Source organism: Typopeltis vanoorti, chromosome 9, assembly GCF_054136105.1.
Source record: "Typopeltis vanoorti isolate ZY-2024b chromosome 9, IOZ_Tvanoo_1.0, whole genome shotgun sequence".
NCBI lineage: Eukaryota > Metazoa > Arthropoda > Arachnida > Uropygi > Thelyphonidae > Typopeltis > Typopeltis vanoorti.
In genome coordinates, this window is record NC_143557.1 from 127,391,460 (window position 1) to 127,463,548 (window position 72,089).

Sequence of the window (72,089 nt, forward strand, 5' to 3'; positions counted from 1 at the left end):
ATCCAAGCTTCGAAGTATGTGGGCTTAACTCGCCTCACTCATCTACATGTAATCCTTATAATCAAAGAATGCAGATTATGAAATAAAACAGTCAGTAAAGTATATAACAATAATGAAGATACTGATATTTAAAAAAAAAGTTTATGTGTAAATAGGCTGTATAATAATAAGCTATGATATTGTTATTGGGGAAATCATTGTTATTATTATTATTAAGAGAGACCTCTGGGGAGACAGTGACTCATCGAGGAGGCCACTTACTACACACACCAGCTATCATACTATTCTTGAATTCATTAACACTGCTTGCACTCACAACATCCAAAGGCAATTCATTCTAATCACGCACCACCCTCGGAGCGAAAAATCTATCCCTCACACCCTTTTTAGCGGCCTCCATTCTCAGCTTCCAAGGATGCCTTCTTGTCCTTTCCCTACCTTCCATAAATTGAAAAATTCCATCAATTGAAATCCTGTATGACCCTTTCAGCAGTTTGTAAGTCTCAATCATATCACCCCCTCTTTCTCCTGTTTGCAGTCTACAAATTCTCAATCTGTCTTCATAATGAGTGTTCCATAATCCTGATATCATTTTAACACTCTCCTTTGCACTCTCTCCAGTAAAATCTATCAGAATTACACCGGAAACCAGGAGACCAGACCTACTCACAATAGTGCAACTGAGGTTTTATCAAGGCTTTATAAAGAGGCAAAATAACATCCTTCTCTTTATATGTGAACGTTCGTTTCAGCATTGAAATTTTCTTTTGAGATTGATTAAATGATTCGGCATGATTAAATCATTGGATATTTAATCATGCCGAAGTGAATGACTTTTCATTTACTCATATTGAACTGACACCCATTTTCCCATGCCCACAATTCCAGCCTATTCAAATAATTCTGCAGAGACTTCATATCAGCATCATTCCTGATTACCCTAACTATCTTTGCATCATCAGCAAATAACTGTATGTCACTTGTCAAATCCTTCCCAATATCATTAATACAGATTGAACAACAGTGGGCCAAGCACTGATCCTTGTGGTACACCGCTTGTTACCTTAAACCTTGTAGACTCAGATCCCCCCGTATACCACTTTTTGATATCTGTTAGTCAGCCATCCTCTTATCCATGCTAATATTGTATAACCCAAACCCATTTTCTCCAATTTATGCAACAGTCTATCATGTATTCTGTCAAAAGCCTTAGCAAAATCCAAAAATATCATGGTGTATTTATTCCCCTTGTCTATTTCAATGGTAGCATTGTTATAGAATGAGAAGAAGTTGCTAATACATGACCTTCCCTTAGTAAATTCATGTTGTTCATTGCAAAGTAGAGATTCACTTTCAACCTATTTCTGAATGTGAGCCCTGACCAATTTTTACAAAATCTTTACCACCACTCCTGAGATATTAATTGGTCGATAGTTGGATACACCATCCTTGTGGAATGGAATTACCATACATTCCTTCCATTGCTGCGGACTCTTCTCCTCTGAGACTCATATTAAACAGCCATGTCAAAGGAATGGGCAGTTCAGCTGAACATCAGTTCATCAAATATTCAATCTTTTCTAAAATGCAGGCAACGTACATCCATGTAGATTAAATCAGAATTTTTTTTTTTCAATAACACATGCAATATAATTGTTCTTCGTAAATATACACTATTTTAATCTGGTTATTGATATATCTATCTCTAAAACTGTTCTTGGTAGTATTGTTCTGAAAAATATATATTTTTCAATATGATTTTATCATATTTATTTTTCATAAAATTGCCTGCAGCCATCTTCAAAGTTACATCTTATGGTTAATAAATTTGAAATTTTTGACATTTTCAATTTAACCTTCTCTTTAGGCCATAAGATTTTTAATTGAGAAATTACATCAATTAGCCAGCAGGGCATCAGCGTCGAAAATATCTCTCACATGACGCCATCCAATCCCCAGTGCTGTATTTACATTGATAATTTTCAATATGTTTAGTATATCCACTTCATCTTAATTCTCACCTTAATTCTAACCTTCATTCTCACATCAGCAACTGCAAAATCTCCACCGCAAAGTGACTTCTTAGTAGCTCAACTATTTTTTCTGCTTCCACTTTCCTACCATCAACACAGTAAAGTTATTCTTCGATAATCACTTTCTCTTGCTTGCTTGCTACATACAAGGGGGGGGGGCTGAAAAGTTCTGCTAAACACCTAGAGCAAAGCTGATGTCAAAGTAATTAATATAACCATAAGAAAGAACAATTTCTTAAACCCTTTAACCTCCATGTCTCATAAAATTTTTATCATTTGTTCTTTTTCTTTTAGGATATATAAGAAGACATAAGAGACCTCATTTCCTTCATGGTGAATTGTTGTAGAGTTGTAAAGTAGGTTCCCTCCGTCGTTGAGTCTTTGAACTCCTTGGAGGTGTCGAAATAAAAATAATAATAATATTCTAACGATTGCAATGTGTAAGTTAATTCTTGTCTGCGGTTTATGTTGCTCATGAGTATGCTGATCAACTTTCCGTTTATATTTCTTTTGCGATGCTTTTTTTGCAGCTTCTGCTTTATATTTTTTATCCATTTAATCCTTGTTTGGTTTATCCTCATCACCGTGGGTATGCGGTCTGATACTGCCTATGGCGAATAATCTCTAACCACTTCCTATACACTACTGACATTCATTCATTGTAGCTTCCTATGCCAATGAATTGCTTCAAGCTACCATCTAAGTTTTTCATAATCACTAGCTTTACAGTTCCACATAAAATTCTTTCTTGACTGAGAATTCCACACATTGAGCAGCCTTCCAGAACAAGACTACATGATCTTTCCCTGATCAGTAGTAGAGTTGCTACTCTAGTTATATAAATAGATCTGGTGCTATTACCAAATCCAACACTCTCAAACTCCTGATTCCTTCCCTCATGTCACATGCTGTTTCAGGTAATTATCCCTTAGTAACTGTATAAATTCTATTTACATCTGGCCATGTGTCCTTTCCTCCTTATAATCTACATCTGCATAGTTTAAGTCTCCCACGATAATATCTTAGCCTGTACTCATTGTACTAATCTGCCAATGCATAGTATCCATATATTCCTCTGGACTCTCTCTCAAGTTAATAGCAGCAACCCACAATATATTTGGTCATATTGACTTTTTTCTCACTCCAGACAGCCTCAAACGAACCATCTCTCTTACATCTACAATCCTTCTTAACTTCTGTTTTTTGTTGGTTGAAGTTCTTCATCTATCATTAATAATACTTATCATCCGCCCCTTCCCTCTATCTTCTCTGAAAATACAGTATCGTTACATTTTTTTCACTGTAACTACATTATTCTCTGCCAACCATGTCTTACTGATTCCAATAATTAACTCCTCTCCTTTATATCTGATACTTCTCTGGCATTCGTGTAAACGCATTTCAACATTCTCTTGGGCTCACATTACCTTTGCATGATGTCGTTACCAGCCCATTCAGATTCTAGACTTGGGAAACTGCATCCGGCTCTTCATGGTAATTTCTACACTCACATTCATTTGTCCCAGGGATGATCAGACACATGCTTGATATCAAACCACTAATATTTTGTGTTTCCCTGACTTTGCATTTCCAAACTCTCACTGAACAATATTTTCTCCAAACATCTAATTCCAGAACCATTCAAATGTAATCGACCTGGCATATATAAATCCTTTCTTCCATCAAATTAACTCCATATAACTATAAACTGCGCTTCATTGCTTCAGCACAATCTCTCATTGGCAATCCTGCCCTTTTTCAATTCTGTCCTATCTATGATGTTTGCGAGCATAAAAAAATTGCGAGTCTGCTGGCGGTATCATAGATACCGACAGCGGACTCGCAAACAATAATTTCCTGGCTTGTTAGATTCTTTGCTTGTAGATGGCAGCATCGTGATGCTTCACGTGTCAGTAACTTTATCATTTGTTTATTTTCATTTTAATTGATAAGTGTTTTTCATGTTTTCTTGATATGCTGATTAAAATAAGAGACTGGTGTGATAAAAATTATGATGATGTGGCCGGATAATATACCCCTTTGAAATTTGATAAGGATAGGGTAAGAAAATCATTTCATAAATATAATTCGGTACCAAATCCATTTTTTTCCCCAGTTGATATATATATATATATATATATATATATATATATGTGTGTGTGTGTGTGTATTAAATGTGTAATAATTTTGAAGTGTATTGAGATTACGATGACCTTAAATTGTAAGCATTTTTCAGTTACTTTGACTTTAGTTATAGGCCAACTGTAACTGAAGAAAAATATTTTTAAAGATTATTGAATATACAAAATTTAAAGGAAATTTTCATACATTAATATTTATTAACCCTTAAACACATAACTTTTTTTGAGAGCAGTGATCATGTTAACTAATTTTTGTCCAGTGTGAAATGTGAAGCTTGAAGATGATGCATGGACGATGTGAAAAGCGATAACTGCTTCCAGAACTTGCCAATTATGCATTCCCATTATCGAATCAGAAAATCATTATGAAATAACGGAACATCATCACATGCCTCCTGTGGCATTCAACCAGAAAGACATCAGAAGGATATTGATAAACCTGTATATAAAAAAAAGACTTCTAGTCCTGGTGGATTTCACCAGTAGTGCTCAAATGCTCTCTGAACCAACCCTTTCTTTATTATACTCAAAGTAAATTATACTTGTTGAAAAATTGTATTCCTGGTTGCACTTTATCAAAGTGTAAGAAAGCAAAGTTTATACAACTTCCTTTCAGACGAGCATAATGTTATTCATAAAGGGAGCCGATCATTACCCAGACTGTGTTCTACCTTTATTGAGGTCTCATCCATGGGAGCCAGACCCAGGAAGATACAAAGGTTGAATTAATGCTGAAGGCATACTTCTCATATAGAAGTATCAAAAAAGTTGTATCATGGTATTAATAAAATATTCTGGATCAGAGATAGTTGTAGAAAGTTTTTTTCACTTTGTCAGAAAGAAAATTATACTTGCCAAGAAATTATATTTTTGTTTAATCCTTGATCCAAGTGTAAGCAAAGTAATTGCTTACACTTGGATCAAGGATTAAACAGAAATATAATTTTTGGCAAGTATAGTTTACCTTCTTACCAAGTGAAAAAACTTTTCACAACTGTTATTATTACTCAGCTGACATCCTACCTACAGCATAGAAGTAAGCCTATATATAGCCATAAAAAAAAAATAAATAAATAAAAAAAGTGATGTATACTATCGACTTGTTACTCTCACCTTGGTGTTAATGGAGAAAATCATCAACCTTGTAGTGCATCAAACCTCAAGATTTATCTAATAAGTGTTCTAAACACTGATCTTCACCCTATGCTTCAGTGGGGCAATAACCACCTAGTCATCTTCACTGCTTCCAAGACACAGTTTTCTCTTTTAACTTGCAAAAAAAAAAAAAAAAAAAGTAATTAACTTTGATAAATAAAAAATAAACTTTGATAATGCTCAACTGAGTCCAGACTGCCATTCTCATACTGACCCTAATTGATAACCTTTTTTGGCTTAATCACATCACTTGTATAGCATCTTTGGCTTTCTTATTTGCTCAGGACATTACTTTTCATCTGTTCATCTACTTTATTTATTTTTATGTGGTTACCACTCATGAAAGGTTATCACTAAACCTATAGTGCATTTGTACTGGGTGGGCAAGGATTTTTTTTTTTTCTTTTATGTCAATTGTATGTATATTTTTTGTAATTTTTTTATTTTATTTTTACATTATCTGGAAACCCTGCTCTAGAGACCAAAGATGGAACTTTTTCAGCTACTTCAGACCTCCAGTAACCCGGGAGGTAGTCTCCCACTAGGCGATGAAATTCATCTTCCACCTTAAGACAATCATAAACATCCATGCCCATGGTGGGATTCGAACCCACAACCTGTTGGTTGGAGAACAGGTACATCAACCACTCGGCCAACCAGGCCAGTGGATTGTAATGCAGAAACTAGCCATTTATGATATAGTAGTGGAAGAGAATGTTTGAGAAAGGGGTCATTAATCAACCAAATCACTTCTCTTCTGAATAGCATTAAAGAATTTTTAGTTTTATGTGCATCACCCAAAATTCGAGACCAGTGGCTGTGGATATGGGATTAGTACAGAGCAAGCAGCTGCATATTTATATTAAACATACAGCAACACAAGCAACAACTGCCAAATATTTTTTATCAGTTGAAATGAAAGATGACTGGGAGTAGATGATTCAGTGCTGATGGCAAGTTTACCACAAGTGGAACGTGATTTGTACAAAAAAAAAAAAAAAAAAAAGAGAGAGATAGAGAGAGAACTAATAAGATACTCTAGAATTTAAACTCATCTAATGCAAAAGTAGTATTTAGCCAGTATTGCTTCCACTTATTAAAGCCTTAAGATGTAACAGGTGAAATGCATAAAGTTTAAATTGAATAATTTTATCTCTAGATTGTTGTTAACCTGGCTGACAGTTTTTATTTATTTATTGTTATTTTTTTTTTGAAAGTTACGAACTTAGGAGCGAAAATACAGGAGGCAAGGTTGAGATGGTTTGGTCATGTGATGAGGAGGGAGGATGAATATGTGGGAAGAAGGGTCATGCAGATGGATGGGATGTGCAAGGAAGGCAGAAGCATGGGCGACCAAAGAAGAGATGGAGCGAGCTGGTAGAAGAGGACTTGAAGATGAAGAACTTGGATGTGGTGACAGCCCAAGACAGGAAGGTGTGGAGGAGACTCATTACAGTGACCCCACTTAAGTTGGAGAAGCTGCAGAAGAAGAAGAAGAAGATTGTTATTTTTTTTTTAATAACTGTGGATGAGCTAAGCATTAGATCATCTGTAAATAATATTCTAGACACAAAAGATGAAACTTTTTTTTTTCATTACTTAAAGCCTGTAAATAAACAGGGTGGTACCACATTGGACAACAAAAATTGTCTACCACCTAGACTTCCACAAAATTCATGCTACGGTAGGATTTGAATGTACAGTCTGTTGGTTTGGAGGGTGGAGGCATTATTCACTTGTCCAACCAGACAAGAAATTCATTAAACATGATGGGAAGTTATTTTTTAATTGATTTTTTCTTTATTACTTTTCTGTTTTAATACTTAATGCTTTTTATTTGTTTATTTTTATAGATTAATTACAGCTGCTTTCAGAATGGCAAGGAACAGAAAAGATTCTACTGGCCAGACACAAGTAGATCAGTACAGAAAACAAATTGGTAAATTCTAATTATCTGGTTATTTTTTTAAAAAAATACTCTTTGAATATTCAATATTTAAAATTTATCAAAATTTCCTATTTCAAATTTCCAGGGTAGTGGCCCTGGGAAGGCTGCTATCCAGACAGGATTTGCCATTTATTGAGTCACATATGAGAAATATATGACTTCTGCATTACTATTTGACCTCAATAAAGGTCGAAACCAGTCTAGGTAGTGGCTCTTCCCATAATGCGTAGCACCCAAAAGGATGTGTGTTTTGCATTATGGAATACTAAGGCAATTAATTATTATTATTATGTGGCACCTCCAAGGAGTCCAAAGGCTCATCAAGGGAGGACATCTACAACTCTCTGTCTCCACCACTTAATCCACCAACTACAGCAAACTGCCACCATCATCTACACCAATGCCATCTACTGGCCACAACCACTAGTATTTTTTGTCTGTAAATTATGTGTGTTCTGAAGGCCAGTTTGTCTGTATGTGGGATGAAAAACTTTGAAACAAATGTCAATGTTGAAACGAACATTGACTTGTAAGGATAAGGAAGTCATTTTGCCTTTTTACAAGCCTTGATAAGATTACATCTTGACTATCGTTAGCAGATTTGGTCTCCTGGGTTTGGAGGGATAAACAAGCTGCTGTGGAAAGGGTGCAAAAAAAAAAGAGTAAGAGAGAAGAGATGATATCTGAATTACCGAATGTAGATTGATAGTATATTGACTGCAGCTGCTGATATACAGGAGGAAGAGGGAGCGATGATTGAAGTCTATAAACTTCTGAAAGGGTGCAATAGGATATCAACTGGTGAAGTTTTTCATTTGATGAAAGGTTGGGAGAGAACATGGGACATCCATGGAAATTTGTGTGCAGTTAAGAAAGTAGTGGAAGCTAGATATTTCTCTTGAAGAATAATGAGGGAGTGGAACAATTTGCCTATTGAAGTAGTGAGTGCATCTAGTATGAATGAGTTTAAGAGACAGTATGACACCTGTTGTGATGATGTATGACCTCCTCAAAGAGTTCCTGATAACCTGGAGATCACAAATAATAATAATAATTTATTTATTATTATTTATTTTTTTTTTTTTTTGGAGTAAAGTTTTGTGAACTACACACTTAGCAAACTAAGTCTTTAGTTCATAAATTCTCACTCTGTCTTCATAATCTACATTCCACAGTCCTGATGTTATCTTTGACACTGTCCTTTTTACTTTCTCTACTGTATCAGCATCATCATGGAAACCAAGGGGCATGATGCACTCAGAGTAGTTGGAGTATACTAATATTATAAATAACAGATACTAAATACAGTAGCAAATGAAATAGGATTATATATAAACTATGGAAAAATTAAATTGCAGTAATCTATTATTTATTCAACCTTTAAAATGAAGATCCTTTAGTTACCCAATGTCAACCAACTTAATGTAGAGTACCATGCAGTTGTATTTCACTGATCTGACCCTTCAACAATCAGAATGGCAAATTGCCTTCCCATTGCATTCAGATAAAAGTAGATTACTTTAGTGACAAATATTGAAGAAACCCTGATGATAACAGAAGAACAATAATAAAATAGAACATACCAAGAATATTTATATTTAAAAAAAAGAAGCATATAGGAAGAATAAAAAGAATTAATTTAGATTTGGATTGCTTTTGACAAACTGAAAAAAATTTCTGTGTAGTAAAATACAACTTAAAAATAAGCTAAACTTTTCAACCAGTGCGTCATCTCGTTATGACGCTTGATCAGAGTCATGGCCAAATAACTAAACATGGACAGAATGAGAAAAACTGAGCATAAAATGGAGAGCAAAGGGAAGAGAGAGAGAGCCATGCTAAACATCAAGCTACAAGACAAAGAATGAAGATATAAAATAAGAAACAGATGCATTAGTTATAGGGGAAGAGATGTTAAAATGAAAATGGTACAGGACATATTGCACTGATGAAGATGGCATGTTTATGGATAAAAATAACGTCCAGCGGCACCCATATAAAGGAAGAACAATGCCTGAAGACAGAAAAAGATGAAATGGAGATGATTGGAGAATGTTTTGCGTTGGGAAACCTTCAACAGAAAAAGATGGAGACAAATGATAATAAAAAAGCTTAGAAGATACAATTTTCAGTGAAGGCTGTAAATGAAAAGTGTGCCAATAGAGAACAATAAACAAAGTTGGTTACGGTAGAGGAGCCAGTTGAATGAATTTATAGAAGAGAGAAACATTGGCTACAACCCTAGCAGTATACAACAAATATTAACATGTAGATCTAGGAACTGATTTAAAAATAAAGCAGTTGATACCACAATATGAGAGTACTGAGGAAAGTTAGAAGAGTGGACATATGGTATCAGTGGTAGAACTTATGACCAAGATTTAGGTAGGTTGATGCAATTACAGATGCTTTAGAAGATTGAAATGTAAGAATTGATCAAATCAGAAACTAATTTGGAAGAAATTTGTTGATCAGAAACTAATCATTTTATTTGATACACTGTCATATTTGTCTTGAATACCTTTTGATAGCATACACCAGAAAAGATGGTTGAGTAATTGCAGAAAGAAAAATGAGAACAATCTATAACATTATTAGCTGAACTTCCCCATGTTTATTATATATCCTCGAATGTCATTTCCTGTTTTAATTTTACCAGCACTTATTCCTAAATCTTTTTTTAGTTATTATTTTTTTAATTTTAATACAGTACTCTTATCATGGGTCACACTTTCTTGCATCCAACCCATAACAAATCAAGTCATCTTCCCATTGCTTCTTACTTGCATACATAACAAATGGAGAATGTGCTGACATAATATTGAGCAAAATAATGACTGAACGAATGGCAAAATGGTGGTTCTGTTTTAATGTGATTTATTTATTTTTTTGAATTAGCCTTGTTTGTTTGTTTTTGAAGACTATCTAATGCCGTGCATATCTTGTAGATTATTTATATCATCATACCTTAATTTTCTTAATTACTAAAATTATTCCAGGAAAACAGGATTATAAAAAGTCCAAAAATGAGCTGAAAGAAACAAAAAAGAAATCTCAAGCAAAGATATCTTCTTATGAGAGATATAAGGTAAATTTTCAAGTAGTCAAAAACAGTTTTGAATTGAAGTGATATATTTTTCTTTGTAGAAAAAAGATGCAGTCATTATTGTGAAAGTTAATTAAACTTGCCTCGAAATTATACTCTTATTTAATCCTTTATCCAAGTTTAAGGAAACAAAGTTTGTACATGGAGTATCTTTACAACTAGGCTGCTGACTTCACATCGGTTGCCATAATATCACTTATTAGTTGTCTCTGATCCAGAGTATTTTAATAATAAGGTGATACTCCTTTTTGCTACTTATATATGGTAAATATATGATTTCTGCATTAGTCAACCTTGGTACCTCTATGGGTCTGACTCCTACTAGAGAACTTAATAAAGGGTGAAACTGAGTTGGGTGCTTTAGGGGATGTTAAGGAAGGCAATTTTTATTTTATGTGACTCCCACCCACAATAAAGCTTGTAAGCTATAGTATATTAGTACTGTGGGTAGGCTAAGGATTTTTCTTTCTATTTTTGTAATTTTTTGTATTTTTTATTCCTTTTTTTACATGGTCTGGATATCCTGCTCTAGATGACCAAATGTGGAACTTTTTCAAGCCACTTCAAGCTTCAAATAAGCAGAGCAATGGTCTCAAAACAGGTGAAGAAATTCATCTTCTACCTAGAGACAATCACAAATATTCATACCCATAGAGGTGGGGGGATCAAACCTGCAGCCTGTTGGTTAGAGCAGTGCATCCCAAACTTATGGATGTAAAGGTCCCCTTTGGAAAAATTAAAATATTCCCCCCCCCCATCGGAAAAAAAATCGTAATACAGACATATATTATTATAATATTTATTGTATTTATATTCAAGATTTTGCATTTGTAAGTTTTTTTGTGTGCTTTTTATCAATTTAATGAAATGAAACTTTTGAAATGAAACTTATATGAATAAGCATATATTTACTGATATTCATTAAGTGCCAAAATATGCAGGAAGCAAAATTTGTGAACCAACAGCAATGTGTGATTTTTTTCCATTAAAATATAATAAATAACAAAAAAGAAATAATAAATAATAGAAATTAAATATGTTTCTTTTATCATCATCATCCAATTTTTGACATATACCCTCAAGGGGTGTGCAGGATATGATAGTACTTCATGAAAAATTTAACTCATTACTAACTTCCTATCTACAATTTTCCTCCAAATCAGTCTGTTACTTGTCAAGACCCCAAATTTTCAACATCAGGATCTTATATTTCTATTGTCTAAGCCACTTTGTACCGTATCAATCCACCTATATCTTGGTCTTCCTTTGGGTCGTTTTCTTGCCAACCTGGCAGAGAACACGTGTTTTGCTAATCTTTCCTCGCCCATTCTGTTCAAGTGACCATACCACCTGAGATTAGCTCTGCTAATGCATTCCTGGATGATGACAATGTCAGGTTCTTTCCTAATATCCTCGTTTTTAATATGATATTGCCATTGATGCCATCTGTTCACGCCTCTAATCTTTCTCAGGACTCATATCTGCAGTCTCTAGTCTTTGGTCAAGTGTTTTACTTCTGAACCAGCTCTCAGATCCATAAGTTAAAACTGGTTTGAACACTGTCTTGTATACAGCTAATTTAGTGTTCCGACTAATTTCGCTCTTATTCCATATTAATTTATTCAATTGACTTCCTACCATACCAGCTTTATTGATTCTGTTGTCTATTTCCATATTTAATTTACCATCTTCACTAAAAATCGTGCCTAAGTAGGTGAAATTTTTTACTTGTTCCACAGGTTCCCCATTCAAAACACAATTGACATTTTCAACGATTCTGCCTATTTTCATTGTCTTTGTCTTTTTATTGCTGACCTTCACACCATATCTATTACAACAGTTATTCAGTTTAGTCAGGGAATCTTGCAAACTTGTAGCGGATTTATTTAGACGTATGACATCGTCTGCAACTCAAATAAAGACTAAATATTGCTTGATTTTTCTATCCTTGCAGACAACCTCACCACATGCCTCTCTGGCTGAATCAATCAGTGTTTTCTTCAAGGTTTGCCACTGAATCTCCAAGGTTTGGTTCTTGTTCTCAAACTCTTTCATTTTTCCTTCAATAATGTTTGTGCATTTTAGTCTACAGTTCACACCTGAGAGCTGCTCAACTTTTATTTGCTTTAAAACTTTCTTACATGTCATTCTGTTCAATATGAAATTCAATTTTATCCTGCTCAAGACTAAATAGTGATCACTTCCATGGCAGTTTCTTCAGTGGGAGCCAGTGGGAACCAGTTTACTGGCTCCCACTGAAGAGACCGCAATAAAGGTCGAAACTAGTCTGGGTAGTGGCCCTTCCCTTAATGCATAACATTATGCATATCCGCAAGGAGATGTGTTTTGCATTATGGGAGATACTGTGATAGGAGTGATGTTAGCTTGCTCCACCTTTGCTGCAAGTTGCCCAGTGTTGTACTACCTTACCCCAGTCCTGAAGATATTTTTAGGTGCAAACTTTGTTTGCTCACACTTGGATAAAGGATTAAACTAAATCTATTATAGTCTAACCAAGTGAAAAATAAACTTTCAACATCTTTCTCTACATCCAGAGTAATTTAATAAAAAGGTGGCACACCGTTTGGCAACTCCTATAGGTAAAGATGACCTGCCATTGCTTCTGCCTGGTATCTCCACCTCTGGGCCTGGCTCCCACTGAAGAGACCTCAATAAAAGTCAAAACTAGTCTGGGTAGTGGCTCTTCCCTTAATGTATAACATTATACATATCTGCAAGGAGATGTGTTTTGCATTATGGGAGATACTGTGATAGGAGTGATGTTAGTTTGCTCCACCTTTGCTGTGAGTTGCCCGGTGTTGTACTACTTTACCCCAGTCCTGAAGATATTTTCAGCACAAACTTTGTTTGCACACACTTAGATAAAGGATTAAACTAAATCTATTATAATTGTTTAATTATTAGAACAATTTTAGGAATTTGAAATAAATATTCATCAGATTTTTGTTGATTGCCAACAAGGATATTACAACATTAATAGAGATAAAATCATATGAGATTATTATTAAAATTAAAATACAAAAATGATTTGAAGATTTCATTCTAGTAAGTCAAGGATTAAAACAAAGAGATAGTCTAGCTTCAATACTTTTTAACTTGGCTTTGGAATACATTATCTGATGGTTGCCAGTAGATATTGAAAGCACTTTAATAAATAAATCACTTCAAATTGTAGTATATGAAACATATTTGGAATTATAAATATTGGTGTATGAGATAGGATTAAAAATTAATCAACAAAAAACCAAAATAATGATTAATACCAGGCAGAATTTGAGAACTTTGAAATAGAAAAAGTGGAATGGTTTAAATATATAAGAGTAATGATTACAACCAACTAAATAAAGAGATAGAAATGCAGAATCGAGTAAAGAGGGGTAATCAGGTTTTTGATTCTTTCTCTCTCACACAAACACACACGTGTATTCAGATATTATAAATGCACAATATATATCTGAGAGGAGACCTCCACATAGCCTTTAAAGGAATGTGGAGAAACTGATCAGGGTTTCTGACCTAATGTCCAGTCCTCTCCTTCTCATGATGCACCCTGTTAGGTTATTACCTGGATACAGAATGAATGAGGATGGGCTAGAAATTTAGGATTTAGCTGACGAAATTGTATTCTTATTGGTTAAACCAAAATAACAAACGATTCATTATATTCATGCAATGACGACCAAGGAAATGAAGGAGTAGCCATAGTATTCAACACTAAATACAGGGCTAATTTTCTTGAATGGCAGGCAGTCTCAAGTAGAGTGATGTGGACAAATATGAACTATTTGCCCACATCACTATGTGGGCAAATAGTTCATATATGGGGAACTGGACAATGAAACTTATTTGTGCCTATGGTCCCACAGAAGGTTCTACTAAGATAGAAGCGGAGGAATTTTTTGAGGCTTTAGAGAAAGTAACTGGCACAATGAAAAACGAAAAGTTGGTCCTTGTTGGGGAACTAAATAGCAGAGTAGGAAATGATTGTCAGACATACAAAATTATATTGGGAAAATTTGGAATAAAGAGCAAAGCTAATAATAATGGTAAATACCTATTGGATTTCTGCTCAGGTTGGAACATTGTGTTATTACTAATACAATGTTCCAACATAAAAATGTGCACAAATTCACATTTTGAGGTCGGGGTGCTTAAGGGTCAAAGCTGTATAACTGAGAGGAGACCTCCACATAACCTTTAAAGGAATGCGGAGAACCGACCAGGGCTTCTGACCTAATGTCCAATCCTCACCTTCTCGTGGTGAGGATGAGCACCCTGTTGGGTATCTACTTTGATACTGAACGAATGAGGATGAGCTGGCAATTTGGGATTTAGCCGACCAAATTGTATTCTTATTGGTTAAACCAAAATAAAAAATGATGGTACAACATGACAAAATTTCATGCCCGCTGGGGCGTCGCCCAGTTAAACAAGGCCCCTGTTGTTTTCGCCAGGGAACCAGGATGGCAGATCGCTGTTCGCCTTATGAATAAATTCATATTCATAGTGCGAACAGCGAAAAGTCAGCTACTGGAACAAATCTGAAAACAAACCCCAACTCAACATCACCAGAGGTAAAGATCGGTACTATCAACGTAAGAAGCCTGAATGGCAAAGAAATGGAGCTAGCTGAGGAATTAGATAAGTACCAGATCGACATAATAGGGCGTGACTGAAACAAAAAAGACAAAAACTGGTGAGATCTTTCTGAGCAATAAATACAAAATGTTATATTCAGGCAATGACAATCAAGGAAAAGAAGGAGTAGCCATAGTATTCAACACAAAATATGAGGCTAATCTTCTTGAATGGCAGGCAGTCTCAAGTAGAGTAATGTGGGCAAATATGAGAATGGGGAACTGGACAATGAGACTTATTTGTGCCTATGGTCTCACAGAAGGTTCTACTAAGATAGAAGTGGAGGAATTTTTTGAGGATTTAGAGAAAGCAACTGACACAATGAAAAAGGAAAAGTTGGTCCTTGTTGGGAATCTAAATAGCAGAGTAGGAAATGATTGTGAGACATACAAAAATATTTTGGGAAAATTTGAAGAAAAGAGCAAAGCTAAGAATAATGGCAAACATCTGTTGGATTTCTGCTCAGGACATGGACTGGTTATTACTAATAGCATGTTCCAACATAAAAACGTGCACAAATTCACATGGAGAGAAGAGGCAAGGAATAAGAAAAGTCTCATTGACTATGTTATTGTTGATAGTGATGTTTTCTCCCTGGTGCAGGATACCAGAGTGTACAGAGTTTGAAATTGAAAGTGATCACTACGTAGTCTTGAGCAGGATAAAATTGAATTTCATAATGAAACGAAGAACATCTAAGAAAGTTTTAAAGCAAATAAAAGTTGGGCAGCTCTGAGTTGTGAACTGCAGATTAAAATATATAAACATGATTGAAGAAAAAAATGAAAGAGTTTGAGAACAGGAACCAAACCATAAAGATACAGTGGCAAGCCCTGAAAAAAATTGTGTCTGTGGAAATACTAGTGCTGGTGGTCGGCAGTAGATGCATTGGTGTAGTTGTGGTCAGTTGGTGGATTCAGCAGTGGAGACAGAGTTGTAGAGCAGGTGCCCTCCCTCAATGAGTCCTTGCACTCCCTGGAGGTGTCAAATAATAATAATAAATAAAAATAAAAAAAAATACTGATTGATTCAGCCAGAGAGGCATGTGGTGACGTTGTCTGTAAGGATAGAAAAATCAGAACTCCATGGTGGACACAGGAAGTGAAAGAAAAGAAGAAAGCATATCAAAAGTTTCTGGCAAATAAGTCAGCTTGTGCTCTTAGGGAATACAGAGACAAATGTAAGAAAGCTAAACAATGTGTAAAACTGGCTAAACAAGAACATAGAAAATAAATATCAAAAAAGATGGCAAGATATTCTGGAGGTTGTTGAAGAACTCAGAAATTGAGGAAAGAGTGCTGTAAAAGGAATTAGAGATGATAAAGGTGACATGAAAACAGGAGCGAGAGATATTCTTGATGTATGGAGTAATTACTTCAAAAAATTGCTAAATGAAGCAAACGGTGATGACAGCACAGTGGTAAAAAACACTTACCAGGCATGCAGTCAGAAATACATATCCATACTTGAAGTAGAAAAGCCATCAAAAACCTGAAATGTTGAAAGGCAGCAGGAGTAGATGATATTCAACCAGAAATGCTCAAGTATGGAGCATTGTATAGTTCAGAAAGCCTGGACAGAGGGATGAATTCCAGATGATTGGAGTAGAGCTCTCATAATAGTACCCATATATAAAAAGTGAAATAAAACTGAATGTGAGAATTGCAAAAGCATTTCATTACTGAGTGTTCCTTGTAAGATATACTTGAAAAATGGTTGAGAATGATTGTGGAAGAGAAGCTTGGTGAAGAACAAGCTGGATTCAGGCCGAATAGAGGCTGTCAGGATTTTCACTTTACGACAGATAGTTGAGAAATCATGAGGATATAACAAAGATCTGTATTTAAGTTTTGTAGATCTGGAAAAGTCATATGACAAGATGCCAAGAGAGAAGCTATTCAAAATGCTACAGTTATATGGGGTATTATATCAAGCACTACTTATCTTTATTTGAGTTGTAAGTCAGCAGTTAGAATTGAAAGAAGTACAGGAAGATGGTTTAATCTTAAATGTGGTCGGACATGGATGTACATTATCCCCTCTGTTATTCATTATCTATATGGATCACATTATGAAGGAAGGATATTAAACCTGATATCAAACTTGGAGGTTAATCTCAGCTCTTTGCTTTATGCGGATGATGTTGTACTTCTAAATAAATCTGCTACAAGTCTGCAAGATTCCCTGACTAAATTGAATAACTGTTGTAATAGATATGGTATGATGGTCAGCATTAAAGACAATGAAAATAGGCATAAACATTGAAAATATCAACTGCATTGTGAATGGAGAACCTATGGAACAAGTAAAACATTTCAGCTACTTAGGCACGATTTTTAGTGAAGATGGTAAATTAAATTTGAAAGTAGACAACAGAATCAACAAAGCTGGTATGGTAGGAAGTCAATTGAATTAATTTATATGGAATAAGAGAGAAATTGGCCAAAACACTAAATTAGCTGTATATAAGACAGTATTCAAGCCAATTTAAACTTATTGATCTTAGAGCTATGTTAGAAATAAAACACTTGACCAAAGACTAGCGACCGCAGATATGAGAATCTTGAGAAAGATTAGGGGCATGAACAGGTAGCATCGATGGCAATATCGTATTAAAAACAAGGATATTAGGAAATAACTTGACATTGTCAGCATCCAGGAATGCATGAACATAGCTCATCTCAGGTGGTATGGTCACTTTAACAGAATGGGAGATGAAAGATTAACAAAACTAGTGTTCTCTGCCAGGGTGGCAGGAAAAAGACCTAGAGGAAGACTACGATATAGGTGGATTGATACAGTAAAAAATGCCTTAGAAATATAAGATCTGATAATGTTAGAGTCTTGACAGGTAACAGAGTGATTTGGAGGAAAATTGTAGATAGGAAGTTATTAATGATGTAATTTTTAATGGAGTACTATCATATCCTGTACACCCCCTTGAGGGTTATATCAAGAATTTGATGATGATGATAAAATAAACAAGATATCTATTGGAAGATTAAAGCACAAATATATAATTGATAATTTGTCTAAGATAATTCAAGTTACACATCTGTAGATTGTTATCTACAGATGTGTAACTTGAATATAAAAAAAAATTATGATGTTCAGAAAGTTGCAGTGGGCAGGACATGTTTTTCTTATGGAAAATGGCAATATTCTTAATAAGAAAACTATAAATAGCAAAATTCTAGGTAAAAGATAAGAGAAAAGCAAGAACAAGATGAATAGATAAATTAGTCAAGATAACCACAATATATTGTAATCCAAACTGGACTTAAGGTTCTGGACAAACGAGATTGAGGGCATCAAATCCACATGGCCAAGGCTTGATTTGTGCATAAAAGCCATAGGAAAAAGAAAAAGTCTTCTTAAACTAGTTGTGAAAATAATTTGCCACTGCTGTAGGGCTATATGAATCCTTGGGGGTGTCATAATAATAATAAATATTCTACAAGCATGCACATTTATGAAAGGCTTAAGGTGGTAGATGATTTTCGATGAGATCTTTGTCCAATCACTCACTCAGATTAGCAAAAACATTAAACTCTTTACAAGACTGACTTTCACACCTTTTTACAAACTACATATTTGAGTCATTTTGTTAGCTGTTATCCTATTCATTCAGTCATAAGCTTTTACTGTCACTTCTTCATTCTGTTGAGATATCAGTTTCTCTCTGTTAATTTTCAGGTTATTATCTGCCCCATTAAAATTATTCATTTCATTTAAAATCAGTTTCAGTTCATCAACAGCTTTCTTCAGTCCACTGCTAGATGAATGTCTCTCCATGCTTCTTTCATTCTTGCTGATCTTGTGCATCTCTCCATCATAAATGTCTATAACATTTTGTTTCTCATCGTCCTATCTTACCACTGGTCTACTTGGTTATGTGAGTCCTTGGAATTTTCATTCTGCTCTCTTTGTCCATTTGTTGTTAGACATTCCGACATGTCTTGCCCAGCAGTATTTGTTGCGTTTTATTACTAATGTAATGTCCATTACCTTTGTTTGCTTCCTTATCCAAGTACTATTCTTTTTTTTCTAACCATGTTATTTCTTCTGGTTATTATTCCATGTTTTACAGCAGCAGTTCTTAAACAGTTTGGTCTCAGGACCACTTTACATTTTTAAAAGTTAAGTACCCCAAAGAACTTTCCTTTATGTGAGTTATACTATTGATATTTACCACATTTGAAATTGAAACTGAGAAATTTTTTAAATATTTATTTATTAATTCATATAAAAATAACATACTTCAGCATAGATTCTAACCACAGACTCCTCAGAGCCATTATAAGAATAGACCACAAAAAAGAACAACATATCAGGGCAACATCAAACCAGAAAAGACAACCCAAACAAATAGACTACCACAAGTTCAGGAAGTACATGGAAGAGACCGAATGGACTATTAAGAACTGTTACATAAATGATGACTATGATTATACTGAATTTATTAATAAATTCAGCGAGTGCAAGAAAAAATCAGAAATTCCTGTGAAACAAAAGAAAAGAGAATGACTCTCACCTCAAACTACTGAAAAAGAGAAAAGAATTAAAGAAATCTGAAGGAAATTTTCTAGAATACAAAATTATCTGTAAGATACTAAGGAAATGAATTCCAGAAGACTACAAAGCCTTTCAGGATACAAAAACTAAGAGAAGCAGTGCAGGCAAAACCAGCCTGGAAAAAATAGAGGAAAGCTGTTTTACAGGATCAAAATGGAGACAAACACACTAATAGAAAAAGGATAGAACAAATTGTGCAGAATTTTTATTATGATCTTTATGCAACTAAGTGCCAAGTCTCAGAACCGATCCTTCCAAAACCAAACAATATACCAGATGTACTTCCAGAAGAAATAAAACATGCCCTAAAGAAAATGAATAAAGGTAAAGTGTCAAGACTTCAGCATGTTAAAGCTGAGGAAATCCAACAAAGTGGACCCAACTATATTCAAAGCCTTGGATATTTATTTTCTATGTTCTTGCCAAAACTGGCTAAACAAGTCTCCCATGACTTGTTTAGCCAGTTTTACACATTGTTTAGCTTTCTTACATTTGTCTCTGTATTCTCTAACAGCACAAGCTGACTTATTTGCCAGGAACTTTTGCTATGCTTTCTTCTTTTCCTTCACTGCCTCTTTAACTTCCCGTGTCCACCATGGAGTTCTGATTTTTCTATCCTTGCAGACAACCTCACCACATGCCTCTCTGGCTGAATCAATCAGGGTTTTCTTCAAGGTTTGCCACTGAATCTCCAAGGTTTGGTTCTTGTTCTCAAACTCTTTCATTTTTCCTTCAATAATCTTTGTGTATTTTGGTCTACAGTTCACATCTGAGAGCTGCTCAACTTTTATTCACTTTAAAACTTTCTTACATGTTCTTTTTTTCAAAACGAAATTCAATTTTATCCTGCTCAAGACTAAATAGTGATCATTTCCAATTTCAAATCATCTGTACACTATGGTGTCCTGCACCATGGGATGGTGGGAAAACATCACTATCAACAATAACATAGTCAATGAGACTTTTCTTATACCTTACCTCTTCTCTCCGTGTAAAGTTGTGCAATTTTTTATGTTGGAACATTGTGTTAGTAATAACCAGTCCATGTTCTAAGCAGAAATCCAACAGGTATTTGCCATTATTATTAGCTTTGCTCTTTTCTCCAAATTTCCCCAAAATATTTTTGGGAAACAAGGAAGACAAAATATCATCATCCAATTTGTCTACTCTCTCTCTCACATATATAAAATCATGAACAGAGTAATACTGTGAACAGAATCCAAAACACTCGAAGACAACTCCAGTAGAGATAGCAGGCAGGATTCAGAAGAGACTGCTTCATAATAGAATCATATCCAGGTCATTTCACAATGACCTGGATATGATTCTATGTATGACAACTAACAGAAAAATGCAGAGAATGCCGAATCCCTCTATGTTTCCTCTTTATTGATTTTAAAAAGCAATTTGATACCATAGAATACAATGCAGTCATCGGTGCCTTACTGGAAATAAATGTGGACCCTACTTACATCCACATCATAAAAGAAATTAACAAAAATCAGACCACACAAATAACCCTATTTGATCAACCTATAAATATAGTTATAAAGAGAGGGGGTCTGCCAAGGCGATGTGATCTCCCCCAAATCTATTTACCAGCACTTTAGTATACATTCTGAAAAAAATAGACTTAAACAAAGAAATAAGCATAGACGGTTAAAAACTACAAATCCTTATGTTTGCCGATCATCTAGTACTGATATCCAACGACCCAAAAGACCGAGAAGAAATGGGTAAAAAATATACACAAACAGCAGTAAGATAGGCTTAGAAATGATCTAGAAAAAACAAAATGGATTAAAAAAATCTACACAAGTGACAGTCACCTATGTATTAATAACAACCCAATAGAACAAGTTGACTCCTACAATTACTTAGGACAAACAATAAAAATTAATGACGATTTATATGAATAACTAGCAAAAAGAAAGAAAGCTGCATGGCTATCCTTTAACAAACTAAAAGAAACACTTACTGACCCAAATCTTGACATCTCTGTGAAGGCAAAACTGTTTAATAGTGACATTCTTCCATCATTCACATGTGGATCAGAAACATGGAACAAGACAAGAAATGAAGAATTGACTCTCAGAATAACTCGGCGTGGAATAGAACGTAGGATTTGTAACATCAGCAAAATGGAACATGCTAGAAACATGGAACTAAGAAAGAGATCAGGCTTAAAAGATGTGGTAACTGTAGTATATGAAAGCAAGATAAAGATGGGCAGGCCACATAGCCAGACTCAGGGATAACAGATGGCAACCAAGAATAAAGAGAAAACCAGGAAGACCACCTACAAGATGGGAAGATCCATTAGTGAAATCTATGGGTATAACATGGGAGAGAGGCTCAAGATCGAGATCGTTGGAGGCATCTTTGTGACCTGCACTCATGGAGAAATCCTGAATGAAACACAGGTCCATCAAGGTAATAAAAATAACAATAATGAACCCATTATATGTAAACATAAGCAACGTATTTTTTATGAAAAATACTATATTTTCAAATAACACCTTAGTACTATTATAAAAGTGGTTTTAACCTTGCAGCTTCTCCCTCCCCCCCAAAAAAAGAGTCTCAGAGACACACAGTGATTCACTGACCACACCTTCAGAAACACTGTTTTACAGCATGTAGTATTGCATCTTGCAGTGAGTTGATTTCCTTGATGTTTTCTTTAGATGGAGTCATATTCATGGGATTATAGACTCCTGATAAAAATTGATAACTTTAATAACAATTTTCTTCAGAAGTAAACATATCTACACTTTTCACATGCATCTGCTGTGTTGCTTTTTGTCCACACTCTCCGGTGACTACACTTTACAATCTGACTGGATTTTCATTTCAGATCTGTACGTTTATCCTGCAATACATAAACTAATTGGCTATTCTTAATTTTGCTGCATCAATGAATTACCTACCACAGTCATCACCTGTCAACTACATTGTAAGAATCAAATGCTGAGCTGACTTTTGAGATATATGGAATCCATTAGTTTCTTTATTCCACATAACTATAAAGTTACAGTTAAACATATTATAAGGAATCTTTGGTTTCTTTGTCACTGTGTAAAATTTCCCTTCTGATATTTATTTATTAAAAATTCACAGTTAATTTTTTTAATAATATTTATAGGAAAGCTAATTTCATTTTTGAATTCATTATTTTTATTATAGACAGAAATTGATTTTCTCTTTTCTTCCATAGGAAATAGCAATCTTAGTTCTGGCATTAGTAGTACTCATTGGATCTCTTTATATACTGCTTTACATATTTCTATCAAAGGATGAAGTAGAAGAACATGCAAAGGAAAAAATGTTATAGCTGTTTATTTTTTGGCCTTTATTAAGGCAAGTTTAAATAAGATATGTAAGAAAAACTTTTTTTTTTTACTTAACTCTGTGGGCATTATTTACAATATGTAATGTTTTTGACACACAATGATTTTATGGGTGGTCCATATCTTTGTTGTTAAAATTGTAAATATACAAAAAAAAGTGAACTACTTTTATTATCAAATTATTTCTTATATCATTTGTAGAATAAAATGTGATCATTTGTTTTTCAAATATAGAGATGCAGAATGCAAGTCATTTTCTATTGAAACTGCACTATTTAGTCATTGTTGATAAAGACTGTTTTTTACACACAGGCTTACCAGAGAGCTGGAACAAGTGCAGGAGAAGAGGTATATGAATAAACCTGAATATAAGTTTATTTAAAAATGCATATGATGATTATTTTTTATTATTATAGCCAGAGGCGTAGCAAGGGGGGAGGAGTCTGCCCCAGGCAGCACTTTGAACTTTTGCAGTTAATTCTAAAAAAACAGTCTCGAGAACTCATTTCCAAATATTGTAATACTACTGCGAATTTTCCTCACAATTGCTGTAAGTGTTGCTACTTGTAAGAGAAGTTTTTCTAAATAAAATTGATTAAGAATTACCTACATTACTATGAAATAGACTTCGCCAATGTCATCGAGGATTTTGCTAACAGAAAAGCAAGAAAAATAACATTTTAGAATGTTGAAATTAAAGTTTTACTTCAAAAATAAACATAGTGTTTTAATTTATTTCTCTATATGTTGTTTTGACTTTTTGTAGTATTTTTGGCATGTGTTTAGAGGGGCAGCAAACTCAGAGACCGCCCCAGATGGCAAAAACTCTAGCTACACCACTTACAGCCTTCCTAGAATAGCAGTGGCATAACTGCATTTATTTTAAAAAGTGTTCCAAGTCGGATTCATGCCTTTTGGAAAGAACTGAAACACCTAGAGAAAAACCAATCCCAAATACAATCAGTAGTTGATTGTATGTGATTATATGCTATGTATACTGATTCCCCTGTGGAAAAAGCTGAAAAACACTTGATTCAGCTTTCTAAATTGTCATTCATGAATAGGATGGTATGCACTTGCTTTCCTTTATATAGTTCACCTTGCTTTCCTCTTCCCTTTTTTTATTTATTTTTCTCATATATAAAAACATTAACATGTTCAGCAGTGCCAATTGCATATTACCATTCAGTGTCCTAATCATTTGTATTTCTTGAATGTCCATATCTTTCACCTATAAAATAAAGTGACTGGCTTTCAAAAATTATCAGTAAAAATAACAGTTATCATCATCATCATTATCAAATTCCTGCCATGTACCCTCAAGGGGTGTACAGGATATGATAGTACTACATGAAAAATTTATATCATTACTAACTTCCTATTTACAATTTTCCTCCAGATCAGTCTGTTACTTGTCAAGACTCCAACATTATCAGATCTTATATTCTTGTCCTCTAAGCCACTTTGTACCATATCAATCCACCTATATCTTGGTCTTCCTCTGGATCGTTTTCCTGCCAACCTGGCAGAGAACACGTGTTTTGCTAATCTTTCCTCGCCCATTCTGTTTAAATGTCCATACCACCTGAGATTAGCTCTGCTAACGCATCCCTGGATGCTGACAATGTCAAGTTCTTTCCTAATATCCTCATTTTTAATATGATATTGCCATTGATGCCATCTGTTCATGCCTCTAATCTTTCTCAGGATTCTCATATCTGTGGTCTCTAGTCTTTGGTCAAGTGTTTTACTTCTGACCCAGCTCTCAGATCCATAAGTTAAAACTGGTTTGAACACTATCTTGTATACAGCTAATTTAGTGTTCCAACTAATTTCTCTCTTATTCCATATTAATTTATTCAATTGACTTCCTACCATACCAGCTTTATTGATTCTGTTGTCTATTTCCATATTTAATTTACCATCTTCACTAAAAATCGTGCCTAAATAGGTGAAATTTTTTACTTGTTCCACAGGTTCTCCGTTCACAATACAATTGACATTTTCAATGATTCTGCCTATTTTCATTGTCTTTGTCTTTTTATTGCTGAACTTCATACCATATCTATTACAACAGTTATTCAATTTAGTCAAGGAATCTTGCAGACTTGTAGTGGATTTATTGATAAGTATAACATTGTCCGCATAAAGCAAAGAGCATATATTAACATCTCCAATTCTGATATCATGTTAATTACCACTTTCCTTCATAATGTGATCCATATAGATAATGAATAACAGAAGAGACAATGTACATCCTTGTCTCACACCAGATTTAACATTAAACCATCTTCCTGTACTTCCTTCAATTCTAACTGCTGACTTACAACTCAAATAAAGACTAAGTATTGCTTGATATAATGCCCATTGACACCATATAACTGTAGCGTATTGAATAGCTTCTCTCTTGGCACCTTATCATATGCCTTTTCCAGATCTACAAAACTCAAATAGAGATCTTTGTTATATTCCCATGATTTCTCCACTATTTGTCTTAATGTGAAGATCTGATATTTACAGCGTCTATTCCGCCTGAATCCAGCTTGTTCTTCACCAAACTTTTCTTCTACAATTCTTCTCAACTGTTTCTCAAGTATACTTGCATATATCTTACCAGGACAAATCAGTAAGGAAATACCTCTGTAATTCTCATATTCAGTTTTATTTCCCTTTTTATATATGGGTACTATGAGAGCTCTACTCCAATCATCGGGAATTCGTCCCTCTGTCCAGGCCTTCTGAAGTATGCAGTGCAGCCACTGCAAGACCTTTATACCACCATATTCAGCATTTCTGGTCGAATATCATCTACTCCTGCTGCCTTTCCACATTTTAAGCCTTTGATGGCTTTTTCTACTTCAAGTATGGATATGTATTCCTGACCGTATGCCTGTTGAGTGTTTTTTACCACTGTGGTATCACTGCTTGTTTCATTTAGCGATTTCTTAAAGTAATTACTGCATACTTCAAGGATATCTTTTTCTCCTGTGACCTTTATCATCTCTAACTCCTTTTACAGTACTCTTTCCTCCATTTCTAAACTTCTTCAACAACCTCCAAAATATTTTGCCACTTTCATGATATTTATTTTCTATGTTCTTGCCAAAGTCCTCCCATGACTTTTGTTTAGCTAGTTTTACACAGTGTTTAGCTTTCTTACATTTGTCTCTGTATTCTCTAAGAGCACAAGTTGTCTTATTTGCCAGGAACTTTTGATATGCTTTCTTCTTTAACTTCCTGTGTCCACCATGGAGTTCTGATTTTTCTATTCTTGCAGACAACTTCACCACATGCCTCTCTGGCTGAATCAATCAAGACTTTCTTCAAGACTTGCCACTGAATCTCTTAAGTTTGGTTCCTGTTCCCAAACCATTTCATTTTTTCTTGAATAATCTTGTGTATTTTAGTCTACAGCTCACATCTGAGAGCTGCTCAACTTTTATTCGCTTTAAAACTTTCTTACATGTTATTCTTTTCAATATGAAATTCAATTTTATCCTGCTCGAGACTAAATAGTGATCACTTCCAATTTCAAATCCTCTGTACACTCTGGTATCCTGCACCAGGGAGAAAACATCACTATCAACAATAACTTAGTCAATGAGACTTTTCTTATTTCTTGCCTCTTCTCTCCATGTGAATTTGTGCACATTTTTATGTTGAAACATGGTATTAGTAATAACCAGTCCAAGTCTTGAGCAGAAATCCAACAGGTATTTGCCATTATTATTCGCTTTGCTCTTTTCTCCAAATTTTCCCAATGTATTTTTGTATGTCTGACAATAATTTCCTACTATGCTATTTAGATCCTCAACAAGGACCGACTTTTCCTTTTTCATTGTGTCAGATGCTTTCTCTAAATCCTCAAAAAATTCCTCCACTTCTACTAAGGTAGAAGTGGAGGAATTTTTTCTATGGTCCCATTTGAAGTATGGTCTCATAGGCACAAATAAGTCTCATTGTCCAGTTCCCCATTCTGGTATTTGCCCAAATCACTCTACTTGAGACTGCCTGCCATTCAAGAATATTAGCCTCCTATTTAGTGTTGAATACTATGGCTACTCCTTCTTTTCTTTGATTGTAATTGCCTGAATATAACATTTTGTATTATTGCTCAGAAAGATCTCACCAGTTTTTGTCTTTTTTGTTTCAGTCACCCCTATTATGTCGATCTGGTACTTATCTAATTCCTCAGCTAGCTCCATTTCTTTGCCATTTAGGCTTCTTATGTTGATAGTACCGATCTTTAACTCTGGTGATGTTGAGTTGTGGTGTTTTTTCAGATTTGTTCCAGTAGCTGACTTTTTGCTGTTCACCCTGGTTCCCTGGTGAAAACAATGGGGGCCTTGTTTAACCTGGAGATGTCCCAACCAGCATGATAAAAAAAAAAAAAAAAATAAAAGTTCACATTAATATTCATTATACATGCACCGTAACTACTTATTAATTTACTGATCGTTTAACTGACATACAAAAACTTGTAGTAAATATGTGTGTTTAGTAATCCATTCTAACACGTATACACCAGAATACAAATTTGCTAGAGTAATCTTCCTTGGTGCTTATATGATACTCTTAATCCTGATTACCAGGTGTTCCATGTCAGCAGTCCAAGCTAATACATATTTTTTTTTAATCTGTCCTGTCATTTATCAATTCTTAAAATTCATTGTACTGCAAATATCCACAGCATTCAACTAAGTCTTTTTTTTTTTACTGTCTTATTATGTCTCCCTAATACACATACCGACCACTGAATTAGAAACTTTTATTTAATTCCGTGTTGGACCTCTGAATTAGTAGATATGCAATTTGGCATTTGGATTGTGTCTACATCTGTATCATACCAGGCATTCACCAAACAGTCCTTTAACTTTAACCAAACACTCAGTACAGAAAGATGACTTTGCTCCCAGACCTGATTTTCTAACATGTCCCATATATTTTCAATGGGGTTCAGATCTAGGCTTTGTGGTGGCCAATGACGGTGTTGGAAGTTGCTGTCATGCTCGCTGAACAGTAGTATTGTTTTCCATGAAAAAACCATCACCTGCTGGATGAAAAGTCAACATTGCAAGATGGACTTTATTGGTAAAAATATTCAGATGGAAAACACTTGACCTTCCAGCACTATCAAGGAACCCATTCCAAGAACATTTCAAACAGCATGACACTATCTCCAGAACTTTAAGTTGTGCTTACAAGACAAGCTGTGTTCATTATTTCATGGGGCTCCCACCAAACTCTCTGGCTTCTGTCGGTACAGAAAGAGGTTATATCATGATTTGTCAGGCCACATGACTTTCTTCCAGTGTCCATACATGATGTTCCTAACACCACTGCAGACAAGCTTTCTATTTCTTTGCAGAAATCAGTGGTTTCTGTATAGGCATACAACTGCCAATACTGGTCATCTTCAGTTTTCTGCACATAGTTTGGTGAGATGTGGGTTGAGAACAGCCTTCATTAAATGCTTCAGCCAATTGCTGCACATATACGAAGCTCAATTTGTCTGTGCAAGCCTTCTCAGATGTATGACACTCTCGTTCCTGACAGACATCATCATCAAATTCCTGACATTACCCTCAAGGGGTGTACTGGATATTATGATAGTATTACATGAAAAACTTACATCATTACTAACTTCCTATCAATAATTTTCCTCCAAATTAATCAAGACTCCAGCATTATCAGATCTTATATTTCTGTCTTTTACGGCACTTTTTACTGTATCTATACACCTATATCTTGGTCTTCCTTTGAGCAGTTTTCCTGCCAACCTAGCAGAGAACATTTGTTTTGCTAATCTTTCCTCTCCCATTCTGTTTAAGTGACCATACCACCTGAGATTAGCTCTGCTAACAAATTCCTGGATTCCTGGAAGTTCTGATTTTTCTATCTTTGCAGACAATCTCTTACATGTTTGTCTTTCTTACATGTTTTTCTTTTCAATGTGAAATTCAATTTTATCCTGCTCAAGACTAAATGGTGATCACTTCCGATTTCAAATCCTCTGTACACTCTGGTGTCCTGCACCAAGGAGAAAACATCACTATCAACAATAACATAGTCAATAATACTTTCTTATTCCTTGCCTCTTCTCTCCATGTGAATTTGTGCACATTTTTATGTTGGAACATGGTGTTAGTAATAACCAGTCCATGTCCTGAGCAGAAATCCAACAGGTATTTGCCATTATTATTAGCTTTGCTCTTTTCTCCAAATTTTCCCAAAATATTTTTGTGTCTGACAATCATTTCCAACTCTGCTATTTAGATCCCCAACAAGGACTAACTTTTCCTCTTTCATTGTGTCAGTTGCTTTCTCTAAAGCCTCAAAATATTCCTACACCTTTACCTTAGTAGAACCTTCTGTGGGACCATAGGCACAAATAAGTCTCATTGTTCAGTTTCCCATTCTAATATTTGCCCACATCAATCTACTTTATATTGCTTGCCATTCAAGATTAGCCTCGTATTTTGTGTTCAATACTATAGGTACTCTTTCTTTTCCCTGATTGTTATTGCCTGAATATAACATTTTGTATTTATTGCTCAGAAAGATCTCATCACCAGTTTTTGTCTTTTTTGTTTCTGTCACCCCTATTATGTCGATCTGGTACTTATCTAATTCCTCAGCTAGCTCCATTTCTCTGCTTTGGTGGAGCAGATAAGAGATGCCAATTTCTTATATGGTTTGTAACTGGTTGTAAGGGTAAGGGGATGATAGGTTTATTACTGCGTTAGGAGGTAGTTGAGGTTTGTAAGCTGAGTTCTTTTGTAGGCTGTCAAATTTTTTAATATGCCTACATTGTGTTCTTTGAAGTTCTTTTTCTGCTAAAGAATTTGAGACGTCAGAAAGGATCGGCTAGATTTTGATGTTCAGCATGGTGGCAAGCGCTACCTCTAGCACAAGAATAGCTTTGTTGGCGTCAACCAGGAGAATGCAGGTAGCGGTAATCTGCTTCTGTAGAAGAGTGAATCTAGCGTGTCTGTAAATGTGCAGAGCCTTCGGTGACTTAAATCATTGTTTTAATTCTACACAATTCAGGATCACATTATTATCCTGACAGCATTTTGAAAAGACTAATCGATTCAGTTGTCTGGATATCTTCAGCTGTAACTTGCTGTATTGCTGATGGGCCTTGCATGTGATGGAATCTTAGTAAATGATCTTAATTCTTGTTGATAAGCTTATACTGTTATCAAGATGTGGACTGTGCCATTTGTTATAATTATAATAGTTCCATCTTGTATTACGTTTTACCACTACCCTGCTTTGTCTTTGTTTTTTCTTTATTTAATTATTTGTGAATGGTCAACTGTTGTCATTTATCTATTTCTACTATATCTTATTTCTCACGCTCTGTAGTCTAACAGATTTATTTGTTTTAATAACTGCACCAGTTAGACTCTATGTTGAGTATGAGAATATAAGATCTTAAAGCAAAGACCAAGCAGATATCATTTATATTTCCTGCTTATATTATTCTTACTTTAACTCTTCTGTTGGGTATGACAGAGAGGAGTTTAGAAGGAGGGCCATAATCGCAAATGACTTTATGTGCAGGTTATGAAGATGGTATGGTGTGGAATTCGTGGATGTGTGGAATGAGTTTGATGGGCAAAAGGATTTATACAAGATAGATGGCCAGCATTTGAATGGATTTGGTGTGCGGAGGCTGGAAATAGTGTTGCTGAATGAAGTGAAAATGGATGTGCAGAACCAGGGAAACTAGAACTACCAAGGAGGGGGTGGGGGAGTGAATATGCAGACATCAATGAGACAGTTGAGTGTAAGAATGTATATAATGTACAATGCACCCGAGCCAGTACTAAGGACAAAATATTGGAATGGGATAGTTAGAATAATGCATCAAGATAGGGGTGGGACAAAGGGACCTCTGCATTTCATGTATACTAATGCCAGGAGTATTAGGAACAAGAAGGAAAAATGTTTGGCCTTGATTGGCTCTTCCTGGCCACAGGTTATTGGCATTAGTGAAACATGGCTGACGGAAGATGATATAGTTAGTGGGATAGAATGTTTAGGTTATAGTGTGTTTAGGAGGGACAGAGAGAATAAAATGGGGGAGGAGTGTTATTGATGATAGCTGAAGAACTGCAGCCAAGGAGAATTGAAGTTGTATTGCAGGATAGTGAAAAGAGCTCATTTGGGGCTATTTGATGTGAGATTGAGACTGGCAGAACGAAATATACAGTTGGGTGCTGCTATAGACCAGGTGATGGAATAGATGGTGGAGATAGTATGCATAAGCAAATAGAAGCAATGAGTGGAAGGAGGGTAATTATTATGGGGGATTTCAGCTATGGTAACATTGATTGGAAGGAGGAGAGGACACATGTGAGGAAGGAACTGGATTTTATTGTTACTGAGGGTTAACTATCTGAGACAGCATGTAATTGAAAATACTAGCGGTTTGAGAGTGCTTGATCTGGTAATAGCATCTGAGAATTTGACTGTAATGAATATGACCATTTTGCCACCAATTGGTGAGAGTGATCATAAGGTGACCTGGGATGGCTAAAGGTGTGGAATTTTCGATTAAGACAGGGTATATGTGGAATTACTGTGCTGGCAAGTATGACAAGCTTAGGACATTGCTTGGTTCAGTGCCATGGCATGTAAAACTGCAAAGGCTGGATGTCGATAGAGCATGGGAAGTGGTCAAGGAGCATTTACAGGAGGTTATGGCTGATTGTATACCTAGGGTCCGAATAGTAAAACAAGTAGGGGTTAAATGGATGAATAACACCATTAAGCTTGAGCTGCAAAAAAAGAAACAACATGTGGAGGGAATTTAAAGAGAAAGGTGACGTGCAGGCCAGAAGGGTAACGAGTGTGGTAAAAAAAGCAAAAGTGGATTATAAAAGGAAACTAGTTATGCAAGCTAAAGAGAATCCCAAACAGTTCTTTCAATATGCTGCAATAAAAAAAAAACTGTACATGGCAGAATGATTTTAAGGAATGACGATGGTAAGGAGGTCACTGAATCAGTCGATATAGTGGAATTACTGAGCGAGCACTTTTCAAGAGTATATCATCCAGGTGGTGACAATGAAAAAATGAAGGAACCATTAGTTTATACGAGAATTGTGATGAATGAAGTGGAGGTGAATAGTCTATTACAGAACCTTAATGTGAATACATCTGTGGGATTGGATGGTATACTGGCATGGGTCTTACGTGAAGCAGCTAAAGAATTATCAGTGCCCTTGACCATGTTGTTTAATCTGAGTCTCAGGTCTGGTTTAGTCCCGAAGGTGTGGAAAGAGGGGAAAATAGTTCCACTGCATAAAGGAGGATCCAAGACTACTTTGCAAATTACTGACTGATCAGCATATCAGGAGTCGTTGTCAAGGTCTTGGAGAAAGTAGTCAAGGGAAAAATACAGGAATGGATTGATGAAAATGAGATACTGTACGTGGGGGGGGGGAGACAGCATGTCTTTGTGAAGGGTAGATCATGCCTCAGCAACTTGCTCAAGTTTTATAACACAGTGACGGCTGAACTAGATAAGGGTAATGGGTTTACAGTGATACTGCTGGACATGGCAAAGGTATTTGACAGGATGCCACATGGAATTCTAATCCGTAAACTACAACATATGTGAATGGATATAGTGTTGGTGAGATGGATAGGTGGGTGGTTGATGGAGAAATATCAGATAGCAGTTTATTCAGGAGAGGAGTCCAAAAGACGGCCTGTGACTAGTGGTGTGCTGCAGAGTACTGTTCTTGGACCACTGCTGTTTAATTTGTTCATTAACGATATAGGGAGATGAAGTTTAGGGGCACATTGCAAAAGTGGCTAAATCAGCTCATCAACTCACTTGGTTGTTGAAAAATACTTTGACGAGCAGAGACAAGCAAGTTACTGTACCTCTGTACCAAGCCTTGATAAGACCTCATCTTGACTACTGTGCCCAGATTTGGTCACCTAGGTTTCTTCTTGATGGAGAGGAGGTGGAGAGGATCCAGAGGCAAGTGACCAAGATGATAGCAGGTCTCTGGAATGAACCTTATGAGAACAGGTTGAAGATTTGTGGGTTGCAGAAATTAGTTGATAAGCGGAAAAGGGAAGATATGATTGAGACATTTAAATTGCTAAAGGGCTTCTATAGGATTAATTCAGAGGATATTTATGAGATCAGGACTGGTGGTGGGAGAACTAGGGGATACCTATGGAAGTTGGGCAAAAGTGTGGTTAGCAAGGGTGTTAGAGCAGGGTTCTTTACTTTTAGAGTGGTAAACGAGTGGAATAAGCTGCTAGAGTCTGTTGTGGGTGCTATGACGGTAAGTTCAAGGCAAGGTATAATAGATACTGTGAGAATGTCGTATAGTTGTGTAGACATGATGTTTAGGGCCTCCCTCGATGAGTCTAAGGACTCCCTAGAGTCGCCTGTAATAATAAAAAAAAAAACCTAGTCATGGCTTAAATGTAATTCACATAAATTTCCATCTTATACAGGTTCAAATTTTTTTAGGATAGTGCATTGACAGAATCAGTCCAATGTATTGCTTACAAACCATTTAAGTCAAACAGAAATATGTACAGAATGAGTTGCATTGACATATTTACACAATGTCATTGCATTTTTTTTTTTTTTTTCGCTATTCTCAATCTAAACAAATTCACAATCCAGCATAACCTTAACTGAATATAAGACATACCTTGGTTAAGCCTAATTCACCATTAATATACATTATCTCATAAACATAGACTCTTGACATACATTCTTCTTCAGTATTACAACTACTTACAATTATTGTTCAGCAGAACAGTTTTTCACATTAACCTTTTGTCGCATAACTCTTCTTGTCTTTCTTTCTGCTTTCTGACATGTTCCTGTTTTTCTGCTGAAATTCTTCCTTGTCGGGGTTGTTGACTATGCCTTGCCTTGAAAGTTTATTTTCCACTTGGTTAGAGTATAATAAATTTAGTTTAATCCTTTATCCAAGTGTGAGCAAACAAAGTTTGCGCCTGAAAGTATCTTCAGGACTGGGTTAAGGTGGTACACACCAGGGCAACTCGTTGCAAAGGTGGAGCAAGCTACCAACACTACACCTTTGCAACGAGTTGCCCTGGTGTGTACCACCTTAACCCAGTCCTGAAGATACTTTCAGGCGCAAACTTTGTTTGCTCACACTTGGATAAAGGATTAAACTAAATTTATTATACTCTAACCAAGTGGAAAATAAACTTTCAACATCTTTCTCTAAATCCAGAGTAATTTATTAAAAAAGGGTGGCACACCAATTGGCAATTCCTATAGGTGGAGATGACCTGCAAATACTTCTGCCTGATATCTCGACTTGGGCCTGGCTCCCACTGAAGAGACCTCAATAAAGGTCGAAACCGGTCTGGGTAGTGGCCCTTCCCTTAATGCATAACAATAGACATATCCGCAAGGAGATGTGTTTTGCATTATAGGAGATACTAGGATAGGAGTGTTGGTAGCTTGCTCCACCTTTGCAACGAGTTGCCCTGGTGTGTACCACCTTAACCCAGTCCTGAAGATACTTTCAGGCGCAAACTTTGTTTGCTCACACTTGGATAAAGGATTAAACTAAATTTATTATATGCCTTGCCTTATAGGACCCTTAACATGGCGATGATGTACAGCTCCTTCCCTTTGAGATGAACAACACAATATTTCTTGCATGGCAATGTACCCAGGTAGGAGACTCGGAACCCTGAACACTTCTCTTTAGATTTCCGACTGCGATTATAGCATGACAGTGGACCCAGTAAGAGAAAGCTTAGAAAAATACTGAGAAAAAATTCCTTCCCGACCAATTGCCTTATATAGGCCAAGACCTACGTTGTGCTCATGTGCACGTCTCTTGAAATTGGTCACGTATTTACCTTCAGACATGCTGACGTCATTCTTTGCATGTCTTTGGAATTCTTTATCCATGGCAACTATGGTCACGTGTTGACCTTTGGACATGATGATGTCATTCTTTGCAGGTCTTTGAAAATTTCCATTTATAGCAATTCCCGGAATTCTTCACTAATTTTAGTATTAGACTTACTGATTTAACATTACTTAGTAAACCTTACATGAGGATGTCATACTTCACATTATTTTAACAAAGGCTCAATACAATATTATTATAGAAAAGATTATTTCAGTCAAAAATTAACATTTCTCTGAGTATATTCTCTTAAACAAAAAAAAAAAAAAACGTAAAAATGAACATTTTAAGTTACAAAGTCACATATCATGAGAGATTTTACAATATGTTGTTTAGATATAGCTTCCAATTTTTTAGGAAATGACAATGTAAACTACATTGTCATTTCCTAAAAATTGGGTTGTCTTGGCTGTTGGGCTGATGGTCTTAAAATGTGTACTTCTTAAATTTCCCAGTCCATGTCTTGAGCAGAAATCCAACAGGTATTTACCATTATTATTAGCTTTGCTCTTTTCTCCAAATTTTCTCAAAATATTTCTGTGTCTGACAATCATTTCCTACTCTGCTATTTAGCTCTCCAATTTAGATTTATATCTCAGTTGCTTTCTCTGAAGCCTCAAAAAATTTCTCTACCCAACTTAGTAGAACCTTCTGTGGGACCATAGGTCTTATTGTCCAGTTCCCCATTCTGATATTTGCCCACATCACTGGATATTACCTGTCATTCAAAAAGATTAACCTCGTATTTAGTGTTACCACAGTTATGCCTCTTAAACAATCAAAGTGGGTTATTTTATATTTTTGATTAAACACCTGGGATATCTCATCTTTTGAGAAAGCAATCAGCTCTGCTGTTTTCAAATTTGTGGCTCCAGCCAGATGGGCAACCATGATAAACCCTTTATCGAATTCCTTTGATCCTTTGTTTTTTCCATTGTGATCAACACTATTGGTGATTACAGACTAGCAGCATTCTTAAGTAGTTGCCTAGAACATGTGGTGATGCATGTTCTAAGCAATTACTAGAACATGTGATGTATGTGATCAAGTATTTTGCATATATACCTTCCTAAGTGACATTTATGTATAGTTCTATTTCAGTGGCCAGTATATGTAGATTCAGACTAAGCTAATAACTAGGTATATGTACTTGATAGAAACTAATTTATAAACTTCAGTTAAGTCTTAGTTATGCACAATAAACTGCAGTTAACCAAGACTCATAACTATCATGATAATATAATTCTTTAATACACTTAATGATATACCTTCAATTCTTTTAATGTCCATTAAAAATCTAGGTATGCGGAACCATAATCCAAAACTTTCCTAACCGGACACTTCTCAGGCCAGTTTTGAATCCACAATTGACTATGTCTAAGTCAACAGTTCTCTGTGCTTTATTATTTGTTTTTCCAATATAATTCTGAGCTGTCTTGACTATAACACCCAAATGCTTACATTCTATAACTTCTTACAAATCCTTCTCATTCAATTTGTAGCTATCTAATCCTAGTTTATTAATAAATCAAATATATTTACTTTTCTTCGCATTGAATTTTAATCCCCATTTTCCTGATCACTCCTCCAGTCATTTAAGATCATCCTGAAGAAACAAAAGTTAGCACAACAATTAACTCCTCTACCCAGTTTTACATTGTCAAGAAAGAGAAATTTTACAGTTAATACAAACTTAGTTCATTGTTAAATATGTTGAATAAGAAAGCTCTTAAAACTAAACTCTCCAGACTCCTGCTCATAAATGCAACTCTATAAATGCTTTGCCGAAATCTAAATAAATCACATCATGCCACAATCTAGCCTTTTTTGACCATTTAATAATTTTCTCAAGATTATCCAACATCTAATGAAACCACCGTATACTGCATAATGATGATTTTTTGAATAATATACTATATATATATATATAATTCCTAATTTTTCTGTTAGTTTATCATGTCAGTAATTTTTGTATAACTCATAAGAATAATTCTCTGTTTTCATGTGAATTGGTATTATTTTTGTATCAGTATGGGCAGTTCCTAATCTTAGCAAGTCATTAAAAATTATCATGAGTTGTTTAATTAAACCTGACATAACATATATTACTGCTATGAAAGTATATTATCCATATCACTGGCCTTATTGATTGTTAAACAATTTAAAATACCTTATTTTTCGATAGATAATGTGCACGTTATCTATACAAAAAAAGTCTAAATTCGTTAAAAATGAACATGTGTGGTATACATTTGAAATGTATGAGAGGTAAATCAAATGTAATAACAAAACTAAGGTAGAAGTATTACTTAATATTTATTGAACATTACACTATTCAAATCCAAAAAATTCTTCATCAGACTCAATATTGAAAGAATCAATTGTGTTAAAAATTTCATTTGGTATTTCTTCAGCTTCATAATCATTGTCACTGGACACCACTGCATTCCCTTGTGCTTTAATGAAACCATTTCTAACAGTTTTCACTTACAGCCCAACTTTCTACAATCCGCGTAACTATATCTTTATATGACGTTCTTTTCATCTGCCCTGGTTTGTTATATTCATGGATGCCATTCATCATCCAGTCTTCCCACTTAGCCCACAAATTGTCTTTGAATGATTTATTTACTGCAAGATCAAGGGGTTGGAGTTTTTTTTGTTAAACCACCTGGAATGACGGCCAATTTGGAATACTTATTTACAATTGTTTTAACTTCTGCTGTCATGTGTGCCCTACACGAATCCAACACTAACAAAGATTTTGGGTTGAAAAATGCCATTTTTCTCTTTTGCCACACATTCTTTAACCAAAATTTCATAACCTTGGAATTTATCCAACCTTTATCATTAGCAGTAACAATAATTTCTTTGGAATCACAACCTTTTGGAACAGTCTTTCTTTTGAAAATCACCATCGGTGGCAGTTTGGAACCATCTGCAGTTACACAGAGAACCACAATAAAGTTAGACCTTTCGTGCCCTGTTGTAGCAACGAAACCTCTTTTGCTCCCTTCAGATTCACAGTCCTAGAACTAGGCATGTCAAAACTTACAGGAACCTCATCCATATTCCCAAAGTGATAAGCATCAACCCTACACAAGTTTCTCTCAGAAACAAAAGAAATTTAGCTACTTTCGCTTCCTAGTCCACGGCAAATTTTGTTCAACACTAGTGGAGGAGTGTACACTTAAATTGTTTCTCTTCATAAATCCAAAAACCCAAGATGGTTAGACCTTGAAATCCTTTATATTATCGTTTTGTGCAATTCTTATCGATTCCTGCAACACATGGACAGTAGATATTCTCATACCTTTAGCTCTTTCACTGACAACCCAATCAAAAAGTTTGTAACGCTAGCAACGCACGTGCTTTTAAAGAATTCCTCCATCCTCTGTCTGTACTTCCTAACGCTACCGCTAGTTGGCACATGTGCATTATCTATACATCAAAAGGAATGATGAAAATGTTAGGGATGCGCGTTATCTATCGAAAAATACGGTATAAGCAAATTCCTTCTCTCGTATTTAGATCTATAGGTACATTTTGCTTTCTCTACTTGAGTTACACCAGTTTCATTCCTGCCTCCTTGTATGCAGACTTGTGAAGTAATTATTAAAGTACTGTTTAAAGTACTTTTATTAACATCTAATAAAGATTTTTGGAACTGGTCTTAGCATTCCTGCCAACTATAACTCAATTTTAGCTTTACAATTTTTGTTAATGATTTGATTAATGATAGATTTATTTTTTAAACATGTGACTGTTCATTGAACTCCAGTTTTATTTTTGAATTTAATTCTCAGAATAAATTTTAACAATGGATTATGAAGAATACTGTTCAGATCTTTCCATTTTCTATTAATATTCATTCCATTAAATTTTAACTTCCAATTTATGCCTCATGCAAGCTTTTGTGCCATAAATTATCTTGTACAAGATTATCTTATCTTCTGGTCATTTATTAGCCAGATAGTCTGTGCTTTCATAAACCAAATTTTGCTAGGATATGAAAGTGATTTCTTTCTTTCCCTTGTAGTTTACTTTTGTTTACCATCAGCTGATTTACCTGCTGGTGTAGAAGGAAAATTCAAGTTATCAGGAGAACACATTCTACCATTTTTTCTTAGGTGGACTAATTTAACTTCGCTTAAAAATCAGCTTAATTTTTTTCCCATCAAAAAAATTTGAACCCAGATTGCTTTCCTGGCAGGCAAAAAAACAGCTTAACCACTAAGATGTCCATGAATATTATATTTTCAAAGAAGCTTGCTTTTTAATTTTCTCTTAATAGCATTTTTGAGTTGGATGCATTATTGTTAATGTTAATTCTCTGCATACCATAATGTTGTATATAAAAATTATTTAACAGTGTTTATGCATATTAAAAGATGAAAACATGAATTATTATAAAATATACAAAGGAAGTGGTCAAATGTATTGTCTGTCTGCATTCCATAATATTTACATCAGTAAATCCAGGACTTGGGTATCCTACATTTACTTGTAAACTTCATTTAAGGTGACCATTTCTCATCAGTTCTTTTAATAAGAACAAAAATTATTGCACATAAGTAACCAGAAATATCAGATGAAACACATCATATTTTAATTTCTTTGATTAATATAGATACTTGGAGATACTTGCATATTTAAAAAGATATATACAGTTATCATATTTATTATAACAGAACCTTTCCTAGAGCTCATTCTCAAGCACATGTATATGAGGACTGTTTAAAAAAATCTGGGATAAAATTTTTTTGGAGAAATTACAATCTCCCAAATTGTATGCAGTGATTCCAGTGATTTTTTATATTCAAATTTTGTATATTCAAAGACTGCATGACATGGTGGAGGAAAACTTGATGCCACAATGCCATATCTGTTATCAAGAAAATACTTCAGGGCATTGGAGTAGAACTCTACAGAACCACTTGGGAAAGAAATTTCTGATGTCCAGACCTCATATATCATATTTTAGTATCATCTTGGATCAACTTGTTTCTTTGAACTCCTGTAATATTTCATACATTTCTATAACTGTCTTACAAAGTTTGCAGCAATATTTATTATTATTATTTTTTTATAATTAAGATAGACCTTATAAACTCAGTTCCACCAAACTCGTGTAGAGCAGGCATTTGCAAAGATTCATATCCAAGGTGCGATTCAAACCCACTTGGCCAACCAGGCTAGCAATTTGCTGAACGCATTGCTCTTTTAGCACAACCGTTTCACAGTTACATTAAAAGCAAAAAATATTTTTATACTTTAGATGAGCTCATTTAAATCTGAAGCAAGTTGTCACCCCTTATTTTCTAGTGGGTGACATCAAAAAAGGTTGTCAAATATCCTGGATGATTGCCATTGTAATATTGTGTCCATACAAAAATAAATAAAATAATAAATAATTTAAAAAATTGTCCTGGATGTTTTTGATCAGACTTCATCCATACAAAAGTGTTCACATGTGCCTTGATTAGAATTAATTCCCTTAGCTGGTCTTTGCGTAATTTAACATGGCTTAAAATATGTTAATTAAACAGAAAGCTGTCCTCTGCTGGGTCAGAATTTGTGGCACATTGTTATTGTACATGCTGTTTTCATTTTATAGAAAATGTTACTAATGGTTATTAATAAAGTCATTTAAAATATGACTTATGATTGTTTTATAAATATGAAAATTTTACTGATGAGTATATTTTATCTGACAGAAAATAACATTACAGGGCACAACTTTTTTAGTGAAGATGGCAAATTAATTTTTAATTCAGAATATATTATATTTTTCTTTTGAACAGGCCACATTTCAATTAAAACAACTCATAATTTTTCATCAATATTTCTCCATTCACTTGGATCTTCTAAATTTACAGAGACTAGCTGAGTTAGTTTCATGGTCAGCTGCAACTAAATCTCCTAACTGTTTTTGACTTAAATCATGCATCTTGTTATCTTGTTCAATAGTTGCAATAGTACTTTCATGCAAACTGGATGATGTGCACGGTTCTTCAACTCTGATTTCTGATGTATCGAGTTGGTTACAATCTGCATCAGAATATTTTAACATTTATTAAGAACCCCAGTTTGTTTCTTAATATCTGTTTCTTTTGTAGCATGACGCTTACGATTTTGTGCACTGGATAACTTTTTTTTTTAAATTTTTGATTCCATTTCCATTTTATACCCACAAGATAATAGTCCGCACTGCGCTACTGTCAGTAGCCTACTGAGATGCGTATCATATGACTGGTTAACTAGCAACAAATGTTTTGTACGAAAATTCGTTGATACGCATAAAAACTGGTCACCGTTTCACTTTAGATAGACTGCAGTAGACACATTCTTCAGGCAAGCATTTAGCCTGCTCATTGCAAAATTGTAAACAGCCAGCTGATCAAAGAGGCGGCAATATACAATTTTTTTTAAAATATTTATTCGGTGTATCCAGCCTTATTTATTTTAATATTGATCATTCTAAGAATTTTTTGTTTTTATGATAACAATTTTGTTTCTTAAAAATGAACTTATGAACCGTGCCTGAGCGGCAGTGCCCCCTTCGTAGCGATGCCCGCTTCTGCTGGCCCTGATTTTATGCCCAGTTTATCTGGGGGTTTTTATTCCATAAACAGGCAAACCGGCCCTATGAACACACATGGATCGCAATCAAGAATACTTAAGATGATCCCTCCAGCTATAGGTCTGAATTGTCAGCTATGCCGGTCCTGAGCCCAGATAAAAATAGGAGGGATTGAGATGGTGCTATTCCTCCCTATAAAAGGGGCTCACAGCCGTTGAATCATCATACAAAATAAAATTAATGTAAAAGGCTGATCCCAAATAGATGGGATAAGGCACAACAAGTGCCAGCCATCACTTATGGTAACGTATACTGTAAATTTATAGAATATAGCTTATTCAGTGAAATAAGCTATATTCAGTAGTTTACTAACTCTCTTGCTTGTAAGAGTAGCTTCGTGATTATTGGAAATCGCACTGAAAAATGTTAGTGTATAGGCTAGGTATGGGTAAAGTTCTTAAAGGAGATCACAGAAATAGTGTTTTAATCGTTGTTGGAAGTTTTTCTACCTGGTTATATACTATAAATTAAATATACCAAGGTATTATATACTGTACTTGGTTTAATCCTTTATCCAAGTGTAAGCAAACAAAGTTTGCACCTGAAGTATTTTCAGGACTGGAGCAACTCGTATAAAGAAGCTAATGACTTCACATCACTAGCCTTAGTATCCCATAATGCAAAGACATCTTATCCTTACGGACATGTATAATGCTATGCATTATGGGAAGGTTTGCTACTCAGACCGGTTTCGACCTTTATCGAGGTCTCCAGTGGGAGCCAGACCCAGAGGTGATACGAAGGTTGAAGTGATGCCAAAGTCATACTTTCATATACGAGTAGCCAAAAGGTGTCGCACCTTATTATTAAAATACTCTGGATTAGAGAAAGTTGTTGGAAGTTTGCCACAGTCCTGAAAATTCTTCAGGTGCAAGCTTTGCTTATGGTTGGATAAAGGATTAAACCAAGTATATAATTTCTTGGTATCTTTGATTTATAGTATAACCAAGTGGAAAAACTTCCAACAACTTTCTGTAATGCAGAGTATTTTAATAATAAGGTGCGACACCTTTTGGCTACTTGTATATGAAAATATGACTGGTATTCCTTCAACTTTAGCATTGCCTCCCTGGATCTGGCTCCCACGGATGTGATCTCGGTTTTTGGCAAGATAAGTTGTACATTATTGGTTATTCCAACATCAGTTGGAATTACCAATAATGAACCTAATATAACAACTGAAGAGGTATACAACGAAATGCAAAAAACATTCAACTGTTCTACAAGGAGAAACTATAGAAGAAACAGAAAAGCAAGTAAGACAACTGAAAGAACTTAATACGCAGACAAGATCATCGAAAAGGAAAGACGAATTAATAAAAAAAATTGAAATTAAAAAAAAAAAGAACTACATCTAAAAGAAAAAGAAGTAATGAAAAATTTAAAGACGGAGAAGGGGCTGTGGATCATCAAATGAAAACTCTTCAGGCTCAGAAGAGTATGGATTATTAAGAACCAACTCGTGTTAATAACGAGAAAGCAAGAGATGCAATTAATGAAAATGTAATAAAATTTACTGATCTCAGTACAGTTATCATGTACATGAAAAGAAAATAACTAGCTTCCAAATCAAAAATGATAGGCATGAAATTGAAGTAATGAAAAGTAACTGGAAAAGTTTACAAGGAGCAGATTACACAATTGCTTCTTCACTGATGACCTCATCGGGTTCATCCAAAATTTAGAAGTTAAAGACTTACCAGTGACACTTCATTAATCATAGCACTTCCTTTCTGCATTGTCTCATTAAATTTGCGAGGATTCCATATGCAAATTAAACAAGAAACTATATGGAAACTTAAGCTACGCCAAATATCAGGTTTTTATTTCTCCAAGAAACATACTTCTGCAGATATAATGATATAAAAAGTTTAACAGATAGACCACTTCTTTCTTATTAGAGCTTTGAAAGATTTAACAGGGCTGGAGCGGGAGTTTTTATTCTTGCCCCCTGCCTCCTTGGGTCATTCTGTAATATCCAAAGGAATTCAGAAGGGAGAATCTTGATAATAGATTGGAAATATTGTGGATGTGTAATAAGGTTTATAAATGTTTATACTCCATCCATTGGAACAGTTAGACGAAAATTCTTCCAGGAATTGGAGCTATATTTATATGGCGCCCACTACATCATAGCAGTTGGAGACTGGAATTGTACTGAAAACCCCACAGACAAAATAGGAGGACACCCCAGGAGTTGAAAAGTGGGATATGCACAGTTAAAAACATGTCTTGACAGTGCTCAACTAGTAGACATATGGAGGATACGCAGTCTTAATATCCAGGCATACACACATGAATAAAGATATTGGTACTCGTATTGATCGAATTTATATCTCTTCTTCCCTTATAAATAGGATAATTCAGATAAAACATCTTGACATCAACATATCAAATCATAATCCAGTTCTACTTAAGTTCCATTACATGGAAAAAGTAGAGATCTATCCTGGACCATGGAGACATCCACTAACTTTTCCATTGATCTTTTCAACTAAATTCCAGACTCTCTGTTCGAAGTGGAATAATGTTACCTGGAATTGGTATATGTGGTTAAAATTGAAACAAGTAGTAAAGCAGAATATGATGGAATGTGGGAAGGAACAGGCTCTCCTCAAAAGGAAAAAGTTGAAAGACCTGTATTAAGAGAGAAGCTGGTTTGTAACCAACCAACTCAATAGTATAGAATGTATCAACATCATTAAAAACATTAATATAGAGATAGAACTGAAAAGACAGAAACAAGTAGAAGAAAGAAATTTTGAGATAAGAATACAATAGCACTTAGCAGATAGCTCTTCAGCTGCATTCTTCAATAGACAATTTACAAAATTTCACAAAGAAAGGACCATTCAAATCTGTGTTGATGGAGTAGGCATGTCTATCACTCAAGCCATCCTTGACTCCTTTCAAAAACACTACAAAAATCTGTTTAAAGACAATAATATTGTTGGAGATTATAATTTTTGGAACATTAATGGATTTCCTGTTCATATCCAAGATGGGCTTGATAGCTCCATTACAGCGTCTGAAGTTATCACAGCCTATAAAGAATGCCAGACGAAAATCCTTAGGGCCTGATGGTCTAGGGATGGAACTTTATCGTGAGGCCTGGGATTTTATTCTTCCCATTTTAGTTACACTATTTAATTCTTTGTCTCATCAGGACACATACCAAGTGAATTAGTAGCAAGCCATAGTGTTCTCATTCCTAAACCTAATGGAGATCACACCTTAATCAGCAGCTGGAAACCTATTTCTCTATCTAATACTGACTACAAGATATTTTCCGCATTATCAATAACAGGCTCAAAGTGGGAATGAAATTTATAATAATTAAAAGCACACAGGTGTATGGTGTACCAAGTCGAGCAGTAGAAATTAATCTATTTCTGCTACGTGATCTAATCCGCTTAGTTAACACGAAACAGCAGTTGAGTAAGGTCTACTGACTCAAGCATTCGATAATGTCCGGCATCCCTTTCTATTCCACATCCTCCAACAAATTGGTTTACGTAAAAAATGCTATCTGTTATCAAAGGAGCCTATGCCAATTCAACCACTCACCTCCTAGTTAATGGGTTCCTGTCAGACCCAGTAAAAATTAAAAAAGGAGTCAAGCAAGGTTGCCCTCTCAGTCCACTGCTCTTTCATTGGTTCTTGAACCTTTGTTACAACAAGTCAGCAATACACATGCTCTGCGAGGAATAACAGTTCCTTCAACTAAAAAGGAAAATAAGGTATTAGCATATGCTTATGATGTAGTAGGAACTTTGAAGGATAATGATTCCATATATATATTTTTTGGTATTTTGGAAAAATTCAGCAAAAGCAGTGGATTAATTATTAATGCAAACAAGACAAAATTAAAAGTTTATGGAAAGTGGGATCTTGGAGGCATTCCTTTTCGACTAACCCCAAAGAGTGGACCCCTCATTATACTTGGAATTCCCTTCTCCATTTACACTACATTACCAGTCCAAGAATTTATACACAAGAACTTAGAAATGTTAGAAGACTGGAAAATAGGGCCATAGTACTCAAAACCATAATCGTTCCTGCTCAGTTATACATAATAGATATTACAGACATCACAGAAGCTGAAGAAAAGCAATTATATAGTAAACCTCTGTAATTTTTTTTTTTTTTTTTTTTTGGTCCGTCGATACCAAGAAGTTAAAAAGGAATTTCTTCAACTATCAACGAAGCATGGAGGATTTGGACTTCTAGTCTTAAAATTCTGCTATTTAAGCAATGCAACTTCCAAAATCTATAAAATATTGCTTCTCTGGTACTACCTGGGTTTTCATCTTCCCCTGTTTGGAGTTAATGATTTAAAAAAAAAAAAAAATCAGCTAACGCCATTTTATTCCCGTATACGGGGAGTAGGCGAGGCCATTTAGCCCTATCTAACTTATGGAGACTGAGTGGGCAGTTCAATCTCCACTGGTACCAATCAGAGATAGATGGCCCAAGGCTATCACTAATTAAGCGGTACGCAGTGAAGAGAGATGGCTCGAATGTGCCGCCATCTCGTGGTCCCTAACTCTAACACAATATATTTAACGTCTGAAAATAATGTGGGTTCTACGGTCGATTTTCTTGAGTTTACGGGACCAAAAATCCGAGTTTCCGGGAGGAAAAACCCGCTTGCAGTTAATGATTATAAAGGTCCAAAAGCTGAAACTGTTCCTGAATACTACAACACACTCTGCTTAACTCTAAGACTGCTAAAACATTCCGGAATTGACATTCTTTCCATTAAAAAAGTAAAATTTGGTATAAAGAAATTTTTAATCTCTTTGGCCACGAAGTTCCACAGTTGGCCACTGAAAACAATCTTTTGTTTCATAACTTGATAAAGTTCCAAGGCTACCCTAACAGGAAGGATCTTACTTTGAGAATTGCATATGGTCGCCTTCTAGTCAATGCCATCAAATGGAGGTACATAAACAGAGATCCAATCTGTGACATTACCAATTGGAAACAGTAGAACATGCATTCTACAACTGCCCTGGGTATTTGGTGCAGATTATGTAATGTGTTGAGTATTCCACTATTTACAACAGAACAGGTTATTTTTTACGATACCCACCACCTGTCAGCAATGGGAAGAGAATTTTGATTTTTATAATTAATGAATTAAAATACCATTTATGGAAGGTGAGAAAAAAACATGGATTTGAAAATCAGCAATATGACATCCAGGTGCTTTATAATATTGTACTGTGGAAATTTTATTGTTCAGTCAATCGTTTTTTGTATTTAGAAAGAAGCATTCTAGGAGACATCAAATTTATCACTAGACGGTGTTGACCACCCACATTATGCAATATTCACCTGGGGAAGATAAAATTCTGTCTGTTCTTGCTATGAGAGATTTTGTAAATAGTTCCATTCTTTTAATTCAATGTAGTCTTATAGTCAATTGTCGGATGACTGGAGAGCAATCCCAGGCAGAAAAGGACAACTCAAGGCGGTTAACCCAAATGGGGCTAACCACCTGGGTATCAGTCATCTTTGCGCTTTCATTTCCATTGATCTTTTTGTTGTACATCTATATGAGATTGGTGAAAAAGGAAAACTGATAGCCTTTGGCTATATGATGATATAAAAGAGCCGAGGCATTTTCTCCATCTCTCATGCTATCTATCTGTCTTTTTTTTCTCCTAATACTCAATGGCAGCTCGTGGCTTGAAATCATGGGGCTGCTGCAACTTTCGAAATATACATACACATTATAAATACAATGTACACGTGTTTGGATAAAATATCAAAATTATGGTAAAAATTTTAAACAAAATTCAGTTTTTTCTTTCATTTTATTTATATTTACAAAACCATCCTTTGTCCATTTCGTATCACCTCCAAACAACAAACACGGAAAACAAAATAGTGCATTTTTCACTTTACAATCATATAGCCAACTTTGCTTTTTTATACTACTCTGTATTAAAACTTCTAATGTACTTCTTATCACTGCTTATTCCTCGCTGAGATATTTGAATATCCGGTAAAGAACGGCATTCTTATTTTAATAGAAACTTTCTCAGCGAGAGTCAACTGTGAAAATTTAAGTTTTTGTTGTTCACTTACAGTCACTACTGTCACAGAACTTATTTCTTGAGGTTGCATTTCTGAGGTCATAATTGTCAATAACCCCAATAATGTTCTAAAATAAAAACTATAACAAATGTTATGTCTTTAATTGTAATGTCCAAATATTTAAAGAGACGGAGTAAACACGATAAGCACTACGAACACTCTACTACTGGTGCAAATTGCATATAAACAACTGGAACTGCACGACGGACAGTGCCGCATTGCGCTAATAGCTCACATCTCACTATGGCGTGCATATGCTTGCACGCGTAGCAATATGACACTGTGGTAAACACAGTGCTGCTAGCGTCCTTCACCCTCCTAAGTGCTACAAGATGGATTTTTATTATATTTTTTATACGAAATAAGAGAATTGTATAGGATTGTTGATGATAAAATTAAATATTACAAGCAAATATAAATAAATTAATAAATATAGTTATGTATCGAGAAAAATTGGGGGTTCTGTAGTTCTGCAGTGCCTATGCACGAGCCGCCCCTGCTAATACTATCAGGCTCTCTTGCACCCCTATACTTACTGCTCTAGGCCTATGATGAGCAACTCTTTACTTTTTTCACCTCAGTAAAGGTCGAAACGGGTCGGGGTAGTGACCCTTCCCATAATACTATGCATTATTGGAAGGGCCGACCTGGTTGATCGAGTGGTTAACATATCCGCTCTCCAGCCAAAAGGCTGCGGGTTCGAATCCCGCCGTGGGCATGGATGTTTTTGATTGTCTGTGAAAATACTAGTGATGGTGGTGGACAGTAGATGGCGTTGGTGTAGATGATGAGGTTGAGTGATGGAGACGGAGAGTTGTAGAGCAGGTGCCCTGCCTCGATGAGTCCTTGGACTCTCTGGAGGTGTCAAATAATAGTAATAGTAATTATACATGTCTGCAAGGAGATGTGTTTTGCATTATGGGATACAAAGGTAAGTGATATGAAGTCATTAGCTTCTATATACGAGGTTCCCCAGTCCTAAAAATACTTCAGGTGCACTGTTTGCTTCTGCTTGAATAAACGATTAAACCAAGTATATAATGGTGAAATGGTAAAATAAAATAAAAAATCCATTTAATGATTATTTTATCCTTATTAAAGCATGCATTTTTGCTTATATACAAACATATATTTTAACTATTTAGTGCACAATTTTTAGTAAAGATAGCAAATTAAATACAGAAATAGACGATGGCATAAGCAAAATTGGTATGTTGGAGAGCAAGAACCCATCAGTATTCAAACCAATTTTAACTTGTGGATATTTGAGATTTGTGTGAGAAATAAAAATTTGATCGAAAACTACAGAGCAGAGATATGAGTTCTGAAAAAAAAAAAATTAGCAGAGTAAACAGATGGAATCAGTGGCAGAATCATGTTGAAAATGAAAACATTAGGAAGACACTTGGCAGAATTGAAGAGGAAAAAGTTAGTAAAACAGGTGTTTGATGCCAGGGAAATGACATATCGTCTATCACTTGTCAGCATTTTAACATTGTTGGATAGACTATTTGAAGAAAAATTGTTGACAAGAGATTAGTAGTTGTGCAAAGTTAATTGTGTATAGTACTGTCATTATATCTTCTACATCCTTTGAGGATATATATCAAGAAATTGATGAGCTAATGGAGGTAACAGTTTTGAGTCATAGAAAAATAAAAAAGATCGGTATGAAGTTTCTTTTAATATGGCTTAATTAACTTTGCACCACTACTAATCTCTTATCACCAAATATAGTCTATCATTTGTCAGCATTGCAATATTGTCAAATCCTACATTTCTATAAATTAAAGATACCAAGTAATTACATACTTAGTTTAATCCTTTATCCAAGTATATAAGCAATGCCCTGAAGTATTTTCAGGACGGGGGAAATTTGAGGTTAAAGTTGAAGTAATGCAGAAGTCATATTTTCCTATGCCAGTTGCCAAAAGGTGTCATACCTTATTATTAAATTACTCTGGATTAGAGAAAGGTTGTTGGAAGTTTTTCATTGGTTACACTATAAATTAAAGATACCAAGAAATTATATACTTGGTTTAATTCTTTATCTAAGTATAAGCAAACAAAGTTTGTGCCTGAAGTATTTTCAAGACTGGGGCAATTCGTATATAAAAGTTAATGACTTCACATCACTTGTCTTAGTATCCCACAATGCAAAGCACATCTCCTTACAGACATGTATAATGCTATGCATTATGGGAAGGGTCACTACCCACACCGGTTTCGACCTTTATTGAAATTTCATCATCATCATCTGGCTCCCACTGATGAGACCTCAATAAAGGTCTTATCAATGGGAGCCAGACGATGATTTATAAGTACTTAGTACTTATATAAATATGCATTAATATTTATATAAGTACTAATATAAATATAAATATTTCACTTCTATAAATATAAACTGAAATATGGTAGATATCTGTTAAAGGAGATGTGTATAAAAAACTACCAAAGAGAAACTGCCACATTCATACTGCTGTGTGTTAAACTTTCTGGAAAAATGAGACTCACTTAGCTGTATATCTCTCTGTTCAATAATAATGTACTTCCGGAAAAGATATCTATGTATTTATTCTGGAAAAAAAATAAGAGTTACAGAAATGTGACCACGTTTGCGCTGCCTGAGTGCAAATTTTTTGTGTCCCCTCTTCCATTAAAAATTAAGGGATCCCGAAGTACAATAACACGTTGCGAATCATTTTTATTATACTGCACATTAAGATGAATGTATAGAATAGTCAACTGGCAACAAGAATAAAGAGAAAACCAGGAAGACCACCTACAAGATGGGAAGATCCACTAGTGAAATCAATGGGTATAACATGGAAGAGAGAGGCTCAAGATCGAGATCGTTGGAGGCATCTTTGTGACCTGCACTCATGGAAAAATCCTCAATGAAACGCACGTCCATCAAGAAGAAAACTCAAGAACTACTAGAATGTTTGTTCAGTGTGCTGAGAGCAGTGATTAAAGTAAGTTGTGTTGACTTACTTTAATCACCATTAAAATAAGACCATTTATTTAACTACCCAGCGACTCAGTCCCCCTCACTGAAATCTCTCACATTCGAAGGTGACAAATATGCACCTTCGAATGTGAGACAAATAGGGAATATTATTTATTCCCTATTTTTTATGAACGTGTTCAATTATACCTCCCCATAAATTGTGCCGCGGGGTTTATTGCATCCTTTGCACCCCGATACAGAAGGGGACCTGCCTGCATCATATGCCCGTAATCTTAATTCTGCCTCTTTAATTTGTTTTTCCGACTGGTATTTGGAACTGGATTTAAACAAGGACATTATATCTGGTGTGCTTCTTTTAGATTCTACATTCTGCTAGTGTTTTGGAGTGTTTGCTTAACGAATCAACAGACATTTGCTACCATTAATGCTTAAAGCACAAAATTTACAATAAGCAGTGTGTCCTTTACTCTTACCTGAACTGATCCCGGATTTAAGAATGGGATCCTGCAACCATTCTTCTTTGAATTTTTGCTTATATGATTTTTTTTATCTTTTTAGTTGAACCTCGTAAACCTGAATCATAACTATTATCACGTTCTCTTTTATCTGAATTACCTATGTCAGAAATGGTTTCTTGTGAGTGGGAAGGGCATTGAGATCTTCACTTTCAATGGCTCGTTTATGTACTTTACTGACTGATACACTACGCATTTCCCCCTGAGATTTAGAATCGTATTTAAATTTAGAAATCGTATTGAAATTTTCTTGCCACTTGTCCATGTTTAAAAGGAAAATCTAAATAATAATATTTTCGATGAAGAATTAAACAAGTTTTTGTTAATAAGAACACTGGACTTCTTATAACGCGCGAGAAGTGTTTGAATAGCGAAGAATATATTTTCATTGCCTAATGCCACAAGAATATGACCTAATGTCGTATTCCTGTGTCACTGAATGTGACATATGGGAGAAGAGAAAAATATTAAGCTCATATGTCTAACTTCCATATTGTTGTTAGGAAGTAAAAAAGTAGAATACTAATAATTTATAAAAAGTACTGTTTGGAGTAAAGAATAGTACATATGTGTATGCATACTATCAGTAAACGTTCTTAAAAGAACTGGGCGATGGACTGAGTCCTTGACTCTTTATCCCGTCATCTGAATGAAGGTGGATGGGGTGTTATTGAGCTAAAAAGCTCTAGTCATGGCTGGGTAACGGCACTAGCTGAGCCTCAGTTAAAACTTCATTGGCTACAGCATTGCCATTTATTACCCTGGAAGGTCCTAAAAAGGACTCCTTCTCTACCCCAAATATCAGTATCCTTATAAGGACTGGCTTGAAGGGGCGAAGCAAGAATGCTTTTCATCTTCCCCGTTATCTGTAGAGGACAGTGTATGGATAATGTGTTATTGAGCTATTAAAGCTCTGATCATGGCAGGAGAGTAACAGCAATAGCCGAGCCTCAGTTAGAACTTCATTGGCTAGAGCATTGCCACCTTACCCTCCAAGGGTATTGGATTGAATGAATCAATCACCGCATCTCCTCAGTAAACGTTCTTAAAGTTCTTAAAAGAACTGGGCGATGGACTGAGTCCTTGACTCTTTATCCCGTCATCTGAATGAAGATTATCTGTGTGGATGGGGTATTATTGAGCTAAAAAGCTCGTAGTCATGGCTGGATAACGGCAATAGCCGAGCCTCAGTTAAAACTTCATTGGCTACAGCATTGCCATTTGTTACCCTGGAAGTCCTAAAAAGGCCTTTTTTTTTTTTTTTTAAACGTAAACGTCTCAGTAAACGTTCTTATAAGGACTGGCTTAAAGGGGCGAAGCAAGAATGCTTTTCATCTTCCCCGTTATCTGTTGAGGACAGTGTAGGGATAAGGTGTTATGAGCAATTATTAAAGCTCTGATCATGGCAGGAGGGTAACAACAATAGCCGAGCCTCAGTTAGAACTTCATTGGCTACAGCATTGCCATTCATTACCCTCCAAGGGTATGGTGGTCCGATCTCTCAGTAAACGTCTCTGTTTCAACCATGTTATATAGTTTAATTATAATAAATTAAATGAGGTGTACCTAAAAAAAAAAAAAAATGAAAATATTAATGTCTTATATTTAAAATATTAATTTTTTTACTATTATTTATTAAGTAAATTTAAATACAGTGGATTTTTATAGATTTTTTAGTCGTATTTCTTAAAATTTGACAAAACTGCTTAATTTCTTTAAATAAAGAGCATGTGGGATAAAATGCCATTGGAAGGTATATGCAAGTAAAAATAATACTTGGCTTAAAAGTGTTAGTAAAATGTCGTATTTGAAATGCGACATTAATTTAATTTTTCTTCGCAACATTCGAAATATGAAATATTTAATAAAACAGTGCTGTGTTTTGAGCAAAAATGGGTAAACGGTACATGAAGAGCTTATTCCCAAAGTGACATCTCAGTCAAATACAAAATTTCAGAAAACAACAAATTTTAATAATGAGCTTGAATATCAAGAAAATAATTTAATTTTTTGTACATAACTGTATTGTTTAATTGTAAATAAATCTAATAATGAAGAAAATCCTCGAGCAAAATAATCAGAGAAATTGCAATTTTAACAGTGAATAAAGTCACTTTGGGACAAAAAGATTTTAATGAAAAAGTATACTCTTTTCCACGCCACCTTGAGGTAGAGTATTAGGCGCGCTTTTTTTAACGTGGTATCCCCAGTAGGCCTAATCCACGCTTTTGTAGTAGTAGTAGTGAATAAAATTTGAAATATATTCATTTATTTTGTGTCAAAAGAGGTGAATATCTTTTTTATATCCATGTTGGGAAAACAGGCATTCGGAAGCTACCCAGTAATTGTCTCAGTACTGGACTACTTTAAACGCACGTAACCAGGTTTCTGTTGAAATATTTTCTCCACGTTGAAACTTCTTCATTTGAGTAAAATAAATTTCAAAATCACTCACTGGCTAATTCAGCAGCAAATGTAAGAACTGCTTATCCGTATGTATCTCAGCATATTTCACTTCATCTATTGATATTATGTCATCGGAGGCAGATTATACGTAGTGTATGCTGAGAAAATGAAATGGAAAATAACTTAAAAAAAAAAAAAAACAGAAATTTTTCCAACTGCCAACTGTCAACCTCATTGCTTTGTTACTTTCAAGTCAAAACGCATGTTGATAACCACAAGAAGAAAGATTAATTACGAAATTCGAAATATAAACACAACTGTAGTTCAATTTATAAATTTGCTTGGTTTAGAGTTAAACACATAAAGGTACCTTTTAAATAATACAATTATTTTATTAGAAACAATAATAATTAAAATTGTTATAAAACTATTATTAAATTATTTACAAAATTGAAATTGATTAAGTATTTAGAATTTTCTTTAATTTATTATATAAAACAAATTATAATCTATACATACCAATTATATTTTTCCATATATTTCTTTAAAGGCTGGAGCAGAACGACCGTGAAATGCGCTGATTAATGGAGGGTAATGGATGGCAATGCTGAACCAATGAAGTTTAACTGAGGTTCGACTGTCGCATATGAAATCACAACGGGGGTGTGTCCGCAAGCCATTAATCGCATCTCTGCTGTCACTCCTCTTTTTAGATTGTCTTTCCACCTGCTCATGTTGCGGTTACTTAATCTGTCTTCCTGTATTCCTACGTGTCTCTTATTCTCTCGTGTTTTAACTTCAAAAATGAATCCTCGTAACTTCCTCCTTGCTGTTATCCCCCAGGGGCGCTGAGATTCGAGAGTTAGGAGTACGCCCTCTTAAGGGAGCAATTTGAGTCTCCGGGGAAAGTGTTCTCCTGCACGGCCCGCTGAGGGGCTTTGTCGGTGAATGATTTTCTTCGGAATTTGAGCGGTTCTGCTCGGTGGTGGCGTGTGGGTGGAGCCAACGCTGAGATGGACGGTCTTTCGCCCACGAATGAGTGGCCTAGGGATCATCCGAATTTTTTGAGACAGCTTTATTTAGCTCGGCTATTGCTGTTACCCTCCTGGCATGATCACAGCTCTAATAGCTCAATAACACCTTATCCCCACACTGTCCTCTACAGATAACGGGGAAGATGAAAAGCATTCTTGCTTCGCCCCTTTAAGCCAGTCATAAGGACTATTATTCATAGCTGGGTCATGGTTTGGCGCGTGAGATAGCGATGATGCCTGACTTGCAGGATTTTGATAGTTGACATAAAATGTGATTCAAGGAATTTTGACTAGTAAATTTACTAGTAGTAAATAGTTTTACTACTATAATCAATCGGTTTATTTTCCAAAGAATCAGCTAAGTAGGTAAATCAACAAATTTCAAAACAAGGGCGATACGCTGGGCCTACTGCCATTAGTATCACCATCGTTTCATTGCTTCATTTACTTCATTAGAAACTGTCTATTATTATTATTATTATTGTGGAAAGGGATAGTCATGACCTGCTCTACAGAACAAGGCTTGGGTCTAACCATGGATGCACCGTACGAAGAACTTAATTTTAAACAGCTTCTGGCAATATTTAAACACGTAGGCAATCTGCTTCACACAAAATGGCCAGGAAAAGTTGTAGTTCATGAAATAAAAGAAGTTGATACAGATGACTCTCAGCTCGTAGAACTTCTTCAAGACAGCGCTAGCGAAATAGCAACAACTGCTGAGGATAATCCCCTTACTGACCACACCGATTATCAGGAGGTTCGCGCTCGCCTAAAACACAAAATTGCAGCCTCTGAACCACCAAATGTGGATGAAATGGAAGAAGATGGCTCTGTCCCGGACTCTCCTACATCCTCAAGGGAAAGATACCCCCAATTATTCTGCGTGAAAAGAATAAATGGATGTCCCTAAGGACTACGATGTACAACTTACAGATATCATACAGCCAAGCAAAAAATGTCACAGACGGTATTAAAATCCAACCCAGGACAGTGATGGATTATCGACGGTTAACCTCTGAACTGAATACCAGAGGTATTCACTACCACACTTTTTCACTGGGATCAGAAAAAAACATTAAGGTAGTGATTAGAGGTGTATCTGAAGATGTTTCCACAGAAGAAATCACTGCAGATCTACATCAGCACGATTTACTACCCGTAAAGGTCAGCAGAATGACCAGGAGAGACAGGACTCCAATGCACATTGGTATTAGTAGAGATCACTCAAACCTACAAGCACATATATGATCTGACGTCCATCTGTGGACTGAAAACACAATAGAACCATTAAGGAAAAGGGATTCAACAGGGCAATGCCACAGATTTCAGAAGTTTGGTGTCGCACCCAGAAAATGTGCAAGGCTGAATTTAAATGCTTAAAATGTGGGGTCAGCCACCCAACAAATACATGCTCTAAGCCAAAATCCACCCCGGCTAAATGTGCCAACTGTGGCGGTCCTCACACTGCCAACTAAAGAGGATGCGCGCACAATCCAAGAAATAGAAAATCAGAAGAAGGAACATACTCTTCCGCTCTTAGCACACCTACATCAAAGACTACTTCACAGCTTCATATAGTTCAACATAAAGGATCAGAAGCCCATCTGCTGAAATCTGAGGCCTCTAAAAGAACAACTCAGAAACAACAGTCTACGACGTATGCGGATGTAACTCCCCCTAAACAGACATCCCTGGAACAGCCAACATCACATCCAAATTTGACAGCTATCATTACCTCTTCCTTGGCAAATATGCTGTTGGATTTTAGCAGCTCCAATCCTTCACAAAGTCCTACTAACAGATTTCTAAAGGACACACAAGCTATTATTTCAGCGCTCACTAATGAACAGTAACAAAGTAAAACCAGAATCTCTAGAGATCATTGCGTGGAACGCGAACGGCCTGAAGAGTAAGATTTTAGAACTTAAAAATTTCGTCCAAAGACATCAGCCAGATGTCCTTTTACTAAATGAGACACACTTAAGACCTTCAGACAGCCCCAAAATTTGTGGATACCAACTGTACAGAGCTGATAGACTTTCCCACAGAGGAGGAGGCACGGCAATTTTCATTAAAAATTTCATCTCTCATCACTCCATAAATATCCCTCCTACCACCAACCTTGAGATCACCAGCATTGAGATTCTCACTAGTTCTGTCGCCAAATTAAAAATCTCCGCATATCATCCTCCACATAAATCATTACTGTTCTCGGATTTGAAAGCCATATTCGATACCAGAGAGCCTATCATTGTCGCAGGTGATTTAAATGCCAAGCATTCAACGTGGAATAGCCGTTCCACCAACAAAAATGGACAGATACTAGATAACTATGCTGGTTTCAACAACCTTGTAATAGGTCCCGCTGATCCCACCCATCACAACACTTATGGTCCGGCTGATGTGCTGATGAGTCTGAGGTGCTGCAATATGCTATGTCTCCAATACAATTTAATGACGATTAACGATCTGTCCTCAGACCATAACCCAATACGATTAAAATTGGGAACCCTTGAAAAATTATCCTCCCCCCTCACTCATTGAAATTGATTCCTTGGGAAAGGCTCTCCAAGGTACTTCCAAAATATATTGGTCCTGTTCCCATCATTAAATCAAAAGAGGAAATTGAAATAGCTGTTAAAAATTTAACAGAACAGATTAAAGCAGCCTGTGCAGCAGTTACTACCCCTGCAACTACTCGCAAGTCCAACCACTTGCCAGAAGATATTATGAATCTGATTAGAGAAAAAATAAGGCAAGAAAAAGATATCACAACACCAGGGTGCCCCAAGACAAACGGATCTTGAACAGGTTCAACTCTGCAGTGAGAGATGCCCTTGCATCCCATAGAACTCAACTCTGGGAAGAAAAACTAACCTCCATCTCTACTGATAACCACTCCATATGGAATCTCATCCGAAAGATTAAAAACAGAAATACTCCCCCCCCCCTCCAAACAGATTCAGGTCTCATCCACACTGATGCTGATAAAGTTGAAGCAATAGCAAATCATCTTGAAAAACAATTTAAACCTGCATACGATCACCTCGATTTTAACCATATATACAAGATCCACCGTAACGTCAGATGTTCATTCAATTCTGCTGTCACATATTCCACTCAAATTGCACCCACCTCACCTGCTGAATAAAATATATGCTATTATTAAGAAGTTTAAGAACAAAAAGGCTCCTGGACCCGATGGTATCTCTAACAAAGTAATAATGCTTCTACCACGTTGAGCCATTGTCCATCTGACAAATACAATTAACTCCATCCTTGACTACACACATTTCCCTTCCTACTGGAAACTGGCGGACATAATACCGATCCATAAACCTGGAAAAGTTCCCAGATTGACTCAAAATTACAGACCAATCAGCCTCATCTCTAATCTCGCCAAAATTGCCGAGAAGGTAATTCTTACCAGACTTCAAGATTCAGTATTCCGTTTAAATATCCTGCCTGAGGAGCAGTTTGGCTTCCGACAGTCGCATAGCACCACGCAGCAAATACACAGATGGGTGGAACACATCATCACGGGTTTTAACTGGCGTCAATGCACTGGGGCTGTTTTCCTTGACATAGCCAGTGCATTTGACAAGGTTTGGCATTATGGTTTGCTATACAAACTGATATCATCTGTTTACCAATGGGAATCATTCATCTTATAAAGGCATACCTCTACGATAGGCGCATGCAAGTCAGGATGTGTGGGGTAGTCTCGACCCAAAAACGCATCTTGGTTGGAGTTCCACAAGGATCCTTACTAGCACCAATCCTATTCTCCTTATACTTGTATGATATACCAGACAACCCATTATCTTCAATTAAAGCCCTATACGCTGATGACACTGTATTGTCATCAGCCATATTAGCCAGATCTTTAAAGCCTCACCTAGCCATAAAGAAACTGCAAGAAAACCTACTACTAATCGAACAATATTTTTTACAAATAGCGACTCCAAGTGAATCCCCTGAAGAGCGTAGCCGTCCTATTCTCCAGAAGATCACTGCTTCCTAAAGAAGATATTCTCCTTTTCAACACTAAAATTCCGTGGAAAAATGAGATCAAATCTCTTGGTGTAATACTGGACAGAAAACTGACTTTCAGCTCCCATATCAAGACTCTCTGTGCAAACACATCAAAATCCATAGCCCAGCTCTATCCGCTCATTAACAGAAACAGTAAGCTGAGCACCAGAATCAAACTTTTCATATGTAAACTGATGGTTTGTCCAATACTCACCTACGCTTCACCGGCCTGGAGTCATACCTCAAATTCTAATATTCTCAAATTACAATGTATCCAGAATAAATGTCTCAGAATGATCCTGGGCGCTCCATGGTTCATCCGAACTGTCCAGCTGCATCGGGAGACACAGACATCTCCTATATTTACACTTTCATGCAGTCTATAGCAATCAAATTCTTCTCAGAAGCATCTGGGCACCCTAACAAACCGATCCAACTGGCTGCAGATTATGACGCAATGGATTATTTCAAACATAAAAGACCTAAAGCCATCCTAAACTTCAACACTGAGGACTAATCTTCTAACCCACTCAAGGCTAGCAATTGGCTCATGAACTTTCTCCACTCACAGTTTCTCTGAAGATAGCCGGGAATATGAAAAGCTTTTGCGTCACCCCTTATGTCAGTAAAGTTGATAGTTGATTATTCATAGCTAGAAAGAATGAGAGAGGTATGTCTGGGGCTTCCAATTGAAGACTTTTCATAACCCAAAGTCCTTTTTAGGACTTCCAGAGTAACAAAGCAATGCTGTACCAATGAAGTTTTAACTGAGGCTTGGCTTTTGCCATTACCCAGACATGACTAGCGCTTTTAGCTCAATAACACCCCATCCACACAGATTTTTTTCATTCAGATGACGGGATAAAGAGTCAAGGACTCAGTCCATCGCCCAGTTCTTTCAAGAACTTATTCATAGCTAGAATGATGGTCGACCGTGAGATGAATACCCTTGGAGAGTAATAGATGGCAATGCTGTAGCCAATGAAGTTCTAACTGAGGCACGGCTATTGCTGTTACCCTCCTGCCATGATCAGAGCTTTAATAGCTCAATCACACCTTATCCCTACACTGTCCTCTACAGATAAGGGGGAAGATGAAAAGCATTCTTGCTTCGCTCCTTTAAGCCAGTTATAAGGATAAGGACTATTCATAGCTAGGATCCAGGGGGAAATGATAACACCAGAATCCTTGGAAGGTAATAATAGATGGCAATGCTGTAGCCAATGAATTTCTAACTGAGGCTAGGCTATTGCTGTTACCCTCCTGCCATGATCAGAGCTTTAATAGCTCAATAACACCTTATCCCTACACTGTCCTCTACAAATAACGAGGAATATGACAAGCATTCTTGCTTCGCCCCTTTAAGACAGTCCTTTTAAGGACTTATTCATAGCTATTTGAATATTTAAATGAAACTAAACAGAATTTCTCAAGAGATCTAAGCAAGAATTGCTCAGATTATAATATATATATATATATATATATACACAATGTTTTTTCCCTATATATACATACCTATGATAAACTTTAACTTATAAATTAGGCACAGTAAGAGATTAACAACAATAACTAATAATAAAATAGAACAATTAGACAACATACTGTAATAAAAGTTATCTGAATGTGAATGAAGCTTAGCAACCTGAGCACACGTTTTTTTTTTTTTTTTTAGGCTTCTCTTTGGCATATCCGAATTGCCAGAATCACTACTCTTGCAATTTGGGGCCATTATTAAGTAAAATAAGGGTTACTTGAACACAAGCAATGCGATATTGCGACAGTCGATCTGATAACCTAAAACTACTCAGAACGCAACGCAATTCCAGATATTCGTGATTTCCGAAAGGCTGCCAAGTGCGTGTAGCTTTCTCCACCTTTGTAACGAGTTTCCCTGGTGGCAACTCGTTGCAAAGGTGGAAAAAGCTACACGGGATCAGCCGAATTGTCTATTACTAAAAGAAAGAGCCAAACAGCTACATTTCGGCGATGTAAAATTAAATAGACAAAGTATATATTAAATCCAACATTATTTCAAAGCCGAATCATTGTAGAAACTTTGAAAGTTTTGTAAGTTGATCTGAGAGCTTACGAGAATACAATCTTCGGGAGAATACAATCTCGTAGCTAAGGCAACTTTTATTCTCGTAAAGTAGACTGGTACCATTGATAGGCTAAGGATTGTTACAAGATTAAATTTTTAATATTTCATAATTTGTTATATTTATGTTAAATTAAATTATGTTAACAATTAAATAACAAATTAAATAATTTGTTATTTAATTGTTATATAAAATAAATAAGATTCAAAGTTACCGATTGTAGTTTTCCATATATTTTCTTAAAGATTAGAGTAGAATAATCATTCATTGCTATTTAAATGAAATTAAACTGAGTTTCTCAAGGGATCTGAGCAATTCTTGTTCACATTATATTTTCAACTAGATAAGTAGCGTCGACCTCACTCTGACACCCAGTGGCAGACCCAGAGGGGAGAAAGGGGACCCTGTTCCCTCAAAGAAAAAGTTAAAAAAAAACACTCGAATATTTTCCAAAAATATTTTTATAATAAAAATTATTATTATTTATTTTTTTTTTTTATATTTATGTTGTGTCGTGTTTTCTATTTCTGTGCTACTTATGAATTAGCGATCATTGCAGATGCTCAGTCATACGTCGTATGCGATGCGTAGTGTGTATTCTCAAATCGTCTACTCTACTCGTCCCGACCCCCCTCAAGATTAAACCCTGAGTGCGCTACTGCTGAAACCCATGTGAGGTCAGGATATCTTCGAAAAGATATTGCATCCAACATGATTTCAAAGCCGAATACAGAATATAAAAGTTTCGTTCCGACTCTTCCGCAAGCTCTCTGGTCAATTTTCGCATGAAACTTTATGGTTTCTGCATTCAGCTCTGAAATAATGTTGGATTCAATATCTAATTAATTTGTATAATTTTCTATCGCCGAAATGAAGCTGTTTAGCTCTTTACTTTAGTAAATACCTTACACACCTATCAATAGTTTGCTTATGGAAAATACAACTTTCCGACGCTTGAGTAAGAGCGTTATTGGAAAACAATCGACCGTGAGATGCGGTGATTGATTTTCAATCCAATACCCTTGGAGGGTAATGGATAGCAATGCTGTAGCCAATGAAGTTCTAACTGAGGCTCGGCTATTGCTGTTTTCTGCCATGATCAGAGCTTTAATTGCTCAATAACACCTTATCCCTACACATACAGGGTGTTCGGGATAAATTTGACAGTTTCGTAAGGAAAAAGAAAATCTTCTTTGTATCTATTAAATTTAATGAATTGACAAAAATACATTACAGGCAGAGTTAATTACAATACTATCAACAAGATTTACTCAAAATATCCCTACACATACAGGGTGTTCGGGATAAATTTGACAGTTTCGTAAGGAAAAAGAAAATCTTCTTTGTATCTATTAAATTTAATGAATTGACAAAAATACATTACAGGCAGAGTTAATTACAATACTATCAACAAGATTTACTCAAAATAACCACCATTAGCAACGATCACAGCTTCAATTCTGCTTCGGAACCTCGAACAAGCTGATGCTACAGTCTCCCTGGGAAGGGCCGCAAAAACTGTTTTAATTTTATCCATTAACTGGGCTTTTGTATTACTGGAAGTGCGATTGGTGTCTTTTTCAACTGCGCCCCATACAAAATAATCCATGGGGTTAAGGTCTGGGGAGTTTGGAGGCCAAACATTTGGACTGGTGAAGTCGTAGAAATTTTCAGACAACCATTTTTGACTTTTCCCAGAGGTGTGGCAAGGGGCCGAATCCTGCTGCCATACATACGGCCTACCATTGGCTACCCTTGTTATCCAGGGCTTGACTACAGTTAGCAACTCCACGAACAAAGCCCGAATTCCAATGTCAGGGTTCTTCAACACCTGTTCCTGCAGATTTGCGAGGAATTCTGCTGTACGAACGCAATCAGATCGTCTGCTAGGGATCTTTCTTCTTGCTACATCCTCGTAGTCACCATTGCAAGTCTCTAGTTCATGCCTGATTGTTTTTACTGTATTCAGGGAGCATTGGGCAGCAGTCGTAATATCCTTATTTTGATGGCGGGCACGAATCATCATGATACAAGTTATTCTCTTCCATGATTCAGGTGGGTTCCAGCTATCCATCCTTTCTGACATCTTGTATATGAATGAAGAAGGGTCCAAACTTTTAAATGAAGAGAAGTGTGTGTTAATACATGTAACTTACGGAAAAATATAATTAATTATAAATATGTCAAATTTATCCCGAACACCCTGTATATATTATATATATATATTATATTATATTATATATTATATTATATAGCGTTATTATGTATATATATATATATATATATATATATATATATATATATATATATATATATATATATATATATATATATATATATATATATTGGGATTGGGAAAAAACCGAATACCCTTGGAGGGTAATGGATGGCAATGCTGTAGCCAATGAAGTTCTAACTGAGGCTCGGCTATTGCTGTTTTCTGCCATGATCAGAGCTTTAATTGCTCAATAACACCTTATCCCTACACAGTCCTCTACAGATAACGGAGAATATGAAAAGCATTCTTGCTTGGCCCCTTTAAGCCAGTCCTTGTAAGGATAAGGAAGAGCGTTATTATATTATATATTATATTATATATTATATATTATATATATATATATATATATTATATATATATATTATATTATATTATATTATATATTATATATATATATATATATATATATATATATTATATATTATATATTATATATATATATATATATTATATTATATTATATTATATTATATATTATATATATATATATATATTGGGATTGGGAAAAAATCGAATACCCTTGGAGGGTAATGGATGGCAATGCTGTAGCCAATGAAGTTCTAACTGAGGCTCGGCTATTGCTGTTACCCTCCTTCCATGATCAGAGCTTTAATAGCTCAATAATACCTTATCCCTACACTGTCCTCTACAGATAACGGGGAAGATGAAAAGCATTCTTGCTTCGCCCCTTTAAGCCAGTCCTTATATATAAGGACTATAAGAGCGTTATTTACACAACCCAATTCTACTGCAATTGGGAGAACAAGAATGCCTGTCTCCTCCTCATTCAGGCATATGGTGGGAGAGATTGTCTAAAGCACTTCGGGATCAAATAGGACCCGTCTCTCACATATGCACACCAGAAGATGTGGAATCTGCAGTGACTAGCCTCAGCCAACAGATTAAGTCCGCTATAATGGTTGCATCCTACCAGAAACCTGTTCCCAAGCCTGATCGTTTGCCTGAGGACATTATGGACCTGATCAGAGAGAAGAGCAGAGCTAGGAAGAGATTTCATAACACTCGTGCACTTCAGGATAAGACAGTGCTTAACAGATTGAATGGAGCAGTAAGAGATGCACTTAAAACACATAGAAACGAAGTTTGGGATAAAAAGTTAGCCTCTATCTCACCTATTGATCACTCTATCTGGGGCCTACTGAGAAATATCAAAAATAAAACCAGATCCCTCCCCCCTATAATCTCAAACCAGGGCCTAGTCCACACAGATGCAGATAATGCAGAAGCCATACTTAAAAATCTTGAGGATCAGTGGAAACCTTCTTATAACAACATTGATTTCAATCATCTGTACAAAATCCACAGACAGGTTAGGCATGCACTAAACCTCCCGGACACCAGTGCGGTCATATTGCACCCGCATCACCTGTTGAATTATATGATATTATTAAAAAACTTAAGAACAATAAAGCTCCTGGACCAGACAGCATCTCAAACAGGATGATTAAGCTGCTGCCTCGAAAAGCTATAGTGCATCTGACCAGTATAATAAATGCAATCTTAAGACTTCACTATTTTCCTTCCACCTGGAAAATGGCTGATGTAATTCCTATACATAAGCCAGGCAAAGACCCACACTTACCGCAGAATTATCGTCCAATCAGTCTCATCTCCAATCTGGGTAAGATTGCAGAGAAGGTCATCCTACTCACGACTCCAAACCTCAGTAAATGACCTAAACATCCTCCCTAAAGAACAGTTTGGATTTCGACAACACCATAGTACTACCCAGCAAATCCACAGAATTGTGGAATATATCACCACCAGCTACAACTGGCGCAAGTGCACAGGAGCGGTATTCCTAGACCTATCTAAAGCATTTGACAAAATCTGGCATTTTGGACTCCTGCACAAACTTATCTCAGCCGGTATCTCACTAAAAATGGTTCATCTAATCCGTTCATATCTTCAGAATAGATCAATGCAAGTTAAAATTAACGGTTCTACATCGTCCCAGCGCCATATCTTTGCTGGAGTGCCGCAGGGATCTCTACTGGCTCCATTGCTGTTTTCTGTATACATGTCAGACATCCCACACAATCCGATGACTTCCATTTTAGCACTGTATGCGGACGATACGGCAATACTAACCAGATCTCTCAGACCCCACTTCGTTACTAGAAAGCTTCAAGAAAATCTTCTAAAGCTGGAGGGTTGGTTCTCCAAGTGGAGATTGGAAGTCAATCCCCTGAAAAGCTCAGCGGTTCTCTTCTCAAAAAGGCCAATGTCTCCTGCTGGAGATGTGTTACTATTCAATACTAAAATTCCCTGGCAGAAAGAAACAAATTACCTGGGTGTGATTCTCGACAAAAAAGCTATCTTTCAACCAACATATCAAGTCTGCATGTGCAAAAGCATCTAAAGCCATAGCTCAGATCTACCGGCTAATTAATAGAAATAGCAAACTCAGCAACAGAATCAAATTACAGCTATACCAGATGACGATTCGTCCTATAATCACCTATGCCTCTCCAGCCTGAAGCCACACCTCTAATACTAACATTATTAAGATACCCCCCCACCCCCCCCCCCCCCCACCCCCCCCCCCCCCCACCCCCCCCCCCCCCCACCCCCCCCCCCCCCCACCCCCCCCCCCCCCCACCCCCCCCCCCCCCCACCCCCCCCCCCCCCCACCCCCCCCCCCCCCCACCCCCCCCCCCCCCCACCCCCCCCCCCCCCCACCCCCCCCCCCCCCCACCCCCCCCCCCCCCCACCCCCCCCCCCCCCCACCCCCCCCCCCCCCCACCCCCCCCCCCCCCCACCCCCCCCCCCCCCCACCCCCCCCCCCCCCCACCCCCCCCCCCCCCCACCCCCCCCCCCCCCCACCCCCCCCCCCCCCCACCCCCCCCCCCCCCCACCCCCCCCCCCCCCCACCCCCCCCCCCCCCCACCCCCCCCCCCCCCCACCCCCCCCCCCCCCCACCCCCCCCCCCCCCCACCCCCCCCCCCCCCCACCCCCCCCCCCCCCCACCCCCCCCCCCCCCCACCCCCCCCCCCCCCCACCCCCCCCCCCCCAAATTAAAAATTGATTTTAGCACAGCACCTTGACTTAACCATCTAACAGCTGAGTAGTAGATAACGTCCTTACACTCCGATTTTTGGGATACCCAAAATTCACGCAAGATTTAAATTTAGCGCCATTTGTGCGGTAAAGTGTTGCCAACGAGAAAAAAAAGACAGCGTGACAGCTGACAGTTCAGGGTTATTAAAAATAACCACACACAGCGAAGAGAGTTCGTTGAATGGATTATGGAACAACAACAAGTGGAATGCTTATTTTTCGAACAAAATCATCTTCAGCGATGAGGCTCATTTTCATCTTGATGGCTTCGTTAATCGACAAAATTGTCGCATTTCGGGTTCAGAAAATCCACGAGTGATTGTTGAGAAACAAATGCATCCACAACGTGTCACTGTTTGGTGCGGATTTTGGGCTGGAGGCATCATCGGTCCATTCTTCTTCGAAAATGCGGCTGGTAAGGCAATAACAGTTAATGGTGCTCGCTATCGCGACATGATAATCCAGTTTTTTGTGCATGTGGAAGACATGTGGTTTCAACAAGACGGTGCCATATGCCGTACTGCCCGAGAAACAATTCAATTACTGCAGAGTCATTTCCTGGTCGTGTAATTTCCCGTTTTGGTGATCAGAATTGGCCGCCCAGATCATGTGACTTAACGCCGTTGGACTTTTTTCTTTGGGGTTTTTTGAAGTCTAAGGTTTATGCCAACAAGCCCACGACCACGCACGCCTTGAAGGAGGAAATTGAGCGCTGTATCAACGAAATTCAGCCACATTTATGCAAAACGGTCATGGAAAATTTCGACAAAAGAGTGCGTATGTGCCAGCAAAACCGTGGTGGCCATTTACCCGATATGTTGTTCCATGCATAACCCTATACTGTATACTTTATGAATCAATAAGAAATTACAATTTTAAAAACCTGTGTTTTCTATCAAAATTACTTCTTGTGTGAATTTTGGGACACCCTGTATTTCTATCAAAAATTCTTGAAATTGGCGGTGTTTCTGACCGTAGCGTCGGATGTAATTGACAGTAGTATCACGATGTCCATGGTATTTTTCATTGATAGAAACAGAATACCCCATTTTCATATACATGTGTGATATCCCGCATAATCCATTGTCATCTATCATGGCTCATTACGCAGATGATACACCAATATGAATCAGATCTCTACATCCACATCTTGCCATCAGAAAACTGCAAGGAAACCTACTACGGATTGAAAAATGGTTCTCCAAATGCAAGTGAATCCCCCAGAAGAGCATAGCCATGCTAATCACCAGAAGACCGATGTTTTCTAAACGGGACATCTTCTTGTTTAACACAAAAATCCCTTGGCAAACAGAACTCAAATACCTTGGTGTAGTACTTGACAGAAGGCTAACTTTCAGCTGCCATATCAAGGCTCTCTGTGCAAAGGCATCAAAAGCCATTGCCCAACTCCTCTAATCAACAGGAACAGTATACTAAACATCAGAATCAAATTACTTATCTACAAACTGATGGTTCGACGCTCCAAGTTCTCTAGTACTATCCCCATGTGGTGTCCGGGATAAGAATAGCTCCAATGTAGCTCATGCATGTCGTACGAGGCGACTAAAATGGGTAACCTGGGAAGGTAATGGATGGCAATGCTGTAGCCAGTGAAGTTCTAACTGAGGCTCGGCTATTGCTGTTACCTTCCTGCCATGATCAGAGCTCATAGCCCTATATTACCCTATCCTTACATTGTCCTTGACAGATAACGGGGAATGTGAAAAGCATTCTTGCTTCGCCCATCTAGCCAAAAAAAAAAAAAAAAAAATCTATAGTACTGAGAGTTTTTGCTCTCTTAGGTTTCTTGATTTTTTTGTGGGGGGGGGGGCTGAGAGAGCATTTTTAGTCTCCGGGGAGGGTGCTTTCTGGTGTAGGGCTGTGTCGGTGGGTGCTTTTCCCTGGAATATGAGCGGTTCTGCTCAGTGGTGGGGTGAGCCAGTCACTGGGTTGAACTAACGCAGTTGGACGATCTTTCGATCACTCGTAGGGAGTGGACCACGGAATCACCTAATTTTTAGAGGAGACTTTACTTAAACAGTGTCGCTGACGAAAGCCATTGAGTTTGAAACAGCTGTCAGACTGGTGAACCCTATCAAAATGGACCAATAGAAGGCAATACACGGGTGCTTTTAGCGTTCGACTAGGGAAACTCGTAGTAGTAGTAGTATGGCGGCGATGTATTCCCGCAAGCTTTTAGAACAATTTTCGCACGAAACTTTTATAGTTTCTGTATTCGGCTTTGAAATGATGTTCGATTTAATATCCACTTAATTTATATAATTTGGCATTGTCGAAATGAAGCCTTTTGGCTCTTTATTTTAGTAAATAGGTATCATATTATATATATATATATATAAAGGTTGTAATCCACTAAGCAGACTGATAGGCTAAGGATATTAACAAGATTAAATTTTTAGTATTTTGCAATTTTTTAATTCTTATATAAAATAAATAAGATTGAAACTTACCGATTGTAGTTTTCCATATATTTCCTTAAAATATTTGGTGTTTAAAGCGATATGAGTAAGATTGAAACGGTGGAAAATGTAGAGAATTGCCAGTTGGTAGACACGTGATAGCGCACTTACATGGAGTGCTAAACTGAATAAACTTGAGGAGTTGAGGGTTGGAGAAATACCTGGCGGATGGTATAACACAGAAGAAACAGAAGGAGGGAGATCGGATTTTGTAGCGATTCATTAATAAGAGGAGTGTTTGAGGAGATTGTGGAGAAATCGTATTTTCCTGGTGTTACAATTAAGGATGGTAGTGATGACGTAAGGAGATGCAGAGCGTGGAGGTGGAAGAGGTGTTCATTTTGGATGGGCGAAATGATTAAGAAGGGGAGAAGAGTGGTATACGAGAAGACATCAGATAGTTGCTGATTCATGCGAAAAGGAAGAACAACTCCGTCTATCTCTCGTATTTATAAAACAAAGCTGAACTATAAACTAAATCAGTATTATTAATAAAAAAAAAATTGAAAAATATGACTTATCTTTCAAAGCGTTACGAACCGACGATGTTCACCAGGTATCCTCGATCCTCAAAGACACGTGATTAGTTCTTTCTGTTTTTAAGCACATTCTGCTTAAAAATAATAATAAGGTAATAAGAACACTACTCGTTCTTATTACCTTCTTTGTTTCTGTCAGAATGCTTGATGAATTTATTGTTTAAAAATGTGCGCATTTTAAATGAGCATTTTCAGTTGATCAATTACTGAGAGAACAGAAGAAAAAGCTGTGTGTGTGTGCGCGCGCGCAAAGAGAGAGAGGGGGGGGGGTTTGAATGCAACATATAAAAAAGAAAGAAAAGCTGGCAAAAAAAAACAAAGCAACCCGTGCGGCTTTTCCACGCTGTTAAAGAGTAATCAGAATTACACGATGAAGAAAATAAAAATGCTTAAAATAAATTAATAAATGTTGATTCTTCGTTGACTTGAACAATTAAGAAAAAAAGAAAGCAAAATCGACAACCCTTAGTAGTGGGTTTTAAATCTATCATCCGCGTTTCGTCACCAAAAATCGTTTAGGAAGTTAGAACAACAAGCAAGGTGGAATAAATGGATAAAAAAATAATAATGGAAAAACATAAGCCGTGGTCGTTTTCAGAGAAAGAAATATAGGATGGAATTTAGTAATTTCGTAGAAAAAATGAAGAAGATATATTAATAAAAGAGTAATGATGCATATTATCAGACAAATTTGCCAAAAATAAATGTCAGACGATAATACAAATAATGTACCACGGATCATGCAAAGCGAAGTTTGCAAGAGAGAGAGTTTGATAGTTGTCATGGCAACCATAATGACGCAATCATAAACGTAATTTATGCATTGCCAGACTGGTATGTTTTAGGATTGTATTTAATAGTTTACGTTATTGAGTTGCAGCACTTTACCTTTTGTTTTTATAATAGAAAGTAGATTTTTACCACTAAAAATGTTAGAAATTCCTTCGGAAATTTCGGACAGCAGCTGGTGCGAAATAATTCAAAACGTCCAGTCAATTTGCTAACCTTTTCGATACATTTAAAATAAAATTGTTAATAAACTTCAAGTAAAGAATGATTTATTTGTATTTATAGAAAATTGTTTTGAAGCTACTTAAATAAATTAAATTATTAAATAATTTAATAATTATTAAATTAAGCATAAATTTAAACTGAATTAACATTTAAATAAAGAACTTTTATTGTTAAAAGGCCATAAGATTTAATGATTAAAAATACAAAGAGCCAACACGTTTCACTAGCCACTGTCTAGCATTTTGAAGGCTGAACTGGTGTGAAAACAAATGCATTAAATGATAAAATTTATGGGGCTCCCAAGATTCACAAAGAAAACGTACCTCTTCGTCCAATAGTTGATGGAAGATCCTCACCTACGTACTTACTAGCAAAGCATCTGACAAAATTAATGAAAAGAACAATTAGACACACAGAGACCTACATTAAAAACTCTCAACATTTTGTAGAAAAAATCAAGAGTATTAAAATATCAGAAACGGACATTATAGCTAGTCTTGATGTAGTGTCCTTATTCATTAATGTACCGATCGTAGAGGTAGTCAACATTCTGAAAGATTTTTTCCCTCAAGACATCACACAGTGTTTCATCATTGCCTGAAATCAAATTTCTTCAAATTTAACAACACTGTATACAAACAATCGGAAGGTCTAGCCATGGGTAGCCCCCCTGTCACCACCATGTGCAGACCTTTTTATGGAAAAACTTGAAAGAGATATTCTTTCCACCATTTTACCCAAACCGTCAATTTGGTGGAGATATGTCGATGACGTGTTCATCATCTGGAAGGATACCATGGAAAACCTTCTCGTGTTTCTGAACAAAATCAACTCACTACACAATAAGATCAAATTCACTATAGAACTAGAGAAGAACAAAGAACTTCCTTTTCTTGACATCCTCGTGAAGAAAGAAGATAACAATTTCCAACTCTCCATTTACAAGAAACCCACAGATTCAGGTAGATATCTACATTATTCGTCCAACCATCATAGATCACAAAAACACAGCATCATTCACATGCTCCGTAATAGAGCCTTAAGGTCTATTTCGAAAGAAGCAGATGTACAGAGAGAGAACTGTCACTAATAGCTAACACTCTATCTCTGAATGGACACCCTTCTAACATTTTAAACAAATTGCTATTTAAAGACAACCTCCAACAACGTGGAACGGAGTCTCCAATATGTGTCCACAGCTGTCATTCCATATATTAATTCAGTTTCCACAAAATTGGCGAGAATATTAAAAGCTCATAACATCAGAGTGGTTTTTAAACCAACTACCATGATCAGACAAATCTTAAGATCACCCAAAGATGAGGTACCTTTCTTCAAATGTCCTGGAGTATATGAAATTCCATGCACATGTGGCCTTTCTTACATTGGTCAGACTTCCAGAAGTTTTGAAATAAGACAGAAGGAACATGTGGGGGATGTCAGTCATAATAGAATCATCACATCTGGTTTAGCTCATCATTTCTCAACATCAAATCACGTTATAGATTGGAAAACAGTTCTATGCCTTACATCGAGAATGACTACAGATACAGAACTTTAAAAGAAGCAGCTGTGGTACTACGCACAGGCAATAATTTAAATAGAAATCAAGATATTATTCTTAAAGACATATGGAAAAATCTCATCATCTTTCTCAGTTCAACAGAACTACAATATGCAAAAAACTACACAACGCGTGGTCATGTACCAGATTCTGACTGAAGCATTCGAACACATGCACGCCATCAAACACAAATGATCAAATGTAACGGCCTAACAGTTACTAAAGTGTATGTTTTACATGTAACTTGATGCATTTGTTTTCACACCAGTTCAGCCTTGAAAATGCTAGACAGTGGCTAGTGAAACGTGTTGGCGATTTGTATATTTTATCATTTATCTTCTGGTCTTTTAATATTAAAAAGTTTTTTATTTTAATACATCAGACCAAATATGTACAATTGAATTAAAAATTAT

The 72,089-nt window shown here is 36.2% G+C and overlaps 1 protein-coding gene across 1 annotated transcript; it reads left to right on the forward strand.

The window, feature by feature from the left end:
- Nucleotides 1-3,957: 3,957 nt before the first annotated feature.
- LOC150103523 (triple QxxK/R motif-containing protein-like) lies at nucleotides 3,958-23,572 on the forward strand. Its single transcript, XM_090398248.1, has 4 exons — nucleotides 3,958-4,094; nucleotides 7,183-7,268; nucleotides 10,277-10,365; nucleotides 22,835-23,572. Exons 2-4 carry the CDS (start codon nucleotides 7,205-7,207, stop codon nucleotides 22,949-22,951), a joined length of 270 nt encoding a protein of 89 aa, XP_090254374.1. The 5' UTR covers nucleotides 3,958-4,094; nucleotides 7,183-7,204; the 3' UTR covers nucleotides 22,952-23,572.
- Nucleotides 23,573-72,089: the final 48,517 nt, after the last annotated feature.

What these genes read in the sequence shown, in the direction of transcription:
- LOC150103523 (XM_090398248.1), top strand. Translation starts at nt 7,205, where the DNA reads ATGGCAAGGAACAGAAAAGATTCTACTGGCCAGACACAAGTAGATCAG. An exon ending in TCAGTACAGAAAACAAATTG is followed by an intron (nt 7,269 to 10,276) that starts GTAAATTCTAAT and finishes AAATTATTCCAG; the next exon opens with GAAAACAGGATTATAAAAAG. An exon ending in CTTCTTATGAGAGATATAAG is followed by an intron (nt 10,366 to 22,834) that starts GTAAATTTTCAA and finishes TTTCTTCCATAG; the next exon opens with GAAATAGCAATCTTAGTTCT.